The sequence below is a fragment of the Lactuca virosa genome, chromosome 2 (genome assembly GCF_052849685.1).
Source record: "Lactuca virosa cultivar CGN04683 chromosome 2, Lactuca_virosa_CGN04683_v6, whole genome shotgun sequence".
Lineage (NCBI taxonomy): Eukaryota > Viridiplantae > Streptophyta > Magnoliopsida > Asterales > Asteraceae > Lactuca > Lactuca virosa.
Genome location: NC_136427.1, coordinates 15,632,907 through 15,704,995, shown reverse-complemented (window position 1 = coordinate 15,704,995; position 72,089 = coordinate 15,632,907). Strand labels below are relative to the sequence as shown.

The window sequence follows — 72,089 nt, the reverse complement described above, 5'->3', positions numbered from 1 at the left end:
CAACCGGGTAGACTATGGCCAATCCCTTTCCATTGGGAAGAGAATGCTTTTTCTGGATTTCCAGTGTCACCATTGTCACTGTCCATAAAGTTTTTGGGAAGTTGATCTTCTAATCAAATTTGCTTTACTATCGTTCCAACTCATTGCTGATTCAGCAGCACCAAGCAAATAGATATGATCATTAAGGTTCATGTCATAGTCTGTTTCATAGTAGTCCCAAAGGAACTCACTATGTGACTTAGAAAGTGATTGAACATCCAACTTTCTCAAGACTTTGACACCCAACTCTCTCGGCTTGTCAATATGTGACTTCATCTCTAAGATGTGATCACACATAGACCTTGCTTGCCATTAGGGCTTGAGTGACCTTGAACTTGTGGGTTAGGGAGAATAATTGGAGGAGGTGGAGGAAGAGAAGTATGACTTCCATGAGTCAAACTCGTGAAGTCATATTCATTAGGAAAGCTTGATTTGGGAAGATCATTGTTGTCTAAACCAGACATCAACAATGGGAGAAATTCACGTAAAGTTGATTTAAGTCCTTAATATAACACCCAATATGATATATTAAGGCTAGGACCCAACAAACTATTTTATAACTTGGAAGAGGGATGTCGTAATCCAAGCTATAAAATATTTGAAGGTAGGTGAATGACGATTCACCAATTTCCACCAAGATAAACGAAATGTATTATTAGGTTTTAATTGGTTTTGAAACTCCTAGATTCTTTTGAGATTCATTGAACTTTTCAATGACATGTTTCAATCTCGAGTGTGCCCTTCAGGTTTTGTGACTGGGATGCCGAGGATCACAAAACAAGGTGTGAAGTAACCATGCAAATATACTTGGTACCCTTAATATTTACCTCTCAATCGATGTGCCGGTTAACCACACACGCTCCAACGATACTATGATAAACATTATGTTACCCTTTGCCTACCTTGTTAAGTCCAGGTTAGTGTGCCGGTTAACCACACACGCTCCACTAACAGCTTAAACAAAGTGCAAAGTGTAATTTCATGGATTAGCACCTTATTCACATTTTCCTAAGTAACTAAGATTGGGAATTTATAAGTGTTTAGTTACTTAGTATTTATCATTATACTTATAATGAAGGGAGAATTATAGTCCTTGTCCTACCTGTTCGGCTAACGACCCTCCACCAGTCAAGGAAGCGGTGGGTGAGAGTGGACACCCATTAAACTGCCATTTTATAGGCAGTAACCTTATACCCCCCCTTATAGACCGGCTTCGTGAATGAGGCCTACTAATGGTAAGACGACTTGCTCTTATACATATAATATATTAAACTTTTAATATTATAATAGTATAAGGGTGTATTTTAGACATTTAAAATACTTGGTGGTTTAATCTATTAATTAAACTATACTCTTAATTTAATTAAATTTAAACCATGTCATTATGGAATTATTAATTCTCTTTTAATTAAACACTTTAATTATCTATTAATAAAGTCCATAAGAGTTAATTGAATTATTCAATAAAAACATCATAATTCCAATTATTAAATTCAAAATTAAAACCATTTAATTAATTGTTTAAGTTATGAACCCAAGAGTTTTAGAATTCAATTCTTTTTTTTATCATAAAAAACTTTTTCCAAATTCCAAAACTTGAGGGCAAGTTTTGTAACTCTTGAAAACTTTTGAATTCCATAACTTATGGAGTTAAATACTTGTTTTATGATGAAACTTTTCATGTTCCATAACTTAAGAACAAGTTATGGAATTCTTTAAAACATTAAGACCAAGTTTTGTAACTCCATAAAAAACTTTGAATCAATTTTTTTTAAAAACCTTTTCATATCCATAACTTATGGAGGTTTCAAAAAACTCTTTAGATCAAACTTTTAAAACTAATAAAATAATCATATCATTTTATCTTTTACTAAATTTGATCTAATTCAACTCATATAGCAAATGATTCAAATTTTACAAATAATTAGTTTTTCACAAAAACAAGTAATTATCTTAAAATTTGACAAACGTCATGTTTTTTTTTCCTTTTTTTTTCAACTTGAAAATAAAACATTTGCATCAATATAACAGAAAACAACCCATGGCTCTGATACCACTGTTGGGTTTTGAGCATTCTAACACTCCTATGGTGTACATGCAACCCTATAAACCTTGGATCTATGTTTTCTCTATTATACATGCAAATATTAACTATTCCAAGGTTTCATCCTAACTAGCATATTATGAAGCACCTATACTACAAAGTTCTAGTTAGATGACATACCTTTTGATGTAGCTTGTTGTCTTCAAGCTTTAAGAGCTTAGCCCCAATAGTGTGGAAGCCTCAAATGGAATCACAAATCACCAAAACACCTTGGAAGAACTTGAGAGAATATGTATGCACACTAAAATCGGCCCACTCTTATTTTCACACACTTATGTCAATTTTGTGAGCCAAGGACCCCTTTATATATTATGGAGGATTAGGGTTACATCCATGTAAACCCTAATACCCATGACCTTTCATTTACATAGGATCCATTGGTTAAAAGCTCCATGGACCATCCATGAAAGCTTAGCCCAACCTAAATGAACTTGGCCCATTCCATATATATAAGAGTCCATATTTAATTAGTTCTTTTTGATCACTTAATTAATTCTAAATTAATTCTTGATCAATACTAATTAAATAATATGATTCCATATTAATATATTAGAACTTATAATATATTAATATAAATCATAAATATACTATTCTCAAAAGACTATCCATATAAATTGTGTCGGTGAAGTGCAACCCAAATGGACCATGCCGGGTCGGGTCAAGTACATACCAAATATAGTTATGGACTTAGACATTAATCCAACACTTCCTTGGTCTTGTCCAGAACATGAGCAAGGAAAACGTATGTAACGCCCCGATTCTCAGGTATTGTTTAAATAAGAATTTAATTGGTTTCAAGGCCTACTCGACGAGTTGGTTGCCCTACTCGTCGAGTAGCAACGGGCTTGGTACGCGTGTTTAGTGACCTACTCGCCGAGTCCATGAAGGGACTCGACGAGTAGGATCTGGCAGAGGAAACCCTAAATCCCGGGGTTTTGCACCCTATTTAAGGAAACAAAAGCCTCCTTTGGCCTCTTTGCAGTCCTTTGAGAGCTCAGAAAACCCTAATTCGTGTGGTATTTCATTCTTGTGTGTGTAAAGCTTTGGAGAGGAGATATTTTGAGAAGAGGAGCGTGGGGAACAAAAGGCTAGGAGCAAGGAAGTGTGGGAAATCATAAATCTACCTCAGATAGCATCATTTGGAGGTATCAAGTCGTCACCTTTTCTCCTTTTTCTTTCTAGACCTCTTTTGGTTGAGATCTAGGGTTTTTATGGTTTGGTTGAGATGGTGATGTGGGATATGAGTTAGATCTAAAGTTGTAACTTCAGATCTGTAACCTTCTTGGGTTCTAGAGTCATAAAGCTCCGAATTTGGTCATGTATGAAGCCTCTTTGAGTATGAAACCCCCATTGTGAGCTTGGATTTGACATTAAGAGCCTTTGTAGCTATGCATGCACGTAAAGTTTGCAACTTTACGTGAAAAGCATGCCTTAGAAGCTTGGATCTGTAGTTTGGAGCCGCTGCATGGCTCAAATGAGTCTGTATGGCAAAAAGGACTGAAGGGACTCGGCGAGTCGCATGGTCGACTCGGCGAGTCATATGAAGATAGGCATGAACTCGGCGAGTTGGAAGAACAACTCGGCGAGTCCAATGAAGATTGTCGTAGACTTGACGAGTGGATGAACAACTCGGCGAGTCGGATGAGGTTACCCCAAATTATGTATGCGCGGGTAACTGTCGAGTTGCAAGAATGAAGCTCGACGAGTGGCCTTAGGGTCTCGATCGTAAGTCAAAGGAACTCGACGAGTCACTCAGGTGACTCGGCGAGTAGCCGGGGGTACTCGGCGAGTCAAGGTCAACATGGACTGTTGACCTTGACTGATGACTTTGACTTTGACCAGGGTTTGTTTAGTTGGCTTATGGGTATGATTATACTATGGTAATAGGTGGTGGAGTTTGTGGCAGAGATCTGAAGGTTGAAGTTTATCTACCGAGTCGACATCTGCAAGGCGAGTTATCCTCACTATATCGATAGGGTCTAAGGCACCAAGGCCGGCCCTTTTAGTTGTTATCGTTATGGTATGCTACATGTGGATATGATCTGTTGGATCAGAATTAGGATAGACAGCATGTTATGCTCTTATGATCCGTAGGGATTGATATGTTAGTGACCTGCTAGGTCAGTGCTCTAGTTATGAGAGATTGCTATGTTTGGTGCTCAGTGAGATAGATATGTTTGATGTTTGTATATGCCAGTATATGTTAGTTATGCACACATGGTTATTTTCTTGTTGCTTGGGTTGAGGCGGTCCTGCTTTGTGCTAAAGGCCAACACACCCTATGAGCGGTCCGGGAAGACTATAGGCCTACGTGGCGGTCCAGTCATGCCGAAGGCTCGGTATAGATTTAGTTGGACTGTAGGCCCTGTAGGGCGGTCCAGTCAGGCCGATGTCCCAGTATGCATGTTGATTGATTGATTATTACGGATATGGTATTATCAGTGTGGTATTGGTATTTTGGGGGTAGCTCACTAAGCCCTCGGGCTTACAGTTTTCAGTTTATTGTTTCAGGTACTTCAGGAGTTCATGGCAAGGCGAAGGCGTGACCGTACCACTCCTCATCCTTATGATCTAGATTTTGGGACACTCTGATTGAATAATGAATTGAAAACATTTTTGTAAACAATACTATTGGGTTTTATTTAGGCTTGAAAAGTTTATGAGCGAGGAAAACGTAGTTCTTCTGATGCATGCACTTTTGTGCCTTGATGAACGAGATAGGACGAGGATTGGTGCCAGGTTTATCACCATGGATTACTAGAGTTTCGTGATTGGGAAGGTGAAGGCAAACGACCCTCTCGCGACACATAGTATCAGCACGGTGGGGCTTAACCCAACCATGCCGATTATCACATCAAAACTCCTAATATTTACTGGCATTAAATTTATTTGAAATGAATGGTAGTTTAGTGTTAAGGTATACTCTACATAAATATCCTAGGTTAATTCGGTTTTTCCCATTTGCCATCTCCACCGTGAAGGCTTCGTTTAGCTTCTGGGGTTGTTGTTTTAGTAAGTGCTCGAATTTGTTATTAACGAAGCTTCGCTCAGCCCCACTATCGAATAAGATGCAAGCAAAAGAGTTGTTAAGTGGGAACGTACCAGTAACAATTGTCGGGTCTTGGACTGCTTCGCCTTGACCCAAGGTCAGGACCCTTCCTGATCCTTCTGCCCCTTGATTGTTAGTCTTGGGGCAATTGCGCCTGAAGTGACCGGTTCCTCCACACCCATAGCAGGTGTGACTGGTCTCATCATTGGTGTTGTTGTTAAGGTTGTTGCGATTGTTGTTGTTTTTGTTTGGCTGATGATTCTGTCGTGGATAAGTTCTACAGTATTTGGTGGTGTGACTCTTTCGGTTGTATTTCTTACAATGTAGCTCCCGGAAGGCTCCCTTATGATGAAAATTGCACTGGTTGCATTTTGGAAGGCTTCCAGCATATGGTCTCGCTGATGTTGATGTAGTAGGGGTCATGGTCACATGAACAGCAACAACATGTTGCTTCTTTGAGAACCCTTGAGTTGGCTGTCCCTTTCTCTTACTTCCAGACATTCGCTTTCTGCTCTTAAGTTTGGGGTTTGGAATGCTTTGATAAGCTGTCACTTGTTGGTTTCCGTGCTCGTTCCTTCGGTTGGAGTTGTCGATGTTATTTCCACCTATATTGGTGTTGTTTGCGTTGAGTTGTGCCATAGCAGCGGTTATTGCCGCTGTTACACCAGCTTGGAATGTAGTATAGTCCATCTGTAGGAGCGGTGTCTCGTGGGTGTGCTTGTTATTTCTGTGGGATGACATTTTCCTGCTGCATGATGATAAGCCAGATCGTAAATAGTGATCGTCATTCTTGGTTGCACTCTATAAATTTCGCGTCTTGTCGTATGATTCTAATTGTTCCCATCTACATCCCTATGATGTATTTATGGTAGTAGGTAATCGTGGATTTGGCATGAATATTAAGTCTATCCCTAGAGTTCATAGATTATTTGGTTTCAAGATCCTTGAGTATCTAGCGGTTTCAGGGCTTCGGTTGTGCATATAAGTGAATCCGTGCAATAACATGAAATAAGGAAAACACATAATTGCCTTATTAGTAAATACCATCTTAGCATGCGAAAGAGAATCATAACAAATGGTAGTGGGGGGGTGCAACACGAGGACTTCCCAGGGGGTCACCCATCCTAGTACTACTCTCGCCCAAGCACGCTTAACTACGGAGTTCTGATGGGATCCGGTGCATTAGTGTTGGTATGATCGCACCCTGAAGATGAGCTACTTGTCGCTCGGTGTCTCGTAGTCGTGCCTCTCGAACTAAATGCCTCGTTTGGGAGTCCCCGATCACTTCCTGTGTTTGTCTCTCATCTCTCTCAATAGCAACCGCATTTGGTCCATTTGATTTGGGGTGTCCTGAGTTGGTTTACCAACGTCTCGGGTGCGCCGGACCATGACTGGGGGGCCTGGTCAGCTGGTCCTCCATGACTAAGATCGAAAAGATCTCGGGTCATGTCGTAGGGCAGTCGTATCCCCTGCTGGCGAATCTATCTCCAATATCGAGTGCCTATGAGGCGTGGGGCCACCGGGGTCCATACGATAAGTCGGTACTCTGGCCATGTATGGAGGATTGATGACTTCAGATTCTGCATCCGAGGCATCATCGTCATTGCCCTCGAGCTCTTCCTCTTCGAGGTTCACTACTGGCTCGACTGATTCATCTGTAAGTTCTACTTCATGTTTCTCCTCTTGTTCTTCCTTTGAGTCTCCTTCTGGGTCTTCCTCTAGGTCGAGCCACCCTGTTTTTCCCTGACCAGGGAGATAGGGGTTTCTTGGCTAATGATGCCCGTCTATAGTGTATTGCACGAAAGGGGTATAGATACTAGAAACAAATAGCACACCAAATACTCCTATAGTATTTTTATTTTGTTTAGGTTTGGTTCTATAAGCTCTTTGGATAATTAAATGGTAAGTTTTTTATTCATTGGCCATCACGATTACTCCCGAACACATGTTGGTCGTATTTTGAATGAATGTAGTTGATCAGGCTACATTCACCCCCAATACGACTACATAACTGTCCGGGTTTAATAGCGATGTTCAAATCCTCTAAAGACTTTTACAGTTCTTGTTGTGTTATTAATCTAAAATGCACACATAAGTATGTATTTTAATTATTATGTTCAAAGTAGTTTAGTCCCATTGTATTTATAGTTGCATATCCTGTATGATTAGATATGCTAGTTCACTATAAACAATGCTTTGATACCAATCTGTCACACCCCCGAACCAGACGGCGGAAACGTCTGGGGGCTTGGTGTGACTTTCGACATTGTAGTATCATTACAGAGTATATAATTGAAACATAACATCATCATCATCACACATGTAATATAACAACATTCATTGTTTACATCGAGTATTGTATTTGAATATTACATGCGAAAATAGTCAGAGTATGATGAAACAAAATATAACAAAATATCCATTAGTTTGTTTCGTTCATCCTGCTTCAACGGTTTCCTGAGAATACAAGTTAATTTAAAAAGGTCAACATAAAAATGTTGGTGAGTTCATAAGCATGTTTGTGAAAATCATTTGTATAACTTTGAAACCACCAAAAAATCCTATATTTTCTGCAAACTGTTTAGTATGTTTGTGTCAGATCTTGTATTAATGCATGTATTGTTTATTTGACTAAAAGGGTAAAGAGAATGTAGAGAGAATGTAAAGAGCATGTAAAGAGAATCTTCCCAGACAACCCGATGTTGTCTTAAAAGAGAAAGCTGCCATACCAACCCCCGAGGTTGAGTCCCAGTACGAGTATGTTTCCGAGTAATCCAAAAGAAAAGAGAATGGTCTTCCGTAAACTTCATAACGTTAATTCCTCTAAGTGAGTCGTCATAACCATACTAAATAAAGACAATTTCGCCTGTCTTGGCGTTGTTGGACGCCGGTTTTGATTATAAGGTTTTCGTCACCCTAGACTGAGTTAGTCTAACTGTAGCGAACAACTCAGGTGTGGGGTGTCATCCCCGTATAGATCTATACACAAATCCCTGCTCTCCTCCAAGAGACTCTGGTTATAACTACATGCTACGATCGTACACTTAATAGGTGCCAACCGACAAAACTCACTAGATCCTTAATCGAATTTACGCGAAGAAAAGTATAAACTCATTCCAGGCCCAATGAACCATGTAAGTGAACCACTAAGGCATCGCTAAACATGTAAATCATTTCAAGGCCCAATTGGAATGAGATTATATAACATGGGCCCGAAATATATATGAAAGGACAACTAAGGCCCATTTCACATGTAAGGTATTTACAGGCCCAAATAGCACACAAATAGTATCCAAGGTCCGTCGCACATGTTAATGGGTCAATGAGGCCCAATAAACATATAAATAGTATACAGGACCTATCAAACATAAAAATGGGCCACTAAGGCCTAATAACCTAGAAAATGATCAAATTAATCCGTTTGTTAGTTTATCGTTGGTTTTGGTTCAAGTATTCACTAACATAGCATAAAAGCCCACTTTTTGTAAAAATGGCGTTCTTGGCCCAATAAGCCAAAAATTTACAATTAAGGCCCAATTTTTGTAAGAATAACACTTTATTCTCCATTTTGTTCAAAACTTGTGTTGATGACTAGTTTGTGGTAAAAATAACATTTTAAACCCATTTTTTTCAAAAATATCATTTGTGGCTTGATTTTTGTGAAAACACAAATTTTTCTGGTTTTGGGCTTTTCTGACCTAGTTGTTGGGAAATTTGTAGAAAAATCATCGTAAGTCGAAATATAGATCCGTAAATTCTGGAAGTTTGGAAATTTTGTCTACTTTGTTCACAATTTTTATTATAATTTTTAATGGCTTCTAACAAGTGTGAAATTGCTCACCTTCACAGGCTGGTCCGAAATTATTTCAAATCTGATAGGCAATTTTGTAAAATTCGCCAAAAATTGTAGAAAAATCGTATGAAAACGTGAGAGTAGTCATTTCAAAGGTATAAACCTGAAATTTTTGCATGTAAAACAGTTTTGAAAAATATTATCATTTAGGTGGTCAAAACAGTTCGAGATTGGGCCGACACTTTCCTGTGAAAGGCTGATTTTTTAGTTTAGTTTATAGATCTTGGAACACAACACTCATTTTTACTATTTTAAGTGTATAAATCCCAGATCTACTAGTTTACATGTATTATATATGATAACACATACTTTTCTCAAGGTTCTCATGTAGATCCAAGTGATAAACTTAATATTCTTAACATATTTTTAGATTTATGAAGTGAATAACACATAACCACCAAATAAATCATGAAATATACATATATTCATGCATACACACATAGATCTACACAACACAACTTGTATTCTCCCCCCAAAACAAAGTAAAACCCGAAAACAAGGGGGTATGAACTCACCTTGGGGTGATGGATCGGTTTTGGTGAAGAAGTGGAAGAAGATTTTTGATCCTAGCAAGCTTTCTTGAGTAGATCTTGAACTTAGATGGTTCTAAGAACATGATCCACAAATATATGGATGTAAGAGGAGATCTTTGAAGAGATCAAGAAGTTAAATCATAGATCTAAGTGAGAACTTACCAAAGTTGATGATCTTGAAGAAGAATTTCTTGAAGTATACTCTAATTCTCGAAAATTTAGAGGAGAGTGTAGGAGTGTTCTTGTGAGCTTTCCTTAAGAGATTTGTAAGTAAAATGAGTGTGTGGTGGTGATTTTTGGCTCTATGGCCGAATTTAAGAAGGATAGGAGGAAGTGAGAGAGTCTTGCCTAGAAGTATGTGATTTACATTGTTGTATGGTGGTGTTTTGTGCATGGATTACCACAATGCAACATTGAGGTGTCAAGGCTTCCATCCCCTTATTATCTCTCTTTAATTATTATTATTATTATTGTTTGGACCGAGAATGGGTAAGAAGAAAGGAAATGAGATGGTTTGGGCCCCTTTCTTGTCTTAGTTCGAGTTTATGAGGCCCACAATAAATATTTTTCGGCCCATTGGGCCGTTAAGATGGTTCACGGCCCATTAGAGTCAAGGAAATGGAGTTTATGGCCTAACTTGGCCCAATAGGGATAACATAAATTGTTTTTAGGTCCACAAAGCCCAATATGTTAAGTTTTATGAATGTGGGTCCATTTAGAACCCGATTAGGGTTTTTAGGCCCAAAATAGTTCAAGTTGAAGGTTTATTGGTCCATTAGGCCTAATAAGAGAATCCTAGTTCATATTAAACTTGAACCGGAGTCTCTAGGGTTTTCAACACATAATTGACTATAAGAGATGTATTGAGTGAACATAGAGCATGATATTCATTTAGAGTACATGTCATTACACTAGATGGATGTTTTCATGAGAATAGAATTTCCTAGATAAAATGCTAGTTGTGACAATTTATCTTTGTGATTATGGCATGTGTTGTGTGTTTACATGTTTATATGTTGATATGTTTATATGCTTATACCGGGTGGGGCCTGATGACTAACAGATCTATTTACCGAGCGGGGCTCTATGTCGGGCGAGGCCCAATGTCGGATGGGGTCCGATGCCGGGCGGGGCCCAATGAAGGGTGGGGCCATTATGTGATTTTATGTATGTGTGGTATGAGGTATCTTGGGGAACTCACTAAGCTTTGTGCTTACGATTTTTAGTTTATGTTTCAGGTACTTTGGTTTTCAAATGGAAGAGCTCGGGATGATTGTAGAGCAGACACCACATGTTTCTGCATTCTGTGATTTACTCTGATTCGATGATGTTTTGTTAAATCTTGATTACCTTGGTTTTATGGAAATGATATGTATTAACGATTTATTAATTTAAAAATGAAAATTTTATGTCATTATTTTTGGGACGTTACAAGTTGGTATCAGAGCCTTGGTTTAAGGGATTCGGACACACTCTCGGGTGTGTCTGAACTCAAACTGAGGATTTGGTAAAGTTTTTCAGAAATGAAAGAAAAATGATTTAAAAAGGGAAAAACAAGTTTCTAATACAAGAACGGGTGTGGTGCATGCAATCGACCGAGCTCAAGTAAGTTTCTCCTAAAATACCCATACATGTTATTTGATGTGATTTGATTTATGAATCTGTGAATCGCATGCTAGTTAGGGCTAAGGATCTACTCAGTTTTTGCATGATAAAATCCTAGGACAGATACCTTGTATGCCTATTGTATGAGCTTGTAGACTTGCATGCTAGTTCTGATTAGCCAGTGATAGGTTGGCCTAATATGTGATGCTTGGTAGCCTAGGAAGCATGGGATGTTGGTTTGGGTATGATTTGTATGTGTAAGGCAATCAGTAGCGGGAGCGGGAGATCCTAATAGAGGTTGTAGTATGTGGGATTGGATGCTTGTGATTATTCGGTGGATTAGAGTGTTACTGCACGAATGTTGCTTTCTTTATGCTTTGTGGAACTCTTAGGTGATGGGAGTCAGCTACTAAGTAAATATGTCAAGTCACATGTGACAAGGGTTGAATAATCTTAGAGTGATGGATTTGACCCTATTGTGCAACTCTTGTCTGAGTCCAACCATTGTAGGGATGAGTCTGTTACTCGAAGTATTATTTAAGCTTTGTTGCATGTGATTGTATTCATGAGGTGGGTAACTGGCATTATGGGGAGTTCTTTAGCAGCTGATGGCAGGGTGATGTCGGTAATCTAGGAAAGCCTAGAGATTGCTTCGGTGGGTTTTGTTGTGCCAGGTAGCGAGTGTTTGATGGATTTGAGAAGGTGACTTAGAGGACTCAGGAGGATGCTTGAGGAAAGTATGGATAGGTGTGGAAGGTAGTATTGGGCCCGTACTACTGAAAGCACAGGGTCCATACTCGAATCGAGGAGAGTCTTGGAGAATTTAGGAAGCCTGTGGGATGAGGATTCTTGGGTATATTCAGATCTCTTGCATGTTGTTCTCGGTATGGTGTTGAGCACTCAGGAATGGGTTTCAGATTCTGGTTTCAGCTCAGTAGCAGGTACTGAGTTGATCGATACGCGGACACGGGAGTTCATCTCATCGGAGATTACTCACGGTATTTTGGAATAGACCCTGGTGGTCTTTGGTTCAGCCATGGAAGGGATTTTGGAGCTCTTGGTTGGTCATTGCGGGGCCTTTCGAGCCGAGGTTGTAGTAGGGCAATTGGGGGCTCATCTGGAGCCCAAAGCTTGTGGATCTCTAGAATCCTTTAGGAAGGAGGATTCTATTGTTAGTCCCGGTCATTTGAGATCAGAGAGGAGTATTGCACCTTGTCCTCAGGAAGAGGAATTCAGGATTCCTTTAGATGCTTTTGCGGGTATGTCATCTTCTGTTCTCTTCTGGGTTGTTATCGGGAATTTGTATTCCGTTGGAATTTTGCTTGAGTTTAGGTAAGCAATATATCGGGTTGATTTTCTGCTATTTTCTATGTTATCAAGATTGGTATATGCCATTCTGCATACCGAGAGTCATCTATGAATCAATTAGTGGGTCGTATCTTGTTGAGCGGGTGTCAGCGTGTTCAGTTGTTGATTCGGGTCTTTGTCGGGATCAATTCAGGGGTATTGCTTGAAGGATCTTTAGTCAGGGTTAGCGGGTTAGTTCTCCAATGAAGTCAGGGTTCATTGGTTTTATCATTTGTTATGGTATGATTGGCGATTGCCTATGGAAGAGTTTTTGGGATAAAGATTCGTCGGGTCAGGGCAAGGGTTATAGTTTTTAGTCGCCAACATAAGAACTCAAGGAATTGGTAAGGTATCATGGGAGGTGATTTGGATTATCATATTGGTTAAGATTTCAAGGGTATTCTTCCGGATTTCAGAAGTTGGGCGATCATTGAGTTTGGCTAGTAATGGAACGCTGGTATTGAGTAGCGCATGTATTGGGCGGTTCATGTTATATGAGGTTGATAGGTCGGGAGTCCATCATAATTAAGAGGTGAAAGAGCTTCGTCGAATCCAAGTGGGAGAGAATTGATCAGGATTTCCGGGAGTTAGGAAGGGTGTGGAACTACGACAATTTTCACATACTAGCCAGGAGGAGAGACGACCTAAGTGGCTGTTGAGATTGAGGTTGTGTAAGTGGGAGTTCAGGAAACTTCCAACCACCGGTCAGTGTCTCCTTTATTATGCATAGCAGGCTTGTGTTTGAGTCCCGGTTGAGGGATTTGGAATTCGAGGGATGACCCGAACACCTGATTGGATGTGACAGGGATGTCAGGTTTACTTCCAGGTTTTGGAAGAGGTTCCATGACGAGTTGGGTACTCATCTCCTTTTCATCACAACATTCCATCCGCAAACCGATGGTCAGAGCGAGCGGACCATTCAGACCTTAGATGATATGCTTCGGACATGTGTTTTGGACTTGGTGGGAGTTGGGATACGTATCTACCATTAGTGGAATTTTCATATAACAACAACTATCACGCCATCATCAATCGACCTCCTTTTAAGATGCTCTATGTGAGGAAATGTAGGACCTCGATCTACTGGGGAGAGGTCGGTCAGCGGGTTATGGGGAGTACCGAAGTGGTACTCAGGAGCACTGAGTTGATTCAGCAGGTTTGGAGTAGACTCCAGACATCTCAGAGCTGACAGAAGAGCTATGTCGACAGACGTCAATCAGATTTAGAGTTCCAGGTGGGGGATATGGTTCTCCTGAAGGTGTCACCTTAGAAAGGTATCATCCGATTCAGGTTTTATGAGCAAGTTGGGCCCCATGTATATCAGTCCCTTCATGGTTTTGGCCCGGGTGGGCCGGGTTGCTTATCATTTGGATCTTCCAGGTGAGCTCAGTCAGATCCATAGCACATTCCATGTTTTTCAGCTGCAGAAGTATTTAGTGGATGATTCCGCAGTGGTTCCTTTGGAGGATATTCAGGTGGATGACCACCTGAATTATATTGAGAGACCTATGGCCATCCTCGACCAGAAGACGAAAACCTTGAGGAACAAGGTTGTTGAGTTGGTGAAAGTCCAGTGGCATGATCGCAAGGGTTCTGAATGGACGTGGGGACCGGAAGTTGAGATGAAGGAGCACTATTCAGGTTATTTGGAGCAGCAGACTTCGAGGACGAAGTCTGATTCAAGTGGGGGAGATTTGTAACACTCGATTCCAAGCATGAAGTTATTTTCGTTGTGTATCATATTTTCTTTTGAAGGCCACGACGTGATGAAGCCTCGCCACAACGTGGGGTTTTGGACCGCGAGGGTTTAATAACCCACCACAACGTGGTGGTTTTCACCACGACGTGGAGGCCGCTGTTGTAGAAAAACCCTAAAGTTTATGGGCTGAGCCCCTATTTAAACTTTTTAACCTTTCATAGCCTCCTTCTTATCAGTCTCAATCTCTCCAAATCATCCATTACAAATCCTAGATCCCTTGTGTGAGTTTTTGGCCTCTAAGTGTGTGTATTGTGTGCTTATGAAGGAAGAATGTGGTGGAAGATCATATTAGGAGTCCAAAGCAACTTAGGTCTAAAAGTTTATCTTCCTCAAGCATCTCAAGAAGGTATAAAGTCTTCACCTTGATGAGTTAGTTGATAGAAAATATATTTTTATGTAATGTTGTATGTGTTTGTGGTTTGTGTGTACGGCCGTACACGGGTGTACGGCCGTACACCCGTGTACGACCCATATCTGATATATATAGGGTGAGGTGTGTGTAAAAGGCTGAAAGGCTAGAGAAGATGAGCATGTTCTAGAGAGAGAAACTAGAGAGAAGAATAGTGTGTGTGAGAGAATCTTGTGTAAGGAGCATCATTCATATCTTCAATACAATCAAGATTCAAGTTATTCTTCTTCTCCTTCTCTTCTATTGATCTGGCATCATCCGTTTGATTGGGATTCCGCACCATCAAACGGATCTGATTGATACACAAGCAGATTGGGGACTAACAAGTGGTATCAGAGCTTAGATTGTATCAATCAATTTTTCCATATCTGGAGCTTATTTGATCTTATTTTTGAAGGATTTCTGCGTTTTTGGATAGATCTCTGAAAATTAGGGGGGGTTTGTTCTTCGCGTTTTTCATAAAAACAAGTTTTTGATCGAGTTTTGGAGCAAAAAGGGTGAAAAACGTCGTTTTTTCTTCGAATCTGTTGAAGGTGTGCGGCTGGTTGAAGGTGTACGGCTCGGAGGGTTAAGCTCGGCAGCATCAGTCTCATACGCGCATCTAATAAAAATTAAGAAGCGATTTTGGGGGGTGCCAGGGATCGAACACGGGTCATCTGATTCACAAACCAACGCCTTACCAGTTGAACCAACTTGCCACATGTTACAATCATTCCGGATTTAATTCATAAAGACTCGCTGCTGCAACCAATTTCGCATTTTTGACACTTTTAGCCCAAAATTCAAATTTCTTTTATTTTTAAATTCTATTTTCTTCCAAAAAATTTAGCTTTTAATTTTTAAATTTCTAAATTGACCTTTGACCTTAAAATTTTGACTTTGACTTTCAAGTTTGACCTTTGACTTTAAACTTTGACTTTCTCGTTTAAATTTCGAATTTTCAAATTTAGTTTTTCGGTTTGACTTTTAAGTTTGACTTTTTAAATTTGACTTTTATGGTTGACTTTCTTGGTTTATAGTCAAAGGGCATTTTTGATAAAAATGAGTTCCTCAAACATTCCGGTCAGTGAAAATGTTTGTTCTCAATCTTGTATTAAGACTATCAAGTTTTTACGTGAACAAATCGAGTTGATTAAAAGAGAAAATGAGGATCTAAAATATGAGAGATATACTATTAGGAAAGAACAAAAACCATTAAAAGAAAAATTAGAGGCCAAAACTAAGGACTTCAGAAAATTGCAAGAAGATTACAGCAACAAATGTGTAAACTATGATCACATTAAAAGCAAACTTGCTGCTGTAACCAAAGAACTTGACACTTTGAAAATTAAGTGTGGAAAAACAGATGTTAGTTTCAAAAATTATACTGCGTCAAGTAAGACAGACGAGTCCTTATTTGAAAAACAATTGAGTTTTAAAGATAATCAAACCAAGGGTCTAGGGTATGATAAAGTCCCTCCTCCATTTAATCATTCGTATTATGTTAATCCTTTGACTCAGGAAGAGATTGACCGAGAACCATTTATGGTATACGGTAAACCAGCTGCTGAACATGCAACTGAGGGTGTTGAGATGAAAGATACTAATGATTCTAATTTCTGTGCAGGTAAAGCAGTAGAGGATGAGAACAAGGAGAAAAGTACTGAACAAACAAACGACCCCTTGAACTTTAAATCTGTTGCTTCTAACTCAGTCACTCCTAACAAACCTGCTGTTGAGAAATACAAGCCACCAATTCCAGTGAAACAGAGTGCCTGTTGCAAGTGTGCATGTGGGAACAACCAGCGACAAGGCAAAGACACGCCACCAGGGGCAGGAAGAAACAACTCCTACGTGAAGAAGCAGACTTACTTTCACTGTGGAACACCTGGACACATTGCCAGAAATTGTCCTAATCGCGCATACGTTCCCTACTATGCACAAGGATGGCAGCACGCGCCAAGAGGGATATTTTCCAAAAGAAATCCCTCAAGGTCACGTTCAGACAATGGCGACTGGAATGCCACGCAGAGCAAGAGTTCAACTCCCAAGGCCAAGAAATCAACTCCCAAGGGGAAGAAGGGAATGCCGGCCCAGAAGCCAATTTCAAGAAATGCTCCAACGAAACCAAAACCGGCTAGGTCAAAGTCATCTCGACAGCATACCTCAAGTTCAAAAGCAAGTACTGAGGCACCCATCAGATCGAAAAAGAAATGGGTTAAACCCAACTTCAGATGGGTACCAAAGGTTCAATCTCCCAAATCTCCTAATGCTTCTAACGTTTCTTCATCTTTTGTTTGTGATAAACAGGATATGTCATGGGAGATGGTACCTTGCGTTGATGATAAAGGTCAACCCAGTTTCAAAATGGACTGGGTTCCAAAGGCCAACTGATCCCGCTCTGTGCTGGAGCAGCTATGGAGGCCTATCATCAGACTTCAGTTTGTTGATATTGGCTGTTCCAGGCACATGATAGGAGGCATATCTCAACTGTACAACATTCAAAACTTTGCTTGAGAGTATGTGTCCTTTGCGGGAAAGGAAGAAAGGAAGGGATCACTCATGGGGTTAGTGCTTAACGATGTGAAGAATTTTCGGATCTGTTCTGAGATTATGCGTGCTGTTCTCAGGCCTTCTGGATGCAAATTCAATCGGTGACTTACGGTTTGAGTTTTCTTCTTGATACTCTTGAGTTTTTCTTAAGCTGATTCGCTTCAAAGACAAATTTTTGTTTTAGGATAGTTTAAATGCGCATATACTTTCGTTTCTCTCCTATGCATAAATTTAGGGGGAGAAATAAAAACAAAACAAAAATTAGAAAATTGTAAAAAATCCAAAAACATTAGAAAATCAGAAATTCCAAAAATATGTTGTTAATGGAATGCGCTTGCAGGTGATGTGTTGGGAAGTGAAATATTCAAGTGATAACGGGCAGCCTAAACCTGTGTAAGGGACTGAATCGGAATTGTCTAGGCTCTGTGTTCGATGCGCTGGTAGGCACGAAAGATTTAAAATGGACTTGACTAGGCATAGATGAACTTAAGGAATCTAGAGACTTGAAAAATCTTGACCTAGATAGATCCATTTAGCCCGACAATACGACGCTCATATAGGTTGAGCATGGAGATATACATGATGATCCACCGGTCACATTAATGTAATTTGTATCTAGAACCGTTGTTTAACTCTTCCTCGATGTACGGACTCTGTCCTTAATTCCGGTATTGATGGGGCGACTGGAGAATTTCGATAAAGTAGGTCTGTAGGAAATTATTTTCTTGCTTTCTTTCTGTTAGTCATATGTTGGCTCCTCTGCATGATTGAAATACATCCGACCTGGACTGCAACATATGCAATTCTATTTCTCTACATCTTCTATCTATGCAATTCTCCCTGTCTATTAGTCATATGTTGTCTCCTTTGCGTGATTGAAATACATCCGACCTGGTACACAACATATGCACCATTCTACTTCTCAATCCCTCTAACTCTGGTTAGTCATATGTTTCACCCTCTGCGAGATTGGAAGAGATCCGACCTGGGTGTACAACATATGCATTCTAAATATGACTTCTCTTATAATAAGTGTCTGCTCACCTAAAGTAAGGAGTACTTTGGAAGTTCCTGATTATTGGGGGTATATCAAGAAGAGGGAAACATGTTCTAGTAAATTTAAAATTGAACAATCACTAGGTTGTCTGTAGATCTCGCTGCTCAATTTAGGTGGACAACAATATCTTTGGTCGTCGTGAGCTGAATGGTCCTTTAGGAATATTATCTAGGAACATAGGATCACATTGTCTTGTCACTTGCAGTATGTCCTAATTTTGTCACAATCTCTCGTGTTTAAGTGGACCACAATACCGACGATTGACCAGATCTATTCATGAAGGGAGAGGTACTGATAAACGGATAAAGGCTGTCTAAAAAATTTGATCCCAAATCACTCTTAAAGTTGGCTATTATTTTTTTGTTTTTGTTAAATTTGTTCATAGTTTTCTTCTAATTTAAAAAGTTAGGGGGAGAATTAAAAATTTTAAAAATCAAACAAAAATCAGAAAATTAAAAAAAAAATAGTGTTATTTCCGTTTTATTTCTTGTTCAGAAAAATCAAAAATCCAATATATATATATATATATATATATATATATATATATATATATGTGTGTGCTATCTTTGTTTTTAGTTTTGTTTTTATCTTTTAGTTTTGTTTTGTCTTGAAAAGTGAATTCAGATGTAGATGCAACTCGTGGAGACTGTATCGAAAATTTCTGAGCCAAGGCTTCATCCGTGAGCATCGAAGAATTCTAATTCGAAGGAGGAAGAAATGAAGATTATTCTTTCAACTTTCAATCCCTCAACCTCAGAAGCAAGGTGAAGCTGACTTGAAGATTATGTGTCAAGTTGCATTGAAGCCTCCTCAATCAATTTGCTGCTATCTTGTACCTGCTGAAGTGATCCAGAAGATTAGTTCTCTCTGTTTTTCTCTCTGAAGATTCTCAAGCTGAAAGCGCTATTTTTCAAGAATCTTTTCAAGAAGCCTCCTCACCTAACGTGCGTTCAAAGCCAAATCCTGAAGAAAAGCCCAACTGCTCAAGATGAAGTCATTCATTGAAGATTCATCATGTTCATCTTGAAGCAGTGAAGAATTTGAAGATTAATGCTGAAGCCAAGCTCCCAATGAAGATTGACAAGAAAAGCCAGCTACTTTTTAGGGGGAGCTTGTTGGGTCAATTAGAAAAGAAAGCTATAAACCAAGGGGGAGATTGTTGGGTCTAAATATTGGTTTATACTTAGCTTTTCTAGGAAAATATATTTTTATGTAATGTTGTATGTGTTTGCGGTTTGTATGTACGGCCGTACACCCATGTACGGCCCATATCTCATATATATAGGGTGAGGTGTGTGTAAAAGGTTGAAAGGCTGGAGAAGAGGAGCATGTTCTAGAGAGAGAAACTAGAGAGAAGAATAGTGTGTGTGAGAGAATCTTGTGTAAGGAGTATCATTCATAGTCATTCAATACATTCAAGATTCAAGTTATTCTTCTTCTCCTTCTCTTCTATTGATCTAGCATCATCCGTTTGATTGGGATTCCGCACCATCAAACGGATCTGATTGATACACAAGCGGATTGGGGACTTACAAGTGGTATCAGAGCTTGGATTGTATCAATCAATTTTGTCAGATCTGGAGCTTATTTGATCTTATTTTTAAAAGATTTTTGGGTTTTTGGATAGATCTCTGAAAATTAAGGGGGGTTTGTTCTTTGCATTTTTCATAAAAACGAGTTTTTGATCGAGTTTTGGAGCAAAAATGGTGAAAAACTTCGTTTTTCTTCGCATCTGTTGAAGGTGTACGGCCACGGCCAATTGAAGGTGTGCGGCCTCGGTGTGCGGCTTGGAGTGTACGGCTCGGTGTGCGGCCTCGGAGTGTAAGGCTCGGTGTGCGGCTGGCTCGGTGTACGGATCGGCCTTGTCCTCGCATAGCAATCTCGGCCTCGCGCCTCGTTCAGCACTCAGCAACCTCGTACATTAAACTTTGACTTTTTCGTTTAAATTTCAAATTTTCAAATTTAATTTTTCAGTTTGACTTTTAAGTTTGACTTTTTAAGTTTGACTTTTAAGGTTGACTTTTGAGTTTTTAGTCAAAGGGCATTTTTTTTTATAAAAATGAGTTCCTCAAACATCCCGGTCAATGAAGTTTCTTGTTCTCGATCTTGTATTAAGACCGTCAAGTTTTTACGTGAACAAATCGAGTTGATTAAAAGAGAAATGAAGATCTAAAATATGAGAGATATACTATTAGGAAAGAACAAAAACCATTAAAAGAAAAATTAGAGGCCAAAACTAAGGACTTCAGGAAATTGCAAGAAGATTACAGCAACAAGTGTGTAAATTATGATCACATTAAAAGCAAACTTGCTGCTGTAACTGAAGAACTTGACACTTTGAAAATTAAGTGTGGAAAAACAGATGTTAGTTTCAAAAATTATACTGCGTCAAGTAAGACAGTCGAGTCCTTAGTTGAAAAACAATTGAGTTTTAAAGATAATCAAACTAAAGGTCCAGGATATGAGAGTGTCCCTCCTCCATTTAACCATTCGTATTATGTTAATCCCTTGACTCGGGAAGAGATTGATAGAGAACCATATATGGTATATGGTAAACCAGCTGCTGAACATGCAACTGAGGGTGTTGAGATGAAAGATACTAATATTTCTACTTCTTGCGCAGGTAAAGCAGTAGAGGATGAGAACAAGGAGAAAACTATTGAACAATCCAATGACTCCTTGAACTCTGATTCTGTTGTTTCTAATTCTGTTACTCCTAACAAGCCTGCTGTTGAGAAATACAGGCCACCAACACAAGTTAAACAGAATGCCTGCTGCAACTGTGCGTGTGGGAAAAACAATAAGAGACAAGGCAAAGACACGCCACCAGGGGCAGGAAGAAAGAACTTCCCAGTGAAGAAAAAGACTTGCTTTCACTGTGGAACACCTGGACACATTGCCAGAAATTGTCCAAATCACGCATACGTTCCCTACTACGCACAAGGCTGGCAGAACGCGCCAGGAGGGAGATTTTCCAAAAGAAACCCCTCAAGGTCACGTTCAGACAATGGCGACTGGAGTGCCAAGAAGAGCAAGAATGCAACTCCTAAGGCCAAGAATCTAACTTCCAAGGACAAGAAGGGAATGTCGGCCAGGAAGTCCAATCCAAGAGATGCTCCAGCGAAATTAAGACCGGTTCGGTCAAAGTCATCTCGACGATCGGCTTCCAGTTCAAAATCAAGTACTGAGGCAGCCATCGGAGCGAAAAAGAAATGGGTTAAACCCAACTACAGATGGGTACCAAAGGTTCAATCTCCCAAATCACCCAATGACTCTAATATTTATTCATCTTCTGTTTGTAATGAACAGGATATGTCATGGGAGAGAGTACCGTGCAAGGATGAAAAGGGTCAACCCAGTTTCAAAATGGACTGGGTTCCAAAGACCAACTGATCCCGCTCTGTGTCGGATTAGCTATGGAGGCATATCATCCGACTTCGGTTTGTTGATAGTGGCTGTTCCAGGCACAGGATATGAGCTACTGGGGGTAGGTTGTTGACTTCAGGTTCTGAGTCAGAACCATTAGAAAAGCCCTCAACATAGTGATCATCCAAAGGGATTGAATGATCATCTTCTGGCTCTTCTTCAAGCCATCCAGCATTGCCTTCGTTTGGGAAGTATGGATCTCCGGGAAGATGGAATCCAGCCATGATATCTACGCGAGAAAAGGGGTATAAGATATAACTAAATAGACACACTAATTAGATAATTATAAGATGATCTTTATCGGTTGCTTCAATACTTGTTTAGTGCATACCAGTTATATGTACTCAAAACAGGATAGACCTTCGAATAAGTGACCCTAACTCTAAGCCCACAACCAAACAAGGAACATGAAGTAAAGCAAAGATCACAGATTCTAAGTCTATGCCATCCTAGTACATATAACCTTAGCGTATCCACTTAGCAATTATTGAACTACTGATAAAGACCTTTAATTCTCAGATAAGTAATTATAGTAACACAAAATACTCCTATAGTATTTTAAGTTTATGTTCTGTTCTATTGTTTTCATTGTAGTAGTGTTGGTAAGTTTTTAGACTTGTTGCAACCTCACACCCATCCTTAGGCACATGCTAGTCACTCCTCGGATAATATAGTTGATCAGGCTATATCTTCTCAGGGTTGACCATATGTCTCTAAGTCTAATTGTGTTGCCCAACAATCGTAATACTTTTGTTCTGTCCTAGTGACACTGATTTTAGCATGAATGCAGGTATGTATACTTGGTTAAATATTTTATTATTTAAAAGTATAAACTCTTGGTCAGAGTATTTTAATCCCGTTGTGTTTATAGTTTGTATATCTTTTATGGGTTGATATACTCGATTCACTATAAAAAATGCTCTGATACCAATCTGTCACACCCCAAAACCGGAACGGCGGAAAGGTTCGGGGGTGGAGGACGTCATGTTCAGTATCACAACAATGCATAGTAGTAAACAAGCAACAACATCATCCATTGCATTAATAATATAATTTCATACAAGTGTGTTCTGTAATGTTTGCAAATGTTTATAAATGTTTGTATCTCCTAGAAAATCCTATATTTTCTACTAAACGTAGCCTTCTACCAAGGCATCAAATGAAATGTGTGTTTGCTTCTTGTAAAAGTGTGTATTTTCCCAAATATGACTATCATTAACCAAAAATATAGTTTTACATTACTGTTCATTGTGTGAATATCACAAAGTGAATGCAATGGGGAAATAATAAAGTATTGTAGTGTTGTGTTAAGTAACTATTGTTGTACTAATTACCTTAAACCAATTTGTTATTTAAAGTAACATGTGATATGCCTGTACCATACTACCGACTATAAACACGACGATGAAAGACGTCGGAAGAAATGACATTTGGCACCCGTAGACTTGCAAGTCCCACTATAGCGAGCAACAAGGTGTAGGATAGTCAATCCAGTATAGATCTATACACAAATTCAACGCTCTCCTTGTAGAAGACTCTGGATACAAAACGAGCCATGACAGGTGATGTCATGCCCCGTTACGTGGCTCACATAACTGTTGTAATGTTCTTGTATATGTATTGTATGTAGTAGCTGTATTGTGTGTTCTTTCTCTGTCTAGTATATATGTATGTTCTCTCTGTTTCTCATAATAGTATGTTCTCTTGTATAATGTATAGTATGTACTAGCTGTATTGTATGTTTTCTCTCTGTCTAGTATGTTATGTTTGTTTCTCGGCTCTGAATTCCCTGAGCCTCTCCTCCATGATCTCCATCATAACCTCCTTGACCGTCCCAAAGATAACTGGGGTAGCGTCGAGGATGCCCCTCGTAACCTCGGTTGCGATGAGCTCACGCAGCCTCTCGTCGATGGGCTCGGTACCATCACCCGACCCAGATCCAGATCCCGATCCTGATCCCCCAGCTCCATGTCGTGTCACCACCATACTGAACTGCAATGTCATAAATCATAATGATCAGGATATCCAAAAAAGGGATCCTCGCACACCGGTCCTCCTTAGAGCTTCCAAATCTAACATCAGTTCGGGTACAGGTCCTGTGCTTTCAGTAGTACGGGCCCAATACTACCTTCCACACCTACCTGTACCTTCCCGAAGGCTCTACCTGATAACTCCAATTCATCCCATAAAACAACATGTCCCACCAGCTAGAATCGTCACTCAAATCCTAGGTTAACCTAAGATTTCCTCCATCCATATCAAAACAGAACTCAATCATACTAGGTTGCCTTTATGCATGCAAATTATACACAGAAAGGGATCAAATAGATTTTCGAATAATAGATTCTACCCTAGGACCATAACCAGACAAAGAGCAGGAAATAAGGCCAAATCAATCATTCTAAGGCTATAAGCTCCTAACCGTATACAATTTTAAAAGCATACACATAGCAAGATCCATACGATTACCATAACTCAAATATCAGTATAACATGGCTAACATATTGGGGAACTACTTACTTGGCTCGGCCGATCACACGCATTGCACTCTCTCTTTTCCATTCTTAAAAAGTTTTGAACTTTTATTTTTGAAAACAATATTACCATTTCCTTAGTTTGAGTCCTGACACACCCGAGAGTGTGCCCGAATCCCTCAAACCAAGGCTCTGATACCAACTTGTAACGACCCAATTTTCAAAAGAAAATTTTCATTTTCAAATAGTCAAAAACACTTTCCATGAACCATAAAATCTCAATACATTTGTTTCAAAATTCTTAATAATAACAATATTATTTCAAATCATCATAGTATCCCATAAAAAAGCCGGTGAGAGAGTGCATGCTGCGCCATCAAGCCTTGCCCTTGCCCTTGGGCTCAGATGTACCTGAAACAATTCCACAAACTGTAAGTTAATGCTTAATGAGTCCCCCAGAGCATACCCCACACAATCCACATAATCACATAATCATATTAGCTATAAAAGCTACATATACCGCATAAGCCATGCATACAAACATATAAAGAAGCCATGGAAACCCTCCAAGGTCTTACACTTAGTGCCACTGGAACCCCCAAGTGGTCTTAACTACCTGCCATGGGAACCCCTACATGGTCTTCCTGCCATGGGAACCCCCACATGGTCTTCTCTAACTGCCATGGGAACCCCCACATGGTCTTTACTGCCAAACAAATATCATACAAACTAAACATGCAAATATACTAAGATGCCATGGAAACCCTCCAAGGTCTTATACCAAATGCCACGGGAACTCCCACGTGGTCTCAGTCTATTGCCACGGGAACCCCCCGGGGTCTTCCATGCAAATGTCATACTAACATAACACATAATCAATCGACAATCCACATATCATAAAATGGGCCGGCCTTGGTGCCTTAGACCTATTGGTATGGCGAGAAGACTCACCTCTCGAATGCTGAACTGACACGCTAAGATCAAATAAATCTCACGCACTGCTCCAACTCAACTGCCTATAATCATCATGTGATTAACTTGTCACAATCCTGAAATACCATAATCATCCTCAAAGTCAACCCTGGTTAAAGTCAAGGTCAACAGTCCATGTTGACCTCAACTCGTCGAGTGCATCCAACAACTCGTCGAGTTCCTCCCGAGTCCATTCCACTGAATCCCGAGTCAACTCGCTGAGTCACCTAAGTGACCCGTCGAGTTCATTAAATGTCCAGAAAACCAAAAGTTCATGCAGACCAAAACTCTAATCCTTCACTGCACTCATTCAGAATCTTGAAAACGGGTAAACCCTACCCGACTTGTCGAGTCGACTAAGGGACTCGACGAGTTCCTTCAGTTCTTTTTGTGTTCAGTCCTTTCCAGTGAGATCCAAAGTCCCAAACTTCAGATCCAACTTCTCCTAGTGTATTTACCACGTAAAGTTGCAAACTTTACGTGCATGCAAGGCCTCACAAGGCTAAAACACCAAAACTAAGGTTCCTACAAGGTCTTAATGCATGGAAAGGGCCTAAGTTGGATAAAGTGAGCAACTTTATGTCATTGAGGACCTAGAGATGTCCAGATCTGGAGCCATATCCTTGTGATAAGTTCAAATCCGAGTATGACACCCTTTTTGGCACCAAAAGTAACCATTTACTTCCAAGAAAAGAGATCTAAGCATCTAAAGATCAAGATATAGACTTTATACCTCAAGATGGTTGCCAAAACAGAGTAGATGTCTGATCTACTACTTCTCTCCTTGCTCCTTCTTCATCAAGCTCCAAAATCCTTCACAACCACACCAAAATCACTCTCAAAAGTTCTCTCTCTCTCACTCAAGAATGTGTAAGGCTCAAACTAGGGTTTCTCTGGCTGTATGAACGATGGAAGAGGCTGTAAATGAGCCATAAGTTCTTTAAATAGGGTACAAACCCCTGAAAATTAGGGTTTCTCTTTACAGTGCCTACTCGTCGAGTCGGGCCTTCCGACTCATCGAGTAGATCCGAAGTCCCACGTCCTCATAATAATCTCTACTCGACGAGTTGGAGCTCCCCAACTCGCCGAGTCCAAGCACAAAACCCTAAAAACTTAGATAATTTAAATGATACCTGGAACATGTGTTAGAAAGACATATCCCAAAAGTTGCACACAAGTACAAGATCCTGACAATAGTAAAATATAAAACAATACACACAACCTAGCTGTCTTTACCCGGGTAACACAAGCTACCTGGTAAAACCTTGTACCAAGGAATATAGAGATGCCTATAAAAGCCCTCAAAGACACAATGATAAGGTAACGTTCTCAGAACGAGGAACTCTTGCAATTTTGTTCATGACTTCAATCGACATCTAACCTAGGCATCAAAAAGCAATATTGAGGTCCAACCTTTGATATGACTTTTTAACTTAGCATTTGTCTTGTTTTTGCAGCATGTCTTTTTGATTGCTCGTTAGGAAAGGTTGCTGACAACCGTCTACCACGTATCCGGAAGACCAACACAATCCTATGTAGGATGGGAGAGTGTGACACACTTAATTATTAATTTTATTATAAATGTTATATAAAAATTAAGTGGGCCACACTTAATTTTTATATAACGTTAATAAAAAATAAATAACAGAAAAGCTAAATGATTGACAAAATAACCATTTTACATTTACTAATTTTACATTAACTAGAGACTAAGAAAAAACTTTTGAACAATTTGAGTGAAAAATAACTTTCCCATAAACACGTCCATGAATGATGAATGTAAATTAGCATAAACTATAGTCTAATAAGCAACATAAAATATATATTCTTAGTTTCCTCGTATCTTACACTTTTCATCTAATTTGTCGGAATCTATATGTAAAACCTGTAGTCGACAAGGTTTAGGATTTTCCGCGGAGATAATTCAAGAACTGTATACGGGTCACGGCCTTTTTTCCACTTTCATCTTCTTACCGACTTTCAGATCTCTCTCTATCCACACGACAACATGTATACATTTAGACGCCTCCAAACTTTTCAATATCTGAATCTTTGTGTATTTTCCTCTCATTAAATTAAAAAAACGCAAGTAAAAAACAAATTTTCATCTACATATCAACATTTTATGTCCTTTTAGAGTACAATAATTTCTTGTGTGAATATGGTTCTTCACTGATAAAGAACGGAGCTTCCGTTTTCAGAAGATTCAAGTTTTTCTTGAGAGGTTTTGGAGTGATGGGTTGTTGTAGTTCGTGTTTTTCGAAAGAACCCACATCAGAAAAAGATAATATTCACAAGAGTACTCAGCGTCACTCGCCATCGAACGGAAAAGGTGCTGCTTTCGCCGGAGATGGTGGCGGCGTGCCTGTGTTTTCTGAGTACTCACTGGGGGACTTGAAGGCTGCAACTAATAACTTCAGTTCAGAGTTTATTGTTTCTGAAAGTGGCGAAAAAGCTCCGAATGTTGTTTATAAGGGCCGGCTTCAGAATCGGAGGTGGATTGCTGTGAAGAAGTTTTCAAAAATGGCGTGGCCTGATCCGAAACAGTTTGCGGTATCGATTGCTTATTATTATTATTGCTTTGATTCAGGCATTAGGGTTTACTGTTTATTTGAAAGGTTAGGGTTTACAGTTATTTGGCTCTGCTTTAGAATGACATTATGTGGTTGAATAAGCTTGCGTAACTGGTTCTTGCTGTTACGAATGAGTTCGCATTTGGGTGATTTTACTTGAAATTTTAGGGTTTTTAGAGTATAGTTTGTTTGTTCATTGCAAGTATATATAGCTTAGAGTGTGTTAGGATGCAGTAATATGATATTGAATAATCAAAATGAGCTAATTTGATCTCTTCATAATGTTAATTGTTGGGCAAATACTGGTTATTTAAGGAAGTAATAGACGAGATTAGGGTATATAAGTAATTTACTTTTTGATAATCAATTTTCTGTAGTTATTATTGAAGTAGTTACCTTATAAGTGATGACTTGATATGGGTTCTATGTAATATGTCACTTAATTAACATTTATATGGCAATTATGTCACTAAACTACCATTTTTTAGCATTTGTTGACCAAATATTCAAAATCACTGTTGCCAAATGACCCAATTAATTGGTTTTCCCAAGTTTAATGACCTAATTGGAAAATGGAATAGTTTGTTAGCATTTGTCTTCAAAACTAGTTGGGTTATTTGATATTCCTCATTTTCTCGAATAATATTTAATGACATGTGTATTACCTTTGATTAGTTGAGAATAATAATTGTGATTTTTTTTTCTTGAAAGGATGAAGCATGGGGAGTTGGAAAGTTGAGGCATAATCGGGTGGCTAATTTGATTGGATATTGCTGTGATGGAGACGAAAGGCTACTTGTTGCAGAGTATATGCCTAATGATACTCTAGCAAAACATCTATTTCACTGTATGTATTCATAACTATAATTCTATCTTACAATTCACATTTCCATTCTCAAAATAATGTCAGATTTTGAAATTTGAATTCATTATTTATAAGCTTATCCGCTTATGAATAATCATAATCAGATGTACTAAAATACGTTGCAGGAATTGGTGTTAAATGTTTGGTGAATTCTGATTATTAGGAAGTAATAGATAATATGAGGGCATATAAGTAATTTAACCTTTCTCTTTGTCTTTGTCTTCAACAGGGGAGAATCAAACAATCGAATGGGCAATGCGTTTACGTGTCGCTCTTTGTATTGCTGAGGCATTGGATTATTGCAGTACTGAAGGTCGTCCATTGTATCATGACTTGAATGCCTATAGAGTTCTCTTTGATGAGGTACTGTATTTTTTATTTTATTTTATAAAAAAAAATTTCTATATTTTGTTTGAATTAAATTGATAATTTGATTGGAAAATGTTGCAGAATGGTGATCCAAGGCTTTCATGTTTTGGGTTGATGAAAAATAGCAGGGATGGAAAAAGTTACAGCACAAATCTTGCATACACTCCTCCCGAGTATCTTCGAAATGGTATTACCCCCCCCCCCCCCCTCACCTACCGACACACATCACCAAACTTTTTTGGTGAATTTTGGCTTTGAAGATTAAATTGACCTTTTTTTTTCTTTTTGTAGGGAGAGTTACGCCTGAGAGTGTTAGTTTTAGCTTTGGGACTGTACTTTTGGATCTTCTGAGCGGAAAGCATATTCCACCAAGTCATGTAAGTAATTCCGATTCCGATTCCGATCCTACACGATTCCATTACTTCTTCTAGTTTCCATTAATGAATGAGATATGATATTGTTGTAGGCACTTGAAATGATACGAGGAAAAAACATTCTTCTTTTGATGGATTCACATTTAGAGGGTAACTTTTCAACTGAAGAAGCAACTGTTGTGTTTGATCTTGCTTCACGATGTTTGCAGTATGAACCAAGGGAACGACCAAATACCAAAGATTTGGTTGCCACACTTGCTCCATTGCAAAACAAACCAGATGTGAGTCCCTACTTTTCTCTTTATGTCTTACTAGAGAAATAGCAACATATTTCCATGTATTTTTTTTATTATAGAAACCTATTTCAGTTTTCTTTCTTATTAAAGCATTGTACTTTGAAAAACCATCCAACTATAAAAGTGAAAATTACTTTTTTAGTTGGATGACGTTGCTATAGTTGGGTAGATTTTTCAATGTATATTGTTGTAAACTTGTAATAGGAAGAATTAAAAGTAGGATGCTAAAAGGAAATGGGTCAAATGGGTTCAGTGGTTACACCCTTCTTGATTGTTCTATTAGATAAAATCATATAATTTAGGGCTAAATGCAAGAAATAGCAATCTCATTTAATTGATTTGTTTATTATAGTTTCACTTTTTTTTGCCTATTTGAGCGCTGTACTTTGAAGAATCTACCCTAATTATAGCAATATCATCCAAATACAAAGAAATTTTCAGTGCTATACTTCAGTAGATTTTTCAAAGCATGATGCCCTAATAATAATAAAAACTATAAGTGCAATTCTATTATTAGGTAGATTTTCGAATTACAATTTATAAATAAAAAGACTTGGAAGTACAGTTATTTAATAGAAAGAATTAGAAGCAGGATGCTATAATACACAAACATTGCGATTGCTTGCATTTAGCTATTTATTGTAATGATCTTATTTTTTAAAAAAAATATATATTTTTAGGTTCCTTCTTATCAAATGCTGGGGATACCAAAACATGAAGAAGCACCTGCAACCCCTCCACACCCTCTTTCTCCAATGGGTGATGCATGTTCAAGAATGGATCTGACAGCCATTCACCAGATATTAGTGATGACACATTATAAAGATGATGAAGGCACCAATGAGGTGATCATCCATAACATTGTAACTTTAGTTTGATAAAAATTCAACTTATTGATTTTGTGAAATTAATTAATGTTTTTTTTGAATGATGATTGTTTCAGCTGTCTTTTCAAGAGTGGACACAACAAATGAGGGATATGCTGGAGGCAAGAAAGCGTGGGGATCTTGCTTTTCGTGATAAAGATTTTAGAACAGCCATCGATTGCTATTCCCAGGTATTTATTTTTGCTTTATTTCTAGTGATAAATTCAAGAAATAGCAACATACATTAATTTGTTTGTTATAGATTTATAGCATTCTTCTTTCACTTTTTCTATAATAATATCATGCTTTCAACTTTTTTGTCAAGGTTTTGTACTTTGACAAATCTACCCAATTTAGTTAAATCTTTTAAGCACAAAGTTGTATCCAGGAAGAAATGAAAGACACTATTATAAGCAAATTAACCAAACTTTTTGCATTTAACACTTTGTTTCCACCACTTTTGGGTTTTCTCTTATCAAGCTTTGTACTTCAAAAAATTTATATAGATTTAGCATTGTACTTTCAATTTTTTCTGACTTGGTATTTTGAAAAATCAACTTAATTATAATACTGACGTTTATTTTTGTATTTAGATGACATGGCAATGATCGGATAGAATTTTCAAAGTACAATGCTATAAATATTAAAAAAAATAAAAGAAATATTCTATAATAACCAAAAAAATAAAAGTATGTTGTTATTTATTGCATTTAACCTTTATTCCTTCCATAAAACTTCATCTCCACTTATAGTTTCGCTAACACCCCATCTACTATACATCTACTATACGAGATACCAAACATGTTGCTACTAGATGTGACACGGGTTTGCTCTCTCGTCTATGCAAAAGATGTCACTGAAAATAGCCCTAGAAAGTCTATCTAATACTGCTTACGCGTTCAAATATTTGTTACATGATTTTAAATCGTTATGTTTGTATATGTAGTTCATCGATGTGGGCACAATGATATCCCCAACCGTATACGCAAGACGCAGTCTATGCCACCTCATGTGCGATCAACCCGATGCCGCCCTCCGAGACGCCATGCAAGCACAGTGTGTCTTACCCGATTGGTCGACCGCCTTCTACATGCAAGCCGTCGCGCTCGCCAAACTCGACATGCACAAAGACGCAGTCGATATGCTAAACGAAGCCGCCACTCTTGAAGACAAAAAACGCGCCAAATAATCTCAATCCAAAAAAAAAAGAAGAAATCAAATATTGTTGTCGTAAAATAGTCGTGCTATAATGAGATAAGATTATTTAAATCCCGTCTATTTTATTTTACTTTCTTTTAATCCCGAATGTGTGAAGGAAATGTACATCGATTTGTCAAACTTAAGTTTTTTACATATAAATTGCGCAATTTTTCCTAATCTAGGATGTAGAGTTCGGCTTTCCCATCGATGAAAAGGCTCATGAATTCTTCACCATCGACTGTTTCTTTCTCCATTAGGAGTTGAGCAAGTTTATGCAAGATGTCGATTTGTGTTGTGATGATTGTGGTTGCCCTAATGTATGCTTTCTCGACAAGTTCACGTACTTCTGCGTCTACAATATCCGCTGTTGCCATAGAATAATCTTTTTGGGATGACATCTGTATATAAAAAAAGTGGAAGTCTGACTTTAATATGTTTAAAAAAGTTAAAGTTATGTTATTGAAGTGTACAAATGGATGGATTGTTTGATACCTGTTGACCCAAGAAAGGATTTCCACCACCACCACCAATTGCTATTTGACCAATCTTCTTGCTGAATCCGAACCTCTCGACCATTTGCCTTGCTACACGAGAAACTTGCATGAAGTCGTTTGATGCTCCGGTTGTAACATTGTCTTTTCCAAAAATAACCTCTTCCGCAACCCTACAATATGCTTGGTGGTGTTTAGTTTTGTTGGTCATAAAAGTTATATCTTTAAAAGATGGTTTTGCCCCTTACGATCACTACGGAATGTGTATGGGACGATCACAAGGGCAAAGCTGTCTTTTTTCACAACTAGATAAACCAGATCCGAGCGTTTTCACATGTATTGAACACCTTAGGATTGAATGTTAAGTATTGTACCTTCCACCAAGTGCAACAGCCATTTGGTTTTCAAGGTAACTTCTGCTATATAAACCAGATTCGAGTCTTTCTTCACTTGGGGCAAAAAATGTAAGACCACCTGCTTGACCACGAGGAATGATGGATATCTTTGCTACAGGGTCGTATTCGGGCATTAGGGCACCAACTAGAGCATGTCCAGCCTCTGCAAATTCAACATAGTAATATTAGAATTTGAATTGACAAATGTGTTTCGTTCCTAGTAAATTAATGACTACAATACCCTTGAGGACCAAAATTAGTGTTACACGGATTAGTTACAAGCAAGGTGTTATATCTCACAATAAGCAAAAAGTTATAAACTACCTTTCTTCGTTAAAAGGACTGTAATGGGCAAATAGGTAATTTAGCTTGAATTTTTTTCAAAGAATGGAACAACGCAATTCTCGTTACAATGATATTTTCCTCTTAGCAAAATGTCTAAATTATCATTGTTTTTCTAATGTCAGAAGATCATGGTTATAGACTTATAGTGAAAAAAGGTAATAGACAAATAGGTACTTTTGGGCTTTGGCTATACTACTTTCTAGAGAATAAAACAATGGAGTTTCAGGAGAACATAGGGGTGTAAAAGTAAAGAATGTCCAGCCACCATGTTATGCAAAAAGGTCTAAAATACCCTTTTGTAGATCATAAGCATAAGATCAACAGGTACTGTGATAATGGGCACTCAACAAAAGGAAAATTCCGTTTGAACTTTATCTAAACCGTGGAACATGACTTTTCACAAGCATGTTTCTTATCAAAATGTCTAAACTACCCTTTCTGGTTTTCATGGGAAGGGGAAAAGGAGAGACAGGTACATATGTGTGGTTACGGTTACTATGTCAAAAATACCCTTTTCTGGTTTTCATGGGACGGGAGTAGTAGAGAGATAGGTATATATAATTGGTTACCATGACATGAAATGTCTAAAATACCCTTTAGTGGTTTTCATGGGAAGAGAAGAGTAGAAAGACAGGAGTATTAAGTTTGGTTACCATGATATGCAACAAGCTTCTTTTTCTCTTCTGAAACAACTGCATTTTTCTTCTCTGGGCCAGCAATGATTCTCTCAAGAGCATCTGATATCTCATCTTTGCTTATTTCCTTAAGGTCACGTCTAGCTGCAAGAATGGCTGCTTCATTCATCAAGTTTTGCAAATCAGCTCCTGTGAAACCTGGTGTTCTCCTAGCAACCTTATCAAAATCCACATCTTTTGCAAGTGATTTTCCCCTTGAATGCACCTGCAACATATAAGAAACTTAAGATACTTTTTCTTTTTGACTAATTTCATGAATCTTTAACTACATATTCACAAGAGAATTTCATGACACAATAAAAAGGATATGATCGAACCTGAAGGATCCTGACTCTACCAGCAACATCAGGCCGGTCAACTGTCACCTGTCGGTCAAACCGCCCAGGTCTCAACAAAGCGGAATCAAGAACATCGGGTCTGTTAGTAGCAGCCAAAACAATAACACCAGAATTACCCGAAAAACCATCCATTTCTGTCAACAATTGATTAATAGTTTGTTCCCTTTCATCATTCCCACCACCAAGACCTGCACCTCTTTGTCTTCCTACAGCATCTATTTCATCAATGAACACAATGCAAGGTGCTTTTGATTTCGCCTTTTCAAACAAATCCCTAACTCTAGATGCACCAACACCCACAAATAACTCAACGAATTCTGATGCAGCACATGAGAAAAATGGCACACCAGCTTCTCCGGCCACCGCCCTAGCCAAAAGGGTCTTCCCGGTTCCTGGTGGTCCCACGAGTAAACACCCTTTTGGGATTTTAGCTCCGAGGGCTGTGTACTTATCTGGGTTTTTCAAGAAATCAACGACTTCTTGGAGCTCCAGTTTAGCTTGATCTGCTCCGGCGACGTCTGCGAAAGAAACGCCGGTTTCTGGGACTTCCTGGAACTTGGATTTTGACCTTCCGAAATCCATAGGTCCACCGAGGCCGCCTGGTCCACCGCCGCCTCCTTGGGATCGGCGGAATAAGAAGAACAGACCACCGAAGGCTAACAATGGGAACAATAGGTTGCCAATGAACCCGAGAAGGCCGTTACTGGCTTCACCTTCTGACACTGATATATCAACACCGTTCATTGCTAAGATGTCAATAAGATCAGGGTCGTTTGGGACGACTACGGAGGCTCTACGGCCGTCCACGGCGGTGAGCTGTAAAACGCCACCGTCTTTGTTGAATCTAACCCTTTCGACTTTCCCTTTCTTGACTGCATTTAAGAACTCGCTGTATCTCCATTGGCTACCTTCAGGAAGGTCGGAATTGGCCTGGGGTTTTGGTGCAGTGAGAACATTCGATTGTGAAAACGGTAAAGAATTTGTTGATGGGTTTTGTTTAACTAACTCAGCTTGAAGTGGGGCTTGTGGCGGTGGTGGTGGTGGATTGGTGTCCGCTAAGGCTTGTGGTGTTGTGATTGAAGAGAATAGCAGAGCAGCTAAAGTGGCTTTCGATTGAAAATTGAAATCATTTGAGGAATTGGGTTTTTTGCTAAGAATTGATTGCGGGATTACGAATCTATTCCTTAAGGTTTTGTGGGTTTTAGGCGTTGGGGTTGAGAGCAAGACATTTGAGCCAAAGAAATTGGAAGAAAGAACAGTATTGGTGGCGGAAGCCATTAATGAAGCTTTTGAGCTTTTTTTTGGTAGAGGTTTTCTTGAATTCGATCAATCAAGTGTATAAATATTGGGGAATCGTGTGAAAAGCGATTGAATTTGAGGGAAATGGGTTTGATTTTTATGTGAAGGAAACAGGGGTTTCATGCATCAACCAAAGCCATAGGTTTTTGAGTGTTGGATTGGATTGCATCTACGTGTTCTTATAATCACCCTGTTATCTACAACTTTTTTTTTTTTTTTTTTTTTTTGTGTTCAAAGTACACCATGGGTTGTTTCGGATTTTGCTTATTTAAAAAATTTTATTTTTAAAATGTTTATGCATAATAAAATAAAATGAAACTTTGTAAAAATGATTAAATTAGTTTATGTGATAGGTAATAAATTTTATAATTATTATTATTATGGATGACGGTGAGTTGGAGAACCGCTCAAATGATCATGACCCTTAAAAATCATTCAACTTTTGATCTGACCGTAATAACTCTGTATTTACGGTTAATCAGAGGTTTCTTCCTCTCACCTCCCACATTCTACAACCCACATTGTCAATCGGTTTCTCCCATAACCGCCTAGACTTCACTACCCACAATCTCCACTTCTCCATATTTGTGTGTAACTGTTCAATCTCGTCTATATAAGTGTGTTCTCTGTGAATCATTCCATATTTCTACCTCTATTTTTCTCTCTTAAACCCTACTCCTCTTCGTCTTCTCTATTAACGACTGTGTTGCCATGAAAATTCCATCTCCTCAAATCCACTCCCAAAATTGCTTGCTTTATTCGTCCATCAGTCATACTTTATAAGGATTCCATGTTAAACGATTTCAAAATTGTGTTTGATTATACAAAGATTGGCCCTATTTGGAGAAGCAAGAAATATGACGAAGCAATCAGGATTGATTAAAAAGAGACGACAAATTGGTACCGGTTAGGCTCGATTGAAGAAGAGACGATGAGGAATCGTTACTCATTATGGTTGTTGACTCAGTGTTTACATTAATTTCATTTGAAGCCGTGTGTGAAACATCTTCGATCTTCTTAATCAGCACCATGGTTTGATTTCTGAATTTTTTTTCTTCCTTTTCAGCAAAGTTATTATGTTCCTATGATATAAATTCTTGGAATTGCAGGTTTCTTTTGTTGTCAGTCCTGTGCTTGAGACTTGTCGACAACGGATTATCACTTTATTTTGCATCCGCCCCCAGTTGTAAACATCTCATTAATGGCTTCACAGTTCACATGTCTCAAGAACAGGTCACAATCCAAACCTCTTTACTTTTATTTTATATATAAACTATTTAACTTTTATATATATTTTAAATGATATTAGTAGGCAGAGATGCTAATGCGAGCCCCATGTGTGAAATCGGTGCATAGAGATTAGAAGGTGAGTTTCACAAAGGAAAATGTGAAGTTGATCTTGATACAAAGAAAAGTTTCTGCAATGGAAAGATTGTTTGAGCTCAACATTTTGCTGATGGTGCGTTTAATACTTAGTATGATTTTGATTTTGCTTCGCCTCTTGATGGTGATGTGATGGTTTGTGCAAATACTTGAATAATTTCAGTTAAAAATATTTTGATTTATTGGTCACAAATTGTAACGACCCAAAAACCAGGGGTAAAAATTTCATTTTTAATATAACTAAAACATTGATACCATTTATTTAAAACATCTTAAATCATCATTAAGTAAAACATTTATCAGTGTTTATCCCAAAATCATTTATTGCGGAAATCATAGGTGTGTGCACTGCGATCAATCCGAGCCCTCCTTTTCCAAATCGATGATACTTGAAACCAAAACTGTAAACCGTAAGCACAAAGCTTAGTGAGTCCCCCAGAGCATACCCCACACACAATCCACATAACACATATCATATTAGCTATAAAAGCTATCTCTACCACATACCACATATCATATTAGCTATACAAGTTATCTCTACCACATAAGCCATGCATACCAACATATAAGGATGTCGTGGGCTCCCCCCAGGGTCTTATACCTTCATTCCATGGGCTCCCCCCATGGTCTTTACCTAGGAATGCCATGGGCTCCCCCACATAGTCTTATATCCAACTGCCACAGGCTCCCCCGGGGTCTTCCATGCAATAACATACATAATCAACTAACATATCATATATCACAGAAGTATCTATCATACTACATAACACATACATAAACATATAAGGATGTCGTGGGCTCCCCCCAGGGTCTTATACCATCATGCCATGGGCTCCCCCACATGGTCTTATATCTAACTACCACGGGCTCCCCCTGGGGTCTTCCATGCAAATATCACATAATCACTAGCATACCGCTTAGCATAAAGCTAACTATCATACCACATATCTCTACTACAACTAGTGTACCACATATCATAAAATGTGCCGGCCTTGGTGCCTTAGACCCATTGGTATGGTGAGAAGACTCACCTCGCACTGCAGAAGCTTCCCGCATGAAGTCCTTAGCTGCTGCCCCGCCAGCTTCCCGAGCTGTCACTACCGATCAATATACCCAATTAGCAATTGGGTCCCATACCATAATCCTTAATCCATGCATGGGGTAAAATGACCATTCTACCCCTGGCCCAGTATGATCCAAAACTAAGGCCCAATCCCAAAACAAAAGCCCGACATTATAATGTCCATAAGTCCTTTAATGGCCTAATTTCCAAATTGGGCCCAAACCCAATAGTCCACAAGGCCCAATTACCAAAAATTCCCTAAGACCCAATCAATGGCCCAATTTTCCAATTTGGGCTCAAAACCATAATGGGCCTCCACAAATAAATATCAACCCCAAAACTTGATGGCCCAACAGGGCCCAAAACACATAGTCCAAAACCATAAAATCCATATAGGCCCATGTATGGCCCAATTTTCCAAATTGGGCCCACACTCCTTATTGGGCCTTAACCTAAGATCCAATCCTTCAATTAGTCCAGAACACAACCACTCTGATGGTCCATTAGGGCCCAAGAATCTAGGCCCAAACAGATGGCCCCAACCCGAAGCCCAAAGTCCGAAATCCAACCTGGCTGAGTGCGTACTCAGCAGTACGCTGCGCGTACTCGCTAAATGGCTGGTACGCTGCGCGTACTGGCTTGTACGCCCATTGTATACCCTCTAGTCTCACTTCTGCCATTAAGCACTTAATGCTTTAAGACATAAATCCAAACCACAGATCTGAGTCCCATATAATTTCTAAACCCATAAAGTCACTGACTTGGTGACTTTTCATGCCCCAACAAGACCAAATAGCATTCCACTTTCATGGAAATGGCTCAAACTCCAACGTAGATGGTCTTAAACTCTAAAGGTGCCAACTTTATGGACCTTGAACCTCAGAAACACTAAGAGGGGCAACTCAAAGCTCCTGGAATGAAATCAAGGCCACTAGATCTCATACTTGGGGCCAAAATGAACAAAAACTCACAAATGGTAGATCTAAGAGATGAATGACCAAGTTCAAAGCTTTATACCTTCATCAAGCTGAGAATGAGTCCCAAAGGCCAGATCCATAAGCTCATCCTTGATTCCTATATTTGCAACAAGCTCCATCTTCTTGAAAATGGGCCAAACATTCCAAAAATGGACTCCATAAGCTCAAAATGTCACCATGAAGGATATATGACGATTTATAGGGTTTTAGAGGGTGGAGGCTGAAGATATTAGGGTTAGGTTATGAGATAAGGTGCTTAAATAGGGTCGAAGACCCTAAAATAGGGTTCTAATCTGATTGGAGTACGCCCAGCGTACATATGGTACGCCCAACGTACTCCTGGGAACCTTCGTGACCATCCTAGTCAGTACGCCCAGCTTACTCCAAGGTACGCCCCGCGTACTGCCTTCCTTATTAGTACGCCCCGCGTACTCGGCTAAGCCTGAAAACCACAAAACTTCCGAAGGCCATAACTTCTTCGTTATAAACCCGATTCCGACGATCCTTATATCCACGAAAAGGTGACGAGAAGCCCTACACTTCTATCAACTCATACCTTCCTTAAGACCTTCCGAACAAAAGTCCATTTTCCACAAAGCCCAAACTACCACTTTACCGAAATACCCCTAGGCCTCAAATCACGAACCGAACACCCGGATCACTTCTAATACATCACCCGCACCCAAATGGGCTTAGATCTTACCTTCTCAAAATCCCTAATCCTAATGATGACCGATCTTCGAGCCACAGCCTCAGACTAGGAATCGATTCAGAACAGAGCATTACAAACCCTAAGTCTAAGAATCGAATTTGAACCATAAAGCTTCATCCTTGGGACCAAAAAGGAACCAAAACCCAAAAATGGTAGATCTAAGAGATGAATGATCAAGTTCAAAGCTTTATACCTTCATCAAGCTGAGAATGAGTCCTAAAAGCCAGATCCATAAGCTCCTCCTTGATTCCCATCTTTGCATCAAACTCCATCTTCTTGAAAATGGATCAAACACCCCAAAAATGGACTCCATAAGCTCAAAATGCCACCATGGATGATATATGACGATTTCTAGGGTTTAGAGGGGTGGATGCTGAAGATATTAGGGTTAGGTTATGAGATAAGGGGCTTAAATAGGGTCCAAGACCCTAAAATAGGGTTCTAATCTGACTGGAGTATGCCCAACGTACATATTGTACGCCCCGCGTACTGCCTTCTTCACTAGTACGCCCCGCGTGCTCGGCTAAGCCTGAAAACCACGAAACTTCCGAAGGCCATAACTTCTTCGTTATAAACCCGATTCCGACGATCCTTATATCCACGGAAAGGTGACGAGAAGCCCTACACTTCTATCAACTCATACCTTCCTTAAGACCTTCCGAACAAAAGTCCATTTTCCACAAAAGCCCAAACTGCCACTTTACCGAAATACCCCTAGGCCTCAAAACACGAACCGAACACCCGAATCACTTCTAATACAGCACCCGCACCCAAATGGGCCTAGATCTTACCTTCTCAAAAGCCCTAATCCTGATGATGACCGATCTTCGGGCCACAGCCTCGGACTAGGAACCGATTCGGAACAGAGCGTTACACAAATTCACAGTCATACACTCATACTGCTGCAATTGTTGCTGGAGACAATGAAATTCCTGTTCAAGTCAACTGTCAGGAGGTATTCTACTCTTAGAATTGTCTTTTTCCCTTTGGTTCATATCTATACAATGTCAACAAAATAAATTGAACTTCTCTGTTTTGACTCCTAAAAAGAATAAGATAATGATAAACAAAGATATTTTACTTAAAACTTAATCAGATAATCACTTAAAAAAAACTGGATAATTCAATATTCTCATCTCTTTAATAAAAAATGCACATTTTTTGATTAATACACATTATTTTGTTATGAATTTTATTACTTAACATTACAATTATTTTCTCTGACCTTACAACTGATAGTGGACCTGTCTGTTAGACATTTGTATTTTCACATGGTTTTTAACAAGTAGTAGGCAACCTCAAATTGGTGCAGATGTGACACTTTTTAACTTCGACCGGACCCATTCAACAGTCATTCCAAACATAATTAACCGTTAATTTTGCCTTTTTTTACTTTGGATTGTGTGGTTATGACTTATGATTTGTTGATCAGGAATCTTGAAGCAAAGCGAAGTAAAATTTGAGAGTAGTACAATTTGAGAGTAGTACAAGGATGGAATTATCAATTCCGGTTCTGGTGAAGATGGTCTATTCCATTCCATTGTTTGGTTGGAATGGGTGCGAATTTGAATTATGTGGTGATTTAGAATATAAAACAACCCACTGATGAAGGAATTCAACTTTTCTTTCATACAACCATGAAATTCAATCCAATCCTACCTCATTTTTGTAAATGTCTAAAATAGCCTTCCTAGACCCTAAGACTTTATATTGATTTTTTACATAAAATAATGTTTATATCATATAAAACTCTTAATTTGAGAAAAGCAAGTATTAACAATTTTATAGATGAAAATTTCCTTATTTAGATAAAAGTTAGTTGATTGTTGTATTTTAAATGGCCGACTAAAATTGAAAATTTATATGAGTTGAATTTGATTATATTTTATGTAAAGTAATTTCGATCTTATAAAACCATGTAATAACATTTTGAATTAAATGTGCATTTTATGATTTTATCAAGCACAAAAGTTTCTGGTCTGAACAACATTCTTCATGAACAATGTGTCCATAAATTGGAGGTTTACTGTAACTGGGTTTTTGACAGTGGTTTATGTTGTTAGCATTTTATTCATTTTTTAAGATTGCAAGTTTTCATATCTAATTGTGTGCAGTATAAATGTATTTTGGAAGCACAAGCAAGTATAAATGCTTGAAAGCCATTAAACTGAATATAATTATACTAAGAGTAAGAGTATTGGCCACTATATGCTATTATTTATGGAGTTGGGACACTTTTTGGATGGGCTTGGTTATAATTGCTTAGTTCTTTCAAGTGAAATGACGAAGTTTATGTCCACATATTGACTACTTATCTTGTAGTTATATTTAGTGATCTAAATATTATGCAAATAAGACAAATTAGATTTGTTTTTCGTGCTAAATAGCAACATATTTGATGTTTGTAAACTAATATCATAAAAGGCAAGTTAGTTTTTTTCTTAATAATAGAAACATGCTTAATTTTTTTATTTTTTTGTGACCCCCATACAAAGAGGGCAAGTTTGTTTCTTTTCACGGTAAATTGCTACATAATTTCCATTGTTTTTTTATGACATGATGAAAATGACAATTTTTCCGCGCTAAATAACAATGTATCTTAGCTTTGTTAATTTTTTGAGCCTTGTGAAAAATTAGCAAGTTAAATTTTTATGCTAAATAACAACGTACTTTTCTTTATCTATATTTTTTTTTGATTCTGGGTCAACATTGTAAGGTTTAAAGGCAGGAATCCATTGGTAAGGTTTTTATATTAAAATTAATGTTTACATATCTTAACATGGATTAGTTGTTTACTTACATTTGGAGAACTTTGCGAAAAGTCTCTCCCTCCTCAATGTCTCCAGCACCTCCTTTAGGTGCTCCTCATGTTGCTCTTGAGTCTTGGAGTAAACCAAGATATCATTGATGAAGACTATCACAGACCGGTCCAACATCGGTCTGCACACACGGTTCATGAGATCCATGAACGCGGCAGGAGCATTGGTGAGCCCAAACGGCATCACCACGAACTCATAGTGACCATAGCGATTCCGAAAGGCTGTCTTCGGCACGTCGTTGTCCCTGACTCGCATCTGGTGATAACCCGATCGCAGATCAATCTTGGAGAAGCAAAACGCACCCTGAAGCTGGTCAAATAAATCATCAATCCTCGGGAGGGGATAACAGTTCTTCACCGTTACCTTATTCAGCTCCCGATAATCTATACACATCTGATGTGACCCGTCCTTCTTCTTCACAAACAGGATCAAGGCTCCCCATGGCGAACTGCTCGGCCTGATAAATCCCTTGTCTAACAGCTCCTGCAGCTGTGTAGACAACTCCTGCATCTCGGGAGGAGCCAACCGATATGGTGCCTTGGCTATCAGAGCCGCACTAGGAACTACGTCGATCCTGAACTCTACCTGCCTCTCCGGAGGTACCCCAGGGAAATCCTCTGGGAACACATCCGGGTACTCCCATACGATCGGTACTGATGGGTTTTGAGCATTCTAACACTTCCTAAGTGTACATGCAACCCTAATAACCTTGGATCTATATTTGTCTAATTATCATGCAAAGTTGAATTCCAAGGTTATATTCCTATCTAGCATACATGGGGAACATTTTTAACTTGAATGAAAGATAGAATAACTTACCTTGTTGTTGATTATGATCCTTGAAACCTTGTGAGCCTAGCACCCCAAGTGTGATGCCTCAAATGTTTCACACAACACCAAATGCAAAGGAGTAAACTTTGAGAGAATCTTACACTTTCAAAATCGGCTCTAGCCCTCTTGTTTCTTAGTGTCGCCAATTTTGGGGAGAACACCTTTGTTTATATAATGTGTTGCATTAGGTAAACCCTAATGTAACATGACTCTTCATTTCATGATCCATGGGTTAACTCCATGGAGCATCCATGGAGCATCCTATGGGTGGAACCCAACTTGATAATCCATGGAGCCTCTTAGCCCACTATATAAGATATGGAAGATTTACATAATCTACCCATCTATTTAATTAGTTATCTTTTGATCACTTAATTAATTCTAAATTAATTCTTGATCAAACTAATTAAATAATATTATTAATATATTAGCACTTATAATATATTAATAAACCATAAGTGTTATTTCTCTCATTTTAGTTTATCCAATTGCATGGTGCCATGCAACCCAAATGGACCATGTCGGGTCGGGTCAATTACATACCAGAAATAGTTATGGACTTAGATACCTTATCCAACAGTCTCCCACTTGGATAAGTCTAATAACTATAACTGCAATACTTCAGGAACTGATCGACAATCGTAGCTCTTTCAAGGTCTCTCGGAACTGAGAAGATGATGATACTCCATTTAAGATAAGTGATCATATAATCCTCTGTTCTAGATATCAGCCGGGCAAATACATGGAACAATGTCTTACTTATTGTCCAGCAGTTTGTTTCCCGATTTCCGATTTGTTTGACAAAGAACTTAATTGAACACATCAACTTAGTTCTGACCGGGCCCGGTACATAGGTCAAAACAAAATCATCGAGGGGCCCAGATATCAGCTTCTAATCCAAGAAGGAACAGATAAACTTCGACTCATATGTTTGTTCTACTACTCATTGAATTATACACAAGAGCACGTTTTATAACATCGAGTTACCAATGCGTTTTCGTACAATCAATGCATAACCAACTCATAAGTAACAAATCATATATCTAGGTTTGAAGACTTATATGATATTACCGTCTCACGATCACTCGAGATAAATTCCATGAAGTGATTCCAGTGAGCGTGGGTTGACTCCAATGCTCAGAACTTATGAGCACTCATGAGTGTTGTAGCCATGTCCAACAACTTAGACCTCTGCAACCAATCATGACAGTCTTGATTCATACCTACTTCCGACATATGACCGACTGTGGAGGTTCGAATAATATGATATACCAAACATAATTATTCTGGAAGTCAAAACATGCAAAAGAAATATAGTAAACGATCGACAAGAGATAGCAACACTTTACTCATAAATAAAACACCTTTTATTCATCATCTAATGTCAATTACACTTTACAAATTTCAAGGTTATCTAACTACTAAATCTAATATCATCCTTCAGCCCTATGCTCCGAGCATGCTGGAGATGCTTAACCCAAGTCAGTCCCTTCGTGAGGGGATCTGCTGGATTCTCATCCGATGATACCCTCTTTGCCACGAGGAGTCCTTCTTCTATTTGATGTCTGATGAAATGGTATTTTCTGTCGATGTGTCTGGATCTCCTGTGATCCCTTGGTTCCTTGGCTAAGGCAACTGCACTTTCACTATCACAGAAAATTTCCATTGGCTCTTTAATAGATGGTACAACTCCAAGGTCTCCAATGAAGTTCTTCAGCCATATCGCCTCCTTTGCTGCCTTGCTAGCTGCTATATACTCTGATTCGCAAGTTGAATCAGCCACTGTCTCTTGCTTGGAACTCTTCCAAGAAATTGCTCCTCCGTTTAAGGTAAAGACCCAGCCTGACTGAGAGCGGAAATTATCCCTATCAGTCTGAAAGCTAGCATCACTATACCCTACAACTCTCAAGTCTTCACTCCCACTGAGGGTAAGGACCCAGTCCTTAGTCCTCCGTAGGTACTTGAGGATATTCTTTACCGTAGTCCAGTGTGCCTTGCCAGGGTTCCCTTGATACCTGCTAACCATGCTCAAAGCAAAGGCTACATCAGGTCGAGTACACGTCATAGCATACATGATCGATCCTACAGCCGAAGCATAAGGTATTCGACTCATTTATGCTATCTCAGCCTCAGTACTAGGGCTTTGTGTCTTACTCAATCTGGCGTTACTCTGGATGGGTAACTCTCCTTTCTTGGAGTCCTGCATGCCGAATCTCTTCAACACCTTATCCAAGTAGGTACTGTGACTAAGTCTAGTTAGTCTTTTACTCCGGTCTCTCAAGATCCTTATCCCTAGAATATAGGCAGCTTCTCCTAGGTCCTTCATAGAGAAACACTTCCCAAGCCAGGACTTAACTTCCTGCAGAGTTGGGATGTCATTTCCTATGAGTAGTATGTCATCCACATACAATACCAAAAAACTAACTATACTCCCACTAGCCTTGACATATACACAAGATTCATCTTCACTCCTAGAAAAGCCAAATTCTTTGACTTTCTCATCAAAGCAAAGATTCCATCTGCGAGGTGCTTGCTTTAACCCATAAATGGATTTCTCAAGCTTACACACTCTATTAGGGTACTCTGTATTAACAAAACCCTCTTGCTGACTCATGTAAACATCCTCAGCCAACTTTCCATTAAGGAAAGCGGTTTTGACATCCATTTGCCATATTTCATAGTCATGAAATGCAGCTATGGCTAACAGAACCCTAATAGACTTAATCTTGGCCACTGGAGAAAAGGTCTCATCATAATCAACTCCCGGAGTTTGTGAGAAACCCTTTGCAACCAGTCGTGCCTTATAAGTGTGTACATTACCATCCATGTCGGTCTTCTTCTTGAAGATCCATTTGCACCCTACAGTCTTACGACCTGGTACATTCTTAACCAAGTTCCAAACTTGATTGTCATACATGGACTGTATCTCGCTGTCCATTGCCTCTTTCCACTTGGCTGACTCAGGGCCTACCATGGCTTCCGCGTAACTGTTAGGTTCATCCAGACCTATCAGTGTCTCATCACTGATAAGTGTATCACCTTCCGCAGTAATATGGAATCCATAGTAATGCTCAGGTGCATTCCTAACCCTTGTGGAACGCCTTAGAGGTACAGACTTGTCAATTGGCTCAACAGGAGTTTCCTCCTCAAGTTGAGTGCTAGGGTTTGAAGTTCCTTCACCACTTGACTCTTGAATTTCTTCAAGGTCAACTTGCCTCCCACTGTCTCCTTGGCTTATGAACTCTCTCTCTCTCGAAAGAAAGCCCTCCTAGCTACAAAGACCACATTCTCACTAGGTCTGTAGAAGAGGTAACCAAAGGATTTCTGTAGGTAGCCGATGAAAATACACCTCTCACTTCGAGGTTCGAGCTTATCATGAGTCTCGCGTCTCACGAAAGCCTCGCAACCCCAAATCTTAATGTGGTCTAGTTTGGGTACTTTACCAGTCCACATCTCATGAGGAGTTTTGGCAACTTTCTTTGTGGGAACTAGATTAAGGATATGGGCGGCAGTCTCTAAGGCATACCCCCAAAATGAGATTGGTAGCGAAGCTCGACTCATCATGGAATGAACCATATCCAACAAGGTTCGATTACGCCTCTCAGCTACACCATTCAACTGCAGTGTCCTGGGAGGTGTCAATTGTGAGACAATCCCACATTCCCTAAGATAGTCGAGGAACTCTGAACTAAGATACTCACCACCTCGATCGGATCGAAGCATCTTAATGTTCCTGCCCAATTGATTCTCGACTTCCTGTTTAAACTGTTTAAACCTCTCAAAAGTCTCTGACTTATGCTTGATTAAGTAGACATATCCATATCTACTGTAATCATCAGTAAAAGTCAAATAATAACGATTAGCATCCCTTATGGCATGTTTGAAGGGCCCACACACATCCGTGTGTATAAGATCCAACAAACCTTCACCCCTCTCACAAGAACCTGTGAAGTGTGACTTTGTTATTTTTCCAAGTAAGCATGATTCGCAACTATCATCTGACTTTAGGTCAAATGACTCCAATACTCCATCCTTTTGGAGTTGGCCTATGCGTTTCTTGCTTATATGTCCAAGACGACAATGCCATAATGATGCTTTATCCAAGTTATTATCATTAACATAATCAATACACAATACATTATTTCCTAAGTTATCAACCACAAATACAGTTTCATACACACCATCACAAGGTAATGCTTTAAAATAAAGAACATTATTAAAGAAAGCATTAATTGAACCAACTTCATTATCAAATGAAAAGGTGAAACCTTGTTTATACAATGCATGAAAGAAAATAATATTTCTTGCCATTTCTGGCGAATAACAACATTTATTCAAATCTAAACTAAACCCACTACTTAGCGATAAAGTATAAACTCCAATCTTGGTGACAGGTAAAGCTTTCCTATTCCCCATGATTAAGTTTATTCTTCCATGCTCCACGTTCTCACTTCTTCTTAGTCCCTGCAAATCAGAACAGATATGAATACCACAACCGGTATCAAGGACCCAAGAGTTAGAATGGGGTGAGTTATTAGATAAGATAGTGTAAATACCTGCATGGTTGGGTTTAACTTTCCCATCCTTCACATCTTGCTGGTACTTTGGGCAGTTCCGCTTCCAATGTGACTTTTCATGGAAATAGAAGCATTCAGCCTCTTTAGGGTCAGAAGAAGGAGTGACAAAACCTTTCTTGGTTCCACTTGAAGAAGAGCCATCAAGGGTCCTAGCCTTGGTACCCTTCGAAGAGCTCTTCCTCTTCTTCCCTCGACCTTTCCCGATTGCCAAAACCGGGGCGGAGTTTGGAGTAGGAGTGTTAACAACCGACTTACCCTTAAGACCTGTTTCTGCGGTCTTGAGGAGTCCCTGAAGTTTGCTGAGTGTGACCTCTTCCTTATTCATGTGATATGTCATGCGGAATTGATCATAGCACGATGGTAAGGAGTGAAAAATGATATCTATTGCAAGCTCCTCAGGGAAGTTCACATTAAGCTTCAGCAACTGATCCACATACCTTTGCATTTTCTGCATGTGGCTCGTGACGGATTCCCCGTCCTTCATCATGGTTGTTATGATAGAGCATATGATTTCATACCTCTCTTGTCGTGCACTTTGATGGTATCTTTCCATCAGATCTTGGTGCATTTCAAAAGGGTAGAAGTCCTCATAGGACTTTTGGAGTTCCGCTGTCATGGTGACCAACATGATGCATGCCACTTTTGTAGCATCCCTTTCATGTACCCGGAAGTCAGCGATCTCCTGGGGAGTTGCAGTGGTCTCATCAATATCCTTAAGCTCCTTGTCAAGGACATATTCTTTGTCCTCATAGCGGGTAATCATCCTGATGTTTCTAATCCATTCATTGAAGTTGGATCCATCAAAAATGACTTTCCCACACAAGTTCATAAGGGTAAAGGAGCCATTAGGATTAGAGCCAGAAGCAACATTGTTTGAAGACAGCTGAAAGAAGAGAACAATATTAGTTTAGATATTAAGAGAGTCCTTAATAAAACACCCAAATGTAATATTAAGGCTAGGATCCAATCACAATATATTATAACTTAGAAGAGGTATGCCGTAATCCAAGCTATAACATATTTGAAAGGTAGGTGAATGACGATTCACCAATTTCCACCATGAAAAACGAAATATAGATATTAGGTTTTTAATTGGTTCTTAGAAATTCCTAGATTCTTTTGAGATTCAATGAATTTTTTCCAAAGGCATGTTTCAATCTCGAGTGTGCCCTCCAAGTTTTGTGACTGGGATACCGAGGACCACAAAACGAGGTGTGAAGTAACCATGCAAATCACTTGGTACCCTTAAAGTTTATCACTCAATCGATGTGCCGGTAAACCACACACGCTCCACCGATACTATGATAAACCTTAAGTCACCCTTTACCTACCTTGTTAAGTCCAAGTTAGTGTGCCGGTTAACCACACACGCTCCACCAACGACTTAAACAAAGTGTAAAGTGTAATTTCATGGATTAGCACCTTATTCACATTTTTCCTAAAGTAACTAAAATTGGGAATTTAATAAAAGCATTTAGTTACTTTATAATATTCATCATACTTTTAATGAGAATTTATAAGTCCTTGTCCTACCCGTTCGGCTAACGACCCTCCACCGATCAAGGAAGCGGTGGGTGAGAGTGGACACCCATTAAGTTTCCATTTTATAGGCAACAACCTTATACCCCCCTTATAGACCGGCTTCGTGAATGAGGCGTACTAGCGGTAAGACGACTTGATCTTATATATATATATATATATATATATATATATATATTAGTAACTTATAATATTATAAAGTATAAGGGTTGAATTTTAACTTTTAAAATTCTAAGGGTTGGAACTAAAGTTTTAATCAAGACTTTACTTGTTCCAAAACTTGAGGGCAAGTTTTGTAAACTTCCAAAACTTTTCATTTCTTATAACTTATGAATTAATTGAGTAATAAAAATGAAGACTCTTCATTTTTATAACTCTTGTGTTCTTTTAATGGCTTTAATAAAAGTGAGACTTTTGGTTTTCCAAAACTTGAGAACAAGTTATGGACTCCATTAAAACACATTATGATCATGAATTAAACTACCATGAAGGTTACAAACAATTCCTATGATCATCTAATCTCCATAAGTTCAAGAACATGAATATGAACACTTTCAAGAATCAAAAATTACACTTAAAAAAACTTGTAATTTTGATAATTGCCATTGTAAATGGATTAGCATAAACATTACACCATCTAAAACAAGTTTTAAAACACCAAAACAGTTTAGGGTAATGTTTCTAGTCCATTTCCAGCAACAAATGTCGAAATTCTGAAAACTGCAGCCTCTACTCGTCGAGTGCAAGAACAGACTCGACGAGTAACTTGCACAAAAAAAACAACAAACAAACCTAGGCTCTGATACCACTGATGGGTTTTGAGCATTCTAACACTTCCTAAGTGTACATGCAACCCTAATAACCTTGGATCTATGTTTGTCTAATTATCATGCAAAGTTGAATTCCAAGGTTATATTCCTATCTAGCATACATGGGGAACATTTTTAACTTGAATGAAAGATAGAATAACTTACCTTGTTGTTGATTATGATCCTTGAAACCTTGTGAGCCTAGCACCCCAAGTGTGATGCCTCAAATGCTTCACACAACACCAAATGAAAAGGAGTAAACTTTGAGAGAATCTTACACTTGCAAAATCGGCTCTAGCCCTCTTGTTTCTTAGTGTCGCCAATTTTGGGGAGAACACCTTTGTTTATATAGTGTGTTGCATTAGGTAAACCCTAATGTAACATGACTCTTCATTTCATGATCCATGGGTTAACTCCATGGAGCATCCATGGAGCATCCTATGGGTGGAACCCAACTTGATAATCCATGGAGCCTCTTAGCCCACTATATAAGATATGGAAGATTTACATAATCTACCCATATATTTAATTAGTTATCTTTTGATCACTTAATTAATTCTAAATTAATTCTTGATCAAACTAATTAAATAATATTATTAATATATTAGCACTTATAATATATTAATAAACCATAAGTGTTATTTCTCTCATTTTAGTTTATCCAATTGCATGGTGCCATGCAACCCAAATGGACCATGTCGGGTCGGGTCAATTACATACCAGAAATAGTTATGGACTTAGACACCTTATCCAACAGGTACATCATCCACGGTCGCCTTACCCTTATCCCGGGTATCCATAACATAGGTAACATATCCTACGCAACCCTGCTGAAGGTAGCGCCTAGCCCTCGCTGCTGAACACAAAGTCGGCCCATGCTGCGGCCTCTCGCCCTAAATCACCAACCCTACCCCACTTGGGGTCCAAACTCGCACTAGCTGCTGCTCGCAGTCGATCACTGCCCCATTGGGGCTCAACTAGTCCATACCCACGATAACCTTATTCCCTCGCAGGGGAATGGGGACTAAATCCATGGAAAACTGCTCATCAAACAACTACAGTGTACATCCCCGATGAACCCTCGCAACCCGAATGGTCCTATCATCCGCTATCTCTACATCAAGTGGACAGTCCAGCTCTCATGGAGCTCCCACAAATCGCTTGTTGAGCGCGAGCGACACAAAAGATCGGATAGCCCTCAAATCGAATAATACCAGGGCAGATATACCGTTCACAAGGAACGATCCTATAATGAAAGTCATAAACATAAGCAATAAATCAATATAAATAAAGAGCTAAGGAGAAGATACATACCCGTCACCACATCGGGAGCTGCACATGCCTCCTCTGCTGTCAACTGAAAGACTCTGCTCTTCGCTACAGGCGCCTATGACCGGCCTTGTCGGCCATCTGTAATCCTCAATGTAGCAGGAGCGGGTGCCGCCACCTGTCCTGCTGCTGCTAAACTCGCGCACTGGGACCGCTTGTGTCCCCTCTGATTGCACTGGAAGCAAATCAGATCTGATACTATGGTGGTGGTAGTAGTACAATCCCTGCTAACATGACCTGTTTGGCCTCACTTAAAGCAGCCCGAACTACCCGCCCGACACGCCCCCTCGTGCATCTTGCCGCGCTTGCCACAGCGGCTGCGGCCCTGCTGGCTCCTCGATCGGTGATCTGATACCTTGGGCTTCTTGCCTGCACTCCCTGACTGAACCCCTCTGGTTTCCTATTCTTCTCCATCTCCAAATCCAGCTCCCTTTCCCGAGCCCTCACAATCATGTCCTCCAGCGTCTTGCAGCTGGATCGACTTACAAACTGGCGGATATCACTCCGCAGTATCTCATGGTATCGGGCCTTTTTCATCTCCTCGTCCTCCATGTACTGCGGAACAAGAAGGGCCCTCTCCCTGAACATGGCAGTGATCTCAGTCACCGTCTTAGTAGTCTGCTGGAGATCCTGGAATTCCCTAGCAAGCTGTTGCACCTCAATCACAGGTGCAAACTCGGCCCTGAACCTGGCCAGAAAGTCACTCCAGGTCATCGCATCAGGAGCTGCATCATCCCCAATAGCAAGGTTGCAGAAAACGCTCAACGTAGGCTCGACGGTGGACTGGGGTCAAGGGATTAATCGGCTAGGCGGGGATTAATCGGGGACCATTAATTATTAAAAAATTATTAAAAATTTAATAAATATAACATTAATCCTAATAATATAAGTAAACAAGTTAACAAATATATTAGTTCATTGATGATTTGGATTAAACAACCATATCAACCAAGAATTACAAATGTTCTTCATTTGTTCTTGAATGTTCTTCATCAATTCTTCAAAATCATGTTTTCATAACGAGTTCATTCAAGCCACCAAATTGAGAGCTGCAACAAACTTAAACCACCACCTCCTTTCTACCCCTAATAAGAATAGCAAAATGCCACCACCTACTCCATCCGTTTTTTCTCTAACCACCAAACACCACCATTGACACCCTTCCTGTTTGCATCTGTTCAAGCACCATCACAACCTCGGCTACTCCACCACTGCCGCACCATAAACAACCAAAATCACTGAAAGTTCTCTTAAGCATTTACACAAACACTAGGCATGCTAGTTATCAAACAAACATATCAACCTCGTGAATATAGCTATAATGGGTATAATAATCTCTTTTGAACTTACCAGCCAAAACCCACTTGAAAGATGGGATATAAGCATCGGTTTTAAGAACCTAGGAAAATCAAGCTGCAATTTGGAGTGTAGTTCACCTCCTGCACATTCCCAAAGGTTCAACAAGGATCTCCCATAACATTTCAAGAAACATCGATTAATAATTGGTATATAACACAACAGATTAAAAAGATTAGAGAGCTGGAAACTTGAAATGGAAACATATTAGATTCAAAAAATGTTAAAACAGATTCTAGAAATTGGTAGATGAGGAACAGAAGACGGAGACTAACCTGAAATAATTTCTAGAAAATGCTTAAACATATTCTAGAAAAACGCTTAAACAGATTCTAAAAAATGATTAAACCCGTTTTCTTCCCCAAATAATTTCTAGAAATTGCAATTCGTACAACAAATAAAAGAATGAGAAGTGGAGACTGGAGACTAACCTGAAGGAGAAGTCGGGGGATGAACAGAAGGAGCCAGGCGAGGAACGGAAGGCGTCGGAGCCTCACACAGAAGCTTTAGCAGAAGATTGAATGCGATGGAATGGGGTAATCGGAAGGAACCCTACCATCGATTTTTACATTTTGACAATTTAGCCCCTGAAAGTTTTTAAGTTTCGTTGACCTGGTCAACCGATTAGAGCGCCTAGACCCCGCCTAGCTCCGATAATCTCCGGCTTTGACCGATTTTGACCACGTCCGATTAGAGAGGCCGATTAGCTATAATCGTCATCGTTCGAGGAACGCCAAGCGCCTAGGCGCCGATTAATCGGTCGCCTAGGCCGATATTTACAACACTGCCCAATAGTATGCCCAACCTCTTCCCACCAATCACGCGCCTTGTCCTTCAGAATGTAGGAAGCAAGTCGGACCTTGTCCCCCTCGGGACAACGACTGGTGCGAAAGGCGTTGGCGACATCAGTCAACCACCTGCTGCTAGTAATGGGGTCCCTAGCCCCATGATAGTCTGGAGCCCCACAAGCTCGGAATTCCCTGAATGTCATCGTGCGCGCCCCTATCATGGCCGCCATCGCGGTGCGGAAAACACTCAACCTCTCGTCAAGAATCTCCAGTATGCCCTCCTTGATCGTACCGAAGGTCACATGAGTCTGGTCCAAAATACTACGCGTGATCTTAGATGAAATGAACTCCCTCATCTGATCATCGAGCTGCCCGACTCCAGAGCCCGAGCCTGATCCCTGACTGGCGCTAGAGCCGCCAACTGGTCTTAGTGCGTAGCGTCACCATATTGAAAATACACCATAAAAAACATCAGAATACTCATCATAACTTGTGGGATCACAAACACTACAAGTTCCTTGGATTCATCTCAGCTCTCCTTGACTCGAGTAGGGATCCTTTGATTTCAGTAGTACGGGCCCATACTACCTTCCACATCTATCTGTACTTTCCTCAAGAATTACCTCAACTCCCCCAAGTCCCTTCTACTACTACTACTACTACTCTTCACGCTCATGTCATCCTAGGCTTGCCCTAGGGTAACCTCTGACCCACTCTCCGCCATTAGCTGCATAAGAAGCCCCTGCTATCTCCCCTTAACTAGCTCTCGAATACTATTACATATCACTAAGACTAGATAATTCTTCGAATGAGAGGTCCTACCCTACAACGGTTAGACTCAAACAAGAGCTGCGAAATAGAGCTAAACCTAACCTTATGAAATTATTTAATCCTCGTAATATGTAACTTAACATATTCGTTTACTAGTTAGTTAAAGATAATTAGAACTCCTAAAAGCACAAAGCAAGCAACATTCGAGCATTAAGTAAACAAAACCAAGCATATCCTAATCAGGCCATCATATTACAGACTAATCAGTACTAGCATGCAGTTCATGAAACTCATACACATATAACAGGAATACAAGGCATCCTTCCTAGATCATTAGCCATAATCTAGCATGCAGTTCTCATAAGCATATCATAACAAAACAAACATGTATGGGTAATTTGGCAGGACTTACTTGAGCTCGACTGATTACATGCACCACAGCCTTTTTTTCTTTTCAAAATCCTTTTTATAAAAATGGTTTTTCTCTTTCTTTTTTTAAAAGTTTTATACGAACTCCTTAGTTTGAGTTTAGACACACCCGAGAGTGTGCCTGAATCCCTCAAACCAAGGCTCTGATACCAACTTGTAACATCCATAAAATCAAGACCAAGAATTTCATTTTTGATTATTAATAAAACCATTGTTATCAAATCATCACGTAAAAATTTCATTTTTGATTATTAATACCAACTTGTAACATCCATAAAACCATTGTTATCAAACCAAAGCTTCAGACAATGTCTAACATCAGGCCCCGCCCGACATCGGACCGAAATCCGACATCGTGCCCCGCCCGACATCGCGCAAAACTCGGTATACATATAAACATATCAACAATACACATATATAATCATATAACATATACATATAAACATTCCATGGGCCCCGCTCGGCATCAGACCAAAATTCAGAAGCATACAAACATTTCTCGGGCTTTCCCCGACATCAGACCATAGTCCGGAAACATACAAAACAGACACATGCAAGAATCACAAAGATATCAAGCATACAAACATTCGTCGGGAACTGCCTGACATCGGACCTTGGTATGGAACATACTAGCACACATATACGGGCCGACATTGGTGCCTTCGACCCGTTCATACAGGAGGAAACTCACCTCCAAAGTCGAATGATAGCTGAAGCGTCTCTGTCTCAGAATCAACTCTACACACTCCCTGAATTAAAACAACCCCTTTGATACCATTCATACTCATACCCCTTTTTGGGTCATATGTGGTCAAAGTCAAAGTCAAAGTCAAGGTCAAAGTCAACGCTTTGAGTTGACCCAACTCATCGAGTTTACCCTTCAACTCGCCGAGTCCCTATAATCCACAAAATCGTGAAATCGCAATACAACTCGTCGAATCCATCCTTGAACTCGCCAAGTTCTTCCTTTCAACAGAATCAGGACACTTCATTTCAACTCGTCGAGTCCATCCTTGAACTCGTCCGGATCTTCAGTCCGCTAACCCTTTCTTAACTCATTAAGCCATTGTCCTTTAGATCTGAACCATCAAAACTAAGAGATAGACCCTGAGATCATAGATCTGGACTCTAAAGACTAAATAATCACGTAAAGCCTTGAACTTTATCCACATGCATGGCCATAAAGGCTTCAAAGGACCAAAATGATGGTCTAGAGATTGCATGGGACTTCCATGGCCATAAAGTTGGCACCTTTATACCATGGAAATCCTTCTTGACCTCAGATCTGAAGTATAAACTCATTTGGGACGTCGAACTCCCAAGGTCCATGGAACTTGGATCAAAACCACTCAAAATAGCCCCAAAAGAAGATCTAACCAATCACAAGGAAAGGTTAATACTTGATACTAGGAAAATGTCGAGAATAAAGCTAGCATTCTGGATCTACAACTTCTTCTTGTGTCCTCAAGCTTCTCCTTCTTCCAATAGCTTCAAAAGACACACTAAATCAATTGAAATAGCTTACAAACACTCACAATAGCATTAGGGTTTTGATATTTAGGGTTTGGGACTTGGAGGCTGGAAATGAGGCCAACATGAAGGGTTTAAGATGTTTAAATAGGATGCAAACCCCGAAAATTAGGGTTTCTCCTCTTCCAGTCTACTCATTGAGTTGAGGCCTCTCAACTTGTCGAGTAGGTTACTTAAATCATGCGGCCCATCTGATCTCTACTCGACGAGTTTGGGGCTTCCAACTCGTCGAGTTGCCCTTATAAATTGAATAATTATTAAATTAAATACGAACTAGGAACCAGGCGTTACATTATACTTGGGTCTTATTTCTTAGACTTAAGTCAGACACACCGCAAATCCTGGTCAAATTCATCAAAGAAATTAAACTTTAAATCAAGGTCCACATCAGGAAGATACGAAGTGACAATGGAACTGAATTCACCAATCAAAATTTAAATGAATTTCTTGTGTCTAAAGGAATCTCTCACAATTTCTTAACTCCTTACACACCACAGCAGAATGGTGTGGTTGAAAGAAGAAATAGAACTGTAGTTGAGGCTGCCCGGTCCAAGCTTAATTTCGCTAATCTACCTCTTTATTTTTGGGCAGAGGTAGTGTCAACTGCTTGCTTTATTCAAATCCGAAGCATCATCTGCACACGTCTCAACAAGACTCCATATAAAGGACTGAACAACCGAAAACCCAATCTACGTTTCTTTCATATCTTTGGTTGCAGGTGTTTCGTGGTCAACAACAAGGATCATCTCAACAAGTTTGCTCTAAAATCTGATGAGGGCATCTTCTTGGGATATTCAACAAACAAAGTTGCTTAGACACTTCTAATCCGACGAACATAGGTGATAATTGAAATCTTTGATGTGAATTTTGATGATTTCTATGTACTAAAAACTAATCCAATTAATGAAACAAAGTTCATTATGGAAAATGACATTCCAAAGCACTTCGGACCTCTGAACATAGTCGAAGTAAACTATGTCACTCTCTTTGATCCTCCTGAAAATGCAACACTTTCAGAGATACTGGTATCTCCGGTAGCTCAATTAAAACATTATGAAGTATCAGGGCCTTCATTTTCTGACGACTCCTAACTCAATACTTCCACCTTGCTGGTTAAGGGAGAAAACTCGATTCCTCTACTTATCACAACCATCGAGGTTCCAGTAATTAAAGTTGTTACTCTGGTACCTGTCCTTAGAAACAACAACCGATCAAGTGTCTCTGATGATTATGGGGACGAAGAAGTTGAGAACATGGATACCAAAGCTAACCCCAGAATAGTAACCTTGCCATCAGTCCAGGGGGAACCTTCATCATCAGCTGCTGAACCAATTCCAATAGTTCAAGATATATATGTGGGATGTTCTCACACCAAGGGGGAAAAAATTCAGAATTTCCATCCTATTCTTGAATCTCCTGAAGTAGAAGATATTCCCTCCAATGTAGCTACTGAACATCATCAACCATGCCTATACATTTGGACAAAAGATCATCTACTCGGTCAAATAGTAGGAAGTCCTTCTGCAGGTATACAAACTTGATCCTCTACTGATTTAACTGACCAATGTCACTATGCAGCTTTCATGTCATCAACTGAGCCCAGAACCATCAAATAAGCTCTTTTGGAACATGACTGGATCGTTGCAATGCAAGAAGAACTGGCATAATTTGAGAGGAACAAAGTTTGGAAAATTATCCCAAAGCCAAAAGGACATACCGTAGACGGAACTCGCTGGGTTTTAAGAACAAATTGGATGAATTTGGTGTGGTTATTCAAAACAAAGTCCAATTGGTAGCGAAAGGTTATATTCAATTGGAAGGAGTTGACTATGATGAAACATATGCTCCACTAGCAAGGCTCGAGGCCAGACACATCTTCCTGGTGTATGCGACGCATACGAATGTTAAAGTTCATCAAATGGATGTCAAAAGTGCATTCCTCAACGGAGAACTGAAAGAAGAGGTATATTTACAACAACCTCCATGTTTAGAAAACCTTGATATTCCTCATTACTATTACAAATTGGAAAAGGTTGTATATGGCTTGAAGTAGGCACCCAGAGCCTGGTATGAAACGCTCTACACATTTCTTGTCAAATCTAGATACAAGCATGGGGTCATTTATCCTACCCTCTTCAGACGTTCAAATGATAAGCACTTAATGCTTGTGCAAATATATTTCGATGGCATTATTTTTGGTTCTACAGATCAAGCAATGGTCGATGACTTTGCATCGCTCATGACAAGTAAGTTTCAAATGAGCATGAATAGAGAGATTAACTTCTTTCTTGGCCTTGAAATCAATCAATTCCCTCAAGGAATCTGCATTCATCAAGAAAAGCACACCGCAGAACTTCTAAAGAAATACTCATTGGATACTTGCTCTTCGGCAAAGGTCCCAACACCTTTGGTTACAAAATTTCAGCCGATCCCACCAGAGAGTCAGTAGATCACAAGGTATACCGAGTAATGATAGGTTGTCTAATCTACCTAACCACAAGTAGACCAAATATTGTCTTCGCAACAGGTTTATGTGCTTGATACCAAGCTGATCCCAAGGTCTCTCATCTGAATGCCGTAAAGCAAATATTCAGATATGTCAAAGGGAGGAAAGTTTTAGGTCTTTGGTACGCAACAGGAAATGACATCAGTCTTCAAGCTTTCAGAGACTCGAATCATGTGGGATGTAGATCAGATAGAAAAATCACTTCCACATGATGCCGATTTCTAGGTGGAAGATTACTAAGTTGGTCCTCAAGTAAAGAAAATTGTTTTTCTCTCTCCACCATAGAGGTAAAATATGTTGCAGTAGCCAGGTGTTGCTGACAAGTTCTTTAGATGAAAAACCAACTCTTGGATTATGGGTACATGATGTTAAGGATACCAATCTATTGTGATTCAGAAAGTGCTATTGCAATTTCACATAATCCCATTCATCACCCAAATACGAAGCACATCGAATTACGGTATCACTTCATCAAAGATCATATTTTTAAAGGTAACATCGAACTTATTTTTGTTCCAACTCACGAGGAAATAGCCGATGTTTTTACCAAATCTCTTGATGCAACAAATCTAAATGGATTTTTGGAAATGTTAGAAATGATGAATCCCGACCCTCAGTTTTTCTTAAAAGGATGAATGACGAAGTCCTAATAGTCTTCGCATTTAACAAATAGATATGCTTCACTCATCTTACTCTCATAAAATCTTTGAAGCACATTTATTTTTCTATGTTTTAAAAGTTCATTCCTCTTCAGTCTAACTATTGAGCACAAATCTCATAAATGACTCCTCGACATTTCTACACACCTAAGACTATTTATGACTTATGTACTCTATGGGTCTTTTTGCTGTTTTTATATATAACCTTGAGATTTAGTTACTCTACAGTATTCTCAATACCGAAGCATTACCTCTTAAATCATATCGCAGTTCCTCCCTCAAGGAACGTTGAAGGCTCATTTCCTAAGATTAATAACCTTTTTCTTTCAAGTGTGTCTGCTATACAGAGAACGATCAAGTAATACCAGAACTAGACATTTCTCCCCCTTTTTGACAACATCAATACGTACTACCTTCTTTTTTTAAGAAGACAACATGTAACCTAAAATAAAAAGAAAACATCAAACAAAGTTGGAGGATAAGATAATGTATCACACTATTGTGTTTTTGCAATAGTAGATCATTTACACAGAATTGTGAAGTCTCATCAGCGTGTGGTTTTAAATGTTCAATCATTAACTTCTTTTATTAGAAGAATAAAGGGCGAGAGTGGATAGGTGTGTCTAATATATCATGATACATGATATACCCATCAGCACAAAGTTTTCAAGTTCTCATCAGTGTCTGGTATTTGACACTGAATCATAAAACTTTTAAGAAGAATGATAAGGCAAAAATGGGTTGGTGCATGTGATAAACTACGATACATAGTCTAACCATCGGCACAGACTTTCGAACTTTTCAATGTGTGGTATTGCACGGTGAATCATCAAGTTCTATAAAGAAGATTTGTGGAAAAGAAGTAGGATGTCTCAATCACGCTAAGGTGAAATCAGCGTGAATCATTGACAGTGATAATCCATCAGCAAGAAGTGGTTCAATCCTTGCATCATAGAGTTAGTTGTAGTCTAGAATCAAAGATTCACCATTATTTCCTAATGGTACCATGTCTACCTCAGACAAGGAGGTTAGAGACATGAACAATCCTTTGTCATTTAAGGACCTGACAAGTATCTCTTACGCTGATGACTATGCAATCAAGGTAAGCCACTTGGTTATGCTCGATGTTTCAGCAGAACATGAGGCTTGATGCATACGACAAGCATGCTTCCAAGGACCTAGTCAGATAAAAGACGATTAATCAAGAAAATTAAATACCCAAGCCTTGAAATATATTTTTTATGTGGACCAGGCAATTTCAATTTTGAAAGTTTAGACAACGCTAGACAATCAGCATGCATGGGTAACTCAATGTCATCTCAACAGATGGTCTCGCTAATGAGATACTTAGAGGGATTTAGGCACATACAACAACATGCTTCTAGGGACACTATCTAGTCAAAAGTTACATACTTGGCTCAAGACATGCCACCGTCAAATCATGAAAGGTAAAATTATATTATCACTAGAGACGACACGAGATGAAGCATAGGTCTCAACTTCAAAAACCATTTCTACTTGCTTGTTAATTTGAGCTCATTTGCCTTTGTCAACCTTGATTGCTCCCCTAAGCTTGTGGTTCATCAACAACTTCAGTTTCGGCTCATAATACATGACATCTTAGAACACATAGTTCACTGTCAAATAGTTCTAACATGGTGAAATGAAATTGAAAATCTTGAACCAAATGTGTATTGATACATTAGGTAGATCTTCACGAAAGCCCATGTTAGGAGCTTTAGGGGTTGAATTATTGACTCCATTTCGATACTTGAATGGTGCATTCTCCCCCTAATATTTCTATTAAGCAGATAGAAAATATATGTTTGAAACACCTTCCTTGGAACTCCTGCACACACTTGTTTTTGGATTTTTAGATAAAAAAAAAATAAACATAAACAACAAAAATAAAATAAGGAAAAATAAATTAAACTACTATGAATGAAAATAAACAAAAGGAAATTAATTAAAAACTAAAAATTTTTAGAAAATATTTTTTTCTTTAAACTATAATTATAAAAAATAAATAAATATGTAAGACCAAATTCAAACAAACTAAAGTTTTATTATTTATTTTCTTTTATTTATTATTATAATTTTTTTAATATACTGCAAATTTTCAAGATCACCGTCTCTTCCAAAGGTTCCATACTTACTTTTGTTCGTACCGGATGCAATCAAAACCAATTGGCCATGCTCATACCAACCACTTACATAAATTAAATACTCACTTGGTTAATCAAATCCCATGGTAGCAAATCAATTTTTGTCGGTGAATTTTTAGTGGATTTCTAAACGAACCAGATTCCCATCCATAACATATATGAACTGGATCGAATTGATGGAAGAGGTTCTATGTGAAATTAGTATTTGCACAATTTTAATCTTGCCACCTTCATCCCATAATGATCATTTTCTAATTCAACATAATACTTCCCAAATGAACCTATGCTTACATGGAGCCGAATTTCATTTCCAATTTGTTTAATTCTACTATAGTCACTCTAGCCTCATACGATGTTACACCAGCTTTCACATGTCAAATGAAAAGGACAACACCATAGTACACTTGCAACTTTTGACCTTTTTTTTAATTACTTTTGACAAAAATTCCCTTGCAGTCAATTTTTCTTTAGCAGTTGCACCCTTTTCTACGGTTCATTTTTTTTCAAACTTAAAAGACTATGCTGCTAACACTCACACCTGCTGCACACTTTTCTATTATTGCATGGAGTTTTATGCAACCCAAAATTTTCCCATGATTTCTGCAATACTACTACCACCACACATTATGGATATTGAAACCACATCGATTCTTGAGTCAAAACATAATATAGAGGTCCCCTAAGCAATTCCTCTGCTTTTCATTCACAAGTGACTAATTCAATGAGGTCTTCGTATGGGACTAGTGAAAGACCATATAAAAGAGGCCTAATATAGTTCAATAAGGGCTATATAATGGCAAAATACCGAGTATCTATAAAATACTGAAGATTAGCCAACAACCTATATAAAGCAATCCAGATAATGTACGAATCAACATTCTGCTTAGGTACTGATCGATGACTTGTTGTTGTGTGAGATAGTCAAAACCAACGACAAGTCCATGTACGCTGCCAATGACAAGAATGATTACTCCAGTGTCTTGAATCATTGGACCTGGTACATTGAGGGTAAAAGCACCCAATGGAAGCAGAAGAAGACATCATTGGTTTTGACCAAAAGTAGGAACATTCTGAATTTCATGAATAGTGAGATAATGTGCAGAAGGATAGAAAGTGTGTCTTGGAGTGTAAAACTGAGAAAGAAGCATTGAGACTTTCCATAGAAACCACTAGAGAAAGCACAACATCATGCCATTTCTACCAACTGTATATTTTGTTTCCTTTGTATTTCTTATGTTGATACCATTGATCCAAACAAGTAATTGACAAAATTACCTCTGTTGCTGTTGTAACCCATGTTTCTTCCATTTTCCCCTATACACTTATAACGACCAGACCATTCAATCTTTGCATCAGTTGTGAAAAGTAAAGGCCAACAAGTTCAGCCTTTATTCGACACCCACTGGACAATAATGTCCTTTGGTTGGTACCTGATACTATGACGTCCGTCAAAACTCAGGTTAGGACTCATCTAGAACCTTTTCATTTCCATGCGTGCACATAACTTGGTTTTAGATGCAACAAGTTGAGCTAGATCGCGACTTAATAGATCCCTCAGAACAAGTAGTGTAACTTACCTTGTACTAAGCAGTCACATTGATATGTGAATACTCCAACCAGGTTGTAAAGTGCCAAAGTTCAATCTTAAAATTAAACACAAAAACCATGTTTGGAAGATCACGACTCTAGGGTAAGTTAAATACCCTAATTTCTTAATCGGGACATATGATGTGCTTAACTAGTTTGATAACTTATCAAACTCAATTTAATTAAATCATAATTTTATTTAATTACAAGTTGGAAATAATATGCACATATCATAATTTAAATTATGGGCAAAAATATAATCCACAGATTGTCTAATCCTACATTCATATATGAACTTTTGTGTCATTTATATGAAATATAAAATTTGATTTTATAAAAATCAAACCATATGTTATCATTTCTATAATTTAATTCAAGAGAATACAAGTTTATAACTTATTTCTAAAAACAAAAATACTTGAATAAAAATCAAGAAATAAATTCTTGGAAGTTTATAAAACTTCATAGAATATTTATAAAACTAAAGATCATTTTTATAAAAATGGTTAAGATGAAACATTATTAAATAATTTCAACTTTAAAGAGCCTCACAAAGTCTCTCTTCACCCCAAAAATTCGGCCATACACATCCCTCACTCATACACACACACACACTCTCTCTCTCTCACTCTCTCTCTCTCACTCATTATACCATGCTTCCACTACAAGAAAAACGCGATTTTGCTACGGAAGGAATCCGTTGCGAAAAGCTGAAATTCCGTTGCAAAATACGAATAGCGACGGAATTTGCAACGACCAATTTTCGTCCCTAAAAACGCCGTAGAGAGGGTTTGCAACGGAAACGATAATTCCGTCACAAATGTGACAACGGAATGAAATCTGTGGTAGGTGGTATTCCATCGTGTATTCCGTAGTAGGATTCCATCACCCAATCCGTGGTGGTTATTCCATCACAAATGCCGTGGTGGTGATTCCCTAGAAAATTCCGTGGTGGTGATTCCCTAGCAAATTCCGTGGTGATGAATCCCTAGCAAATTGCGTGGTGGTCATTCCCTAGTAAATTCCGTGGCGGTGATTCCGTAGCAAATTCCGTCGTGCTGAATCCCTAGCAAATTCCGTTTGATGACTTCCTAGCAAATTCCGTGGTCGTGAATCCCTAACAATTTTCGTGGTGTATATTATATACCAGATTCCATATGGACCGATGGATAATTGATTTATAAATTATTTCCAAATTATTTTGTAGTAATATATGAAAAACAAAAAAAAATCAAAAGATTATATCATAAAATAATACAATAATTATTTATTACATGGAAAAAGAAAAGTTGCTAATCTAAAATAAATACTCTACAATAAACATATATCAACACTTTATGACCTACTAGTTTTGTTGTTTTGTAAAGATATTAATAAGAACCATTGCCGTTTGAAGTTGTTTTTCAAGATGCCCGGCCCTTGTTTTGTTTTCTTCTTGTTGGGCGTTCATCATTTCTTTAAGCTCTTCGTTTTGTTGTTTTTGTTTAGCAACAAGGTCCCTCATTTCTTCTATTTCATCATTTTTTTCCGGAATGTAAGATACATCTGTTTTACCGTTCCTATTGGGAACCGCCATTGCAAAAGAGCCTAATCCATAAAGTCTTTTTTTTGTCATGACCACCAACAACATCATAAAATAGCTTGTCCTCCTCAAATTCAACAGCTTCAGCTTCCAACTCTTCCCATTTTTCTGTATAGGCCGCCTACAACATAAAAATAATATAAGTTAAAAGATATAAAATTTATGAATGATATTATGAACTAGCTACAATATAAAAGTTTAACACTGAAATGAATATTACATGAATTTGTCTATCTTTTTCATTTGTGAAAGTGACTCCATCATGCTTCTTCGTGTGTATATATAGGAACAATTCACTATGGGGTGGATCACATCCTAATTTCCTCTTCTGCATAAATACCATATAAAATGTCAAATATACAGATAAACATTATAAACATTGATACAGTGTACCATTAAAAAAATTACCAAATCAGAAGCTATCTTCAAATGACATGCAGATCCAGCGTTATGTGTAGGTTTTGCTACTCCATCAGCCACACCGTTACGCTTATTTTTCTTGTTCTGCTCAGATTTTAGCTTGTATTCATCTGTATTCCATTTTAATTTCCAGGAGTTCCAAAATTCCTGTGGAATATGAGCTGGTTTAAAGCCATGTTTGTTTCTTTTTGGGCTCCGCATGTTGAAGAGATATTGACCATAACTTTGTGCCGCTTTCCTTGCCCAAGCTTGCCTCACCAGCGAGTCTATTGTTTCATCCCAACAATATTTTTTCTACACATTAACAATATAAACATAAGTTTTAGTGTAAATGTTTACCAAACAACAATTTATCACATATAGTTAATTACCTGAAACTCCTCCCAATATAATTCGCACATTTATTTGCTTACTTTTCCCCAAGCGTACCCTTGTGGATCTACTCTTTGTAAAAAGGACCGACTAATAAAGTGTGCACAAGGGCCTGGTGGCATTAGCTTGCAAGTAATCATGTGATGTGTTAAGTTATGAATTGATATGTACGTGTAAACCGAAAGGTTATACATAGAAAAAGTTGTAATTAAGATTTGATTGGTAACTCACGTTTTTTTTGCAAACATGAACATTTAAACGTCCATCTGGTCCACAATCTTCAGAGGAATTGTTTTCACCTTCTACACTTTCCACTACAGATCCATTCATGGTTGGTTGTGTTGGTGATGGGGTAGATTCTGGGATAAGTGTTGTTGATGGGGTATATTCTGGGGTAGGTGTTGGGGATAGATGTATATGTTGAGGATGTGGTAGTTCCTTTACTTAAGGAGGGTGTGGTAGTTACTGTAGTTATGGAGGATGATAGTGTAGATGCAGGTTTTGAGGTTGTGATAGTAGATATAGGTGTTGATGATGTGGTAGTGGGTGTCGGTGTTGAGGATGGTTTAGATGATGTAGGTGCTGAAGTTTTGGTTATTGATGTAAGTGTTGAGGATTGTATTGTTCCAGTTTCTGAAGTATTAGATGTATTTTCTAAGGACAGTGTGGATGTTGTAAGTGATGCCGAGGAAGTGGTAGTCATGGTTGATGTTAATGATATAGGTTTAGGGGGTTTGTTGGTAGATGTTATAGGTGCTTTGAATATGGTTATTGGTATTGGGAAGTCGATTTCTTCATCTTGTAATTGTCTGTTTATGAATTTTACAGTTGAAATCCTGTTGCATTTCATAACCTGTGGTGCACTGAATTTAGTTGACTTCACACCGGATGCTCCTTTTGCTTTCGAGTTCGACATCTTTCTTGCTTAAAAATTAACAAAAAATTGTAGTCAATACCAATGTATTCAAGATGATAAACTACTGATGGGAAGAGAGAAACAAACAATAAAAATAAATTATATATGAAGGCATTACTACGCATGCAAACTATTGAATACAATCAAAACCAATTTACTTGTAATTTAAGATGATAATATAGATGAAGATGATCAGAGAACAAGAAACGATCATCACGATAACATTAAATTAAATAAAAATAAATTTTAGATGAGTGACAACCTATATCGCCAAAGTCAGTGCAAAAACGTATAATGAACAAAGATTTCGATCAATTAGCCGCCGGAGATGATGATTACAGAAAATGTAAACCCTATTTCTAATCAGTAAACTTACCCTAATATACAGCCTAAACGTGTGTAGGTTGGAGGGAAAGGAATTGCGAAATATTTTGAAGCTTTGCTAATGAAAAATTCGAACTATGCTAATTACCGCTAAATATTTAGTAATTCAAATTTATTAAAGTAGTTCCAGATTGATAGATATGGTATATACATCTAGCTAACGTCAAGAAAGAACATAGACTACCGAGGTGTTCATAGTATAATTTTAATTTAAAATTATAAACTAGGATTAAACATTAATAAACTATACATCTTTATGCTTTTATGTTTAAACCAAAATTTATATATAAAAGACGTACAGATCATGTCAATATATATGGTAGTTGCTTATGGTGTCATGGTATCACCCTTGGATGACATATGTGTCATTGGTCAACATGGTAGTTGCTTATGGTGTCCATTGATGACATACAGGTCATTGGTCAACATGGTAGTTGCTTATGGTGTGATGGTATCACCCATGGATGACATATGGGTCATTGGTCAACATGGTAGTTGGTTATGCTGTCCATGGATGACATACGGGTCACTGGTCAACATGGTAGTTGCTTATGGTGTCCATGGATGACATATGGGTCATTGGTCAACATGGTAGTTGCTTATGGTGTCCATGGATGACATATGGGTCATTGGTCAACATGGTAGTTGCTTATGGTGTCCATGGATGACATACGAGTCATTGGTCAACATGATAGTTGCTTATGGTGTCCATGGATGACATATGGGTCATTGGTCAACATGGTAGTTGCTTATGGTGTCCATGGATGACATACGGGTCATTGGACAACATGGTAGTTGCTTATGGTGTGATGGTATCACCCATGGATGTCCATGGATGACATACGGGTCATTGGTCAACATGGTAGTTGCTTATGGTGTCCATGGATGACATACGCGTCATTGGTCAACATGGTAGTTGCTTATGGTGTCCATGGATGACATATGGGTCATTGGTCAACATGGTAGTTGCTTATGGTGTCCATGGATGACGTACGAGTCATTGGTCAACATGGTAGTTGCTTATGGTGTCCATGGATGACATATGGGTCATTGGTCAACATGGTAGTTGCTTATGGTGTCCATGGATGACATACGGGTCATTGGTCAACATGGTAGTTGCTTATGGTGTGATGGTATTGTAACACCCGTGTTTCTAGGCTAGGCATTAATATTGACGTAATAGTCTAGGTTAACCTTTGTAACTCATTTTGAAGAAATGAAAAGGAATTATGTGAATATTATGTGAATTATGTGTTTTATGCTTAATTACTAGAATTTAATTAATTAAGAATAAAAATGAGCGTCGAAAATAAATATTGGATAAAGCCGATATCTATTAAGAAAGTTGTAGTGGTCGTGACAAGGATTCTGGGTATGTAACGAATACCAAAATCCGAGTTATAACGAAGAAGTTATGACCTGTCGAAGTTTCGCGACAAAACCGGCACGGTGCCGAATGACGTAAAAAGTGAGTTTTTGATAAACTACTTTTTAGCCTTAGTGATCTAAATGAAAGTCGTAGTGTTCGTTAAACCGAGAGTATGCATAAAAAGAACGCCCAAGTCTTACTTCGTATGAGGAAGTTATGATTTTTCTAAGTTTCAGCTTAGCAGTAGACAGCTAAAAACTCGAATTTTAGATCGAGTGATTTTTAGCCGACACAACCTAAACGAGAATCGAAGGTAGTGGACCCCGAGCATAGTCGGATGATGATGAAAGCTTTTTGGATTATAGGCCAGTAGTTGTAAATAACTGTTGTAAGACTTATAATGTATTGTTTATGCTTTTGATCTGTATCGGAACATGACATCCCGAGGTTTTGATATAAAATGAAAATATATATTTCTTAAAGAAAGGTTTTGATAAACTTTTATCATGTTTTGTTTTGGGGACCAATTCCGCAACATCTTTTAAAAGGACTTCTCTGATTTCATTTTAAAAGCATAAATTAAATCGGTCTTTTCTGGCCGAGAAATTAGGGGATGTCACAGTTGGTATCAGAGCATTAGTTTAAGCGAACTAGGAATTTGTAGGATTTCTATACTTAAACTTAGAATGCTAAGTGATGATTGTGAGATGAGTGTCTACCATATTTTAGACACGAGCACTAGTCTATTTTAGAAAAGATGCCTAAAATGCTTTTATGTGCTAAATGCTATATGTTTGCCATATATGCCATTATTTGTTCGGATCTATGGCCTGTTGCCGACCGGATCTGGAAACCTTATGTGTGTAGGATTCTAAACGTATGACTATGATATTAGAACTAACATATAAACGTTTCAGAGTAATAACGAAGATTTAACGTCTATCAAAAATAAAGATCTAAATTCACCTACGATTGGTGTATAGATCGAAATGGCGAGTACTCAAAGTGGATTCGGAAACGATAATCCGCAACCTGAGCCAATCACGATGGCTGGGGTGCAGGCAATGGTGCGTATGATGTTGGATCAACAGATGGAAGATACAAAACGTTTACTTCAACAAAGTAAGGACGAACTTACTATGCCAGTACGTCAGGCATCTGTTCTTGAGGCAACTATCTAGGTTGCTAAGTCTATTGAAGAAATGATCAATGACAGGACCACCAACAAGGTTGAAGTTGGCAAGAAGAGGAAATTTGAGGAGTCTTCAAGGTCCAACAAGAGCAACATCTTCTCAAAGTTTGGCAAAAGAGGAGGTAAAGGAAAATGGTGCGGGAAGTGCAAAAATAAACACTCTGGGAATTATGGCAGGAAGGTGAATTGCTTCAAGTGTGGAGAAATTGGGCATTACACCGATGAGTGTACGATTCCCAAGGGGGTGTGTTACGGATGTAAGGAAGAAGGCCATATTTCTAAGGACTGTCCGAAGAAAAATGAAGTAACAAGGCTAAGCACACCGCCAACGCCAAGGGAATTTCATAATATCCTTGACGAAGCAAATATCAATGCTAGGAATTAGAAGTAAAGACTTGATACCCGAAGATCAAGTTATGAAGTAGTAATATGAATAGTAACAAGTGGTTTAGCCTATTAGAGGCATAGTATAGGGTAAACTTGAACCTCTGTGTAATCGTTTCAAGGAAATAATATAAACCCTGGTTTTGTCATCTGATGAATTGAATGACTATGTGAAATTCTTGTATGGTGACTTGGAGAACTGCGAGACAATACTTGGGATGAGTATGAGTAGGTGTGAATGGTAGTAGAGGCCTATACTACTGGAAGCACAAGACTCGTACTTGGATTAGGGAAAGTCACAAGGTTACCAAGGAGCTAGTAATTGATTCCGTCTTGTTCTAGTCTGTCGTTACCATCGTTTCGGTAATGACTAAGAAGATGATTGTTATTCCGACCTTAGAGGTAATATCAAATCAAGTCCGACTAAGATGAGTATGTCACGTGGTTCAGAGAACCAAGTTCGATGTAGCATTTGACTTAAGCCAGAAGATTGAAGTGAAAGATGATCAAAGCGATCAATAGAAGTATCGCGCTCGTTGTTAAAGAAGTTGGTAGTTAAATATGATACATGTTGAACTGTGATTGTATCACATTAGAACATGAAGGAAGGTATAGTCTGTTCCGGAATTTGTCTCTAAGAGACCTGAGTCTAAGCAGTGCATTATACGATGAGAGATCATTAGAACATGACCCATCGGTCTGTTACAATAAATGAAGGAAAGTACTTATTCTAAGAAGAAGAAGGAGTCCTCAATAAGGATTTATTTTGTAACTCGAAGGTTACAATTGAAAGTCCTACGGAGATCTGAAGCTTTTTAGGATTAGCTGGATATTAACGAAGGTTTATCCAAGGCTTTTCTTCGATCGCTACTCCATTAACAGCTTTGACCCACAAAGGAGCTATTTATACTTGGAATGAGAAGCATAAGGAAGCTTTTGAGAAGTTAAAGAAGAAGTTGTGTGAAGCACCAATTCTTTCTTTACCTGAAGGAGTTGATGACTTTGCAGTTTATAGTGATGCATCTGGAGTTGGGTTAGGTTGTGTTCTGAACCAAAGGGATAAAGTGATAGCGTATGCATCAAGGCAATTGAAAGAGCATGAAAAGAACTACCCCACTCATGATATGGAGTTGGAAGCGGTAGTATTCGCCTTAAAGATATGGAGGCACTATCTTTATGGTACTAAATGCAAACTTTTCACTGATCATAAGAGTCTTCAATATCTCTTTAATCAGAAGGAATTGAACATGAGGCAACGACGCTGGCTAGAGTTACTCAAGGACTACGACTGTGAGATACTTTACCACCCTGGTAAAGCAAATGTTGTTGCTGATGCTCTCAGTCGGAAGGTAAACCTTGAAAAGAAAAGGCCAAGAACGTTGAGAATTGAAGTTGTCTCTACAATTGTGGAAAGTATAAAGAAAGCTCAAGAGGAAGCTTTAGAGAAAAATGACCGAAAGGAAGAACGTTTGGGCAAAACGTTAGTGTTTGATACAAACGGTCAAGGACTGAAGGTATTCAAAGATAGGATTTGGGTACCTAAGACGGGAGGAATAAGAGATCTTCTGATGGAAGAAGCTCACAAGACCATGTACTCGATTCATCCCGGTAGCACAAAAATGTATAGGGATCTAAAACCCTACTACTGGTGGCCGACGATGAAGCTCGATGTTGCTAAGTATGTGGCCGAGTGTGTAACATGTGCTAGGGTTAAGGCACAACATCAGAAACCGTATGAGAGTTTAGAACCTTTACCTGTACCCATGGGTAAATAGGAAGACATCACCATGGATTTTGTGACTAAACTGCCGAGAACAAGGAACGGTCACGACATGATTTGGGTGGTCGTTGATCGCTTCACTAAGAGTGCGCATTTCATAGCAGCCAACGAGAAATGGTCTATGAATAAACTTGCGAATTCTTACGTGAAGGAAATTGTGAGGCTTCATGGTGTTCCGTTAACGATTGTATCAGATCATGACAGCCGTTTTACCTCAAGGTTTTGGAGGAGTCTACAAGAGGAATTGGGTACCAAGTTGTGTTTGAGTACAGCTTACCATCCGCAAACCGATGGTCAGAGCGAACGAACAATTCAAATGTTGGAGGATATGCTGAGAGCATGTACCCTGGAATTCCAAGGTAACCGGGATGAACACTTACCTCTGGTAGAATTTTCCTATAATAATAGTTTCCACTCGAGCATCAAGATGGCACCTTATCACGCTTTGTATGGAGAAAAGTGTCGAACGCCGTCATGTTGGCTGGAAGCTGGGGAAAAGTAGTTTATGGGACCTGAAATAGTCCATCAGATTGCTGAAAGGTTGAAAGTGATTAGGGAAAGGATGTTAGCAGCTCAAGATCGACAAAAGAGCTAT

At 38.8% G+C, this 72,089-nt stretch overlaps 2 protein-coding genes, 1 long non-coding RNA gene, 1 other non-coding gene and 1 pseudogene across 4 annotated transcripts; 2 read left to right on the top strand and 3 right to left on the bottom strand.

Moving 5' to 3' along the window:
- Positions 1–6,278: 6,278 nt before the first annotated feature.
- Positions 6,279–6,397, bottom strand: LOC145161745 (5S ribosomal RNA). The gene has a single exon (XR_013738621.1). It is a non-coding gene; the product is annotated as a 5S ribosomal RNA (ribosomal RNA).
- Positions 6,398–27,047: 20,650 nt separating this feature from the next.
- Positions 27,048–31,879, top strand: LOC145158920 (serine/threonine-protein kinase BSK1-like). Its single transcript, XM_079077776.1, has 9 exons — positions 27,048–27,712; positions 28,444–28,579; positions 28,827–28,960; positions 29,048–29,153; positions 29,258–29,343; positions 29,433–29,621; positions 30,317–30,481; positions 30,580–30,693; positions 31,449–31,879. Exons 1-9 carry the CDS (start codon positions 27,395–27,397, stop codon positions 31,689–31,691), a joined length of 1,491 nt encoding a protein of 496 aa, XP_078933902.1. The 5' UTR covers positions 27,048–27,394; the 3' UTR covers positions 31,692–31,879.
- On the bottom strand, positions 31,763–35,417 carry LOC145158919 (ATP-dependent zinc metalloprotease FTSH, chloroplastic-like). The gene is made up of 5 exons (XM_079077775.1): positions 33,946–35,417; positions 33,587–33,833; positions 32,568–32,751; positions 32,195–32,366; positions 31,763–32,100 (listed from the first exon to the last, which is right to left on the bottom strand). The coding sequence occupies exons 1-5, from the start codon at positions 35,242–35,244 to the stop codon at positions 31,876–31,878; spliced, it is 2,127 nt and encodes a 708-aa protein (XP_078933901.1). The 5' UTR covers positions 35,245–35,417; the 3' UTR covers positions 31,763–31,875.
- An 809-nt stretch (positions 35,418–36,226) lies between these two features.
- Positions 36,227–36,721, top strand: LOC145158918 (uncharacterized). Its single transcript, XR_013737360.1, has 3 exons — positions 36,227–36,297; positions 36,375–36,498; positions 36,575–36,721. It is a non-coding gene; the product is annotated as an uncharacterized LOC145158918 (long non-coding RNA).
- A 25,312-nt stretch (positions 36,722–62,033) lies between these two features.
- On the bottom strand, positions 62,034–62,816 carry LOC145157260 (phytol kinase 1, chloroplastic-like; annotated as a pseudogene).
- Positions 62,817–72,089: the final 9,273 nt, after the last annotated feature.

What these genes read in the sequence shown, in the direction of transcription:
- LOC145158920 (XM_079077776.1), top strand. Translation starts at nt 27,395, where the DNA reads ATGGGTTGTTGTAGTTCGTGTTTTTCGAAAGAACCCACATCAGAAAAA. An exon ending in TCCCGAGTATCTTCGAAATG is followed by an intron (nt 29,154 to 29,257) that starts GTATTACCCCCC and finishes TTCTTTTTGTAG; the next exon opens with GGAGAGTTACGCCTGAGAGT. An exon ending in AGCATATTCCACCAAGTCAT is followed by an intron (nt 29,344 to 29,432) that starts GTAAGTAATTCC and finishes ATATTGTTGTAG; the next exon opens with GCACTTGAAATGATACGAGG.
- LOC145158919 (XM_079077775.1), bottom strand. Translation starts at nt 35,244, where the DNA reads ATGGCTTCCGCCACCAATACTGTTCTTTCTTCCAATTTCTTTGGCTCA. An exon ending in GAAGCTTGTTGCATATCATG is followed by an intron (nt 32,752 to 33,586) that starts GTAACCAAACTT and finishes TTGAATTTGCAG; the next exon opens with AGGCTGGACATGCTCTAGTT. An exon ending in ATCCTTTCTTGGGTCAACAG is followed by an intron (nt 32,101 to 32,194) that starts GTATCAAACAAT and finishes TTTTATATACAG; the next exon opens with ATGTCATCCCAAAAAGATTA.